A 72,046-nucleotide genomic window follows, 5' to 3' on the forward strand; every position below is an offset into this window, starting at 1 on the left:
AGTCCTAAAACTTTTCCATTTTTTATCAAAGCTATTCATGTTTTGGGTTTTTTTAGCAACATACTTCTCAGTTTTCAAATGTATTCTTAAACTATTAATAAACATTTGTATGGTAGGAACCGACTCCTTAAATTTAATCTGATAAATAGTGTATTTTCCAAGCAGCATTAATAATAGAGTAGCTGCACTGAAATTTGAGTTACCTAATAAAATATCTGATATTGACCAGTCAATATCTGCATTAGGACATTTTCTTTTTATCCATCTTTTGACTTCTTCCCAAAATGTTAGTGAAATTTGACAGTCTACAAATAGATGCTCTATAGTTTCTGAGTGATTGTGACATAGAGTACAGAGATTATCATTTCTTTTCCTCATTTTTTCTAATAAATAGTTTGTGCCAATAATTCTGTGATTTATTTTGAACTGAGACCACTGAAGTTTTGGGTCCTTTGTTATTGCAAATGGAGATTTATATATAAACTTCCAATTGAAATCAGCATTTAAATTTAATTTGTCTCTCCATTTTCTACTTGAATCTGGTAACTTATGAAAGTTTAACAAAAAGTCATAAATACACCTACAACCTTTTTTTGCACTCTGAATGATTTTTATTGGTAATGGTTGCAGAGGATTTTGCTCTCTGACGGCATAATGAGGAAATCTTAATTTATCTAAAAATTCCGTAATAGATTCAACTATACTTTGGTACTGAAGAAAGTTAGTTTGAATATTATATAAATTTATAAAACTGTTAAATGATAACAGACTTCCATTTCTATCCAGGAAGTCATTCACCCATTTTACTCCCTTTTTAAAGAATCTCGAAAAATAGTAACTTGCTCCTCCTATTTTAAACATACTATTATGCCAAACTGGTAAAACACAGAAATCTTTCCATGATTTTGGATATTGCATGCTGAGTTTTATATATCCCTGAAAAACGTCTTTCCAGAAAGCATTTTTCACATTATGTAGTTTATTTTTTAAGAAGTCAGCACCAAAACTGTGAAATGTATTAAGAAATGGATATATCTGTGAGATAAAGTTGAAGTATTTAGTATTATAGGTCAGGTACCTTCTAAGCCATGTAATCTTAAGAGATGTCATAAAGGTTTCTAAGTTCACCACTCTAATGCCACCATAATCATAAGACTGTGTTATGACAGTTCTCTTTATCTTATCAGGTCCAGAATTCCACAAAAACTTATAAAATAGGTTTTGTATTGATTTAGTTATCTCTATGTTTGGGTTTGGTAAACTTAATATTAGGTGATTCAATTTTGACATAGCTAACGTCTTAATAACTATATTCTTGCCTATTGGTGTGATCATTCTTTTAGACCATTGTGTTAATAAGTTTTTAATTTCCTCTATTTTTGAATAGTAATTTGCAATACAATATTATTCAAATTTAGTGTAAAGGTTACACCCAATAATTTAAATTGTTCTTGTTCCCAATGTAGACCCAAATCAGTACATAACCTTAAATGACTATTTTTCATTGCTTCTATCCAAACAGCTTTTGTTTTTTCCACATTAATACATAATCCAGAAATTTTGGCATAGTAGTTTAATGTTAGCATTGTATTTCTGAGAGATACTTCACTTCCATCTAATAGTACAGTTGTGTCATCCGCATATTGTGACAGTAGAAATTCAGAATTATTAAGATTAATGCCATTTATTCTTGGGTTTTGTTTTAGCATAACTGAAAGGACTTCAGCACAGAGTATAAAAATATAAGGGGACAGTGGGTCCCCCTGACGACATCCACGGTGAATATGGAACCAATCTGAAAGATGACCGTTTATAATAACACAGGATTGAATATCATTGTAGAAAAGCTTAATCCACTTGATGAAATTTTCACCAAAATTAAATAATTTTAAAGTTTTATACATGTATGACCATGACAGAGAGTCAAAAGCGGTAGCAAAATCCAGTAGTAAAAGCATGCCAGGTATATTATTTTTTTCTGTAAAGTACGTTATGTCATAGATTAACCTTATGTTGTCTCCTATATACCTGCCTGGTAAAAAGCCTGTCTGGTCTTCGCTAATCAATTTATGTAACACTAGTTTTAAACGTTGGGCAATACTTGCGGATGCAATTTTATACGATACATTTAATAGTGATATTGGACGCCAATTTTTTATATATTGTTTGTCTTTATTTCCTCTTGGAATACAAGTATTGACCCCTTGTTTTAAAGTGACTGATAGTTCACCTGTACCAAAAGCATGGTTAACTGACCTAACAAGAAAATGACCAATATCTATCCAGAAAAACTTAAAGAATTCTGTTGTAAAACCACTGCTACCAGGTGATGAGCAATTGCGCTCCTTTGTTTTGGCATCCCCTTCCCCCTTTACTATGAGTAAGTTATCGTGCCCACATTAATTTTGGCTGCCGGAATCCTAAGGCGGTGTCCGATTGTGTTTCCTGCTTATATGTGTGCGTTTGTGTGCTTGTGCGTCTGTGTGTCTTGGGCGGTGCCCTACAGTGTTGTTATATCTTACTTGTCTGTTTATCTATGTTAGTAAGTTGTGTGTGGGTGTGTGTGTGTGTGTGTGTTTGTCTTTGGTACATGAATGGTCTGCGCAACTGTGGTTTACGTTGTAGTGTAACTGTGATTAAGGAACGTAGCATTCCCTTTGTATATTCATCTTTGTTCTATTTTCCCCTTCGACTCCTTCCCCCACCCCCTTACTACCCTTTGCCCCATCCTCCCCCTCTATCTATATTTTGCATAAAATTAAAATGTACTAGTTGGGTTGTTGAAGTAACCCGTCTGTAATATTTTTCCGTTACAGCTTCTTTTTGTTGTGGACCTACTTTGCAAATACGTAGCTCTGAGGCTGTGGTGCTTCCGAAAAATCTATTCTTACCTATTATTTTTTGAACACTAATTTTCACTTTGGGTAGTCAAAGAGGTCTTAAGGCTAGTTTTTGTTAAACTTTCATTGTGGGCGTCTTTGAAAAACTAAACTGATACAGAAGGTGGTTTTTAGAGGTACAACTCAATTTTACAAGTGGTAATACCAGGTTACAGAAGTGTGATCTTGATGTAATTTTACAGTAAGCGAATGTGACAGAAAAAATCTCTCAGAAGATAGTTTCAAGTTTTCAAGTTTATTCAGATATATTCCACTGGGCTTTAAGTCTATGGTGGCAAACATTTACATAATATATGACGGACAGTGAAATATATATACAAGTGGGGAAGGTATGACATATTACAATTTAACATAATAATACTATTACAATTCATATATCAATAACTGCAAAGGATGTATATCTAAATTGTCGGACATTATTTCTCAATGCTGAGAATATGGCTAATTACTCTATACCGTTACTAAACGTACGAGTGAGCAAAATAACTGAAACTTAACAACAACAACAACATTACTTTTATTCACCCAAGTATTCAAAATACATCATGGGGATAAAGAAACAATGTAAACATATAATACAGTCGTTCCGGTACAAGGTATTTTTTAACTAGAGTAATGATGATATTCTTTTGTCGACATAAAACAACAATAAATTATTTTTACTTTAGAATAAAAAATTAATATGTCCAAGGAAAACAGAAAAATTCTGAATTGAAGATAGCTTTGTAGATATGAGGGTTGGAGGCGGGGATGGGGGAGGGGAGGGAAACATTTATGAATAAGAGTACTGGAAAAATAAAACACCGTGGGAAAACCCAGGTAATAAGAGTACAACAACTGCACGATTTCCATGATTAAAGTAGTCCGGCTTTATGAATGAAATACTATAATTGATATAAATAGTATCTACTATCTCACGGTGTGTTAACCACGCTTCATTTAGTGACAGGTGATTGACCTAATTCGGGAGATGGATTTATTTACTGTATGGAATGCGTAAGTGTAAAAGGTAAGAGACAGCAAATGAATTATTCTTTAAAGAAAAAATACAGTATCTACGTTTGCTGTAAAAAAAAACTGACTTAATATTTAATAAATAAGTATTATATCGAGAGGCATTAATAATCGTTTAAAAAAGAAAAGATTTCGGGAAAAAAGTGATTGAGAAAGTTAACGTACATCTGACATCATTATTCTGACAGGTTTACACAAGTTTTTTTTTCTCAGTGGAAACCGCACGTGAAGACATCGTTTTCAAAAAAAAAAAAGAAAAAAAAAAAAGAAAAAAAAAAGGAATAATTGTTCATGGGTAATATTACTAGTAAGCCTGTTTTTAGATTGATGAAAATGATAAGAGATAGCACATGCATTATTCATTTAAGGAAATAATACAATATCTTCGTTTATTGTAAGAACTGACTTAGTATAAGTGAATAACATTTTGGGAGGCATTATCATGTAAAAAACAAAACATCTAGCATAAAAGGTAACTGAGGAAGTTAGCGGACTTCTGACATAATTATTCTAACAAATTTACACAAGTTTTTCAGAGTAGGAACATCAGTGTTTGAAAGTAATGCTTTAAAACAAAAAATCACTGGTACCATGCATAATATTACTAATTAGCCTATTTCTAGATTGCTGAAAAAAGTCGCATGAAAAAAGATAGTGTTTTCCGAGCCAATTTCATCACGGTTACAAAGAATGCACTTCCTATCATAGATTGGGGTACCATCCCATCTACCAGTTTCAATTGGTAGTCTGTGATTGGCAGTCCTGAATTTAAAGAGGGTGATATAGTCTGATTGAGAAAGTAATGCAAAATATTCTTCTAACTCGAAACAATCTTTAAAACTCATATATATTTGCCCCTTGTTTGATCGATTAATTTGCTCGAACCAAGATTGCCTAAATTGGTCTATCAAAATCTGTTTCACCTGCTTATGAATATTTACTTGAGTGAAATTGTTTTGATTAATCCAAATGTCTGGACGTCCAACTTCATTTAATATGCTAACCACTTATATTCATAATTGGTGTCATTCAACATGTAACTATACATTTTGTAAGATATTTTATCATGTTTACCCGCGAGTATTCTCGACCAAAAGGAAATAATACGCGTTTTGATTATAATGGAAATGGGGTATCTACCCAACTCGCCGTAAATCATGTACATTGGCGTACTTTTCCTAGCTTTGGTAACTTTTCTTAAGAAAATATTGTGGACCTTTTCGATTATTTCAAGATTTTCATAGGCCCAAATTTCTGCCCCGTATGTGAGTATGGGTAAAACAGTATGATCGAAAAGTTTAAGTGTAAGATCAACTGGTAAATCTGCATTACTTGATTTCATAAACAGAAGGTACATGGCTTTGGTAGCTTGTCCAACGACATGCTTACGTGCAGAAAGGAAAGACCCATTACTTGAAAAAGTAACACCTAGGTAGTGGTATTTATCTGTGATTTCAATGTTTTGTCCTCTAAAATGAAAATTATAGTTATTTAATGCTCTAGCTCCGAAGACAATTATTGTACCCCCCGACAACAAAGTTGTAAGGGGGGGTATACTGGTTTCAGGTTGTCTGTCTGTCTGTCTGTCTGTCCGTAGACGCAATTTTGTGCGCACCATCTCTCCTTATCCCCTTGACAGAATTTAATGAAACTTCACACAAGTGATCAGTACCAATAGTAGTTGTGCATGGGGCATGTTAAGTTCTTTTAGAAAAAAAATTTGCAGAGTTATGGGACTTTGTTTTTTTTGTTACTATACTATATACATAGACACAATCTTGTGCGCACCATCTCTCCTCATCCCCTAGACACAATTTAATGAAACTTCACACAAGTGATCAGTACCAACAGTAGTTGTGCATGGGGCATGTTAGGTTCTTTTAGAAAAAAAATTTGCAGAGTTATGGGACTTTGTTTTTTTGTTACTATACTGTATACATAGACACAATCTTGTGCGCACCATCTCTCCTCATCCCCTTGACACAGTTTAATGAAACTTCACACAAGTGATCAGTAACAACAGTAGTTGTGCATGGGGCATGTTAGGTTCTTTCAGAAAAATTTTTTGCAGAGTTATGGGACTTTGTTTTTTTGTTACTATGCTATCTACATAGACACAATCTTGTGCGCACCATCTCTCCTCATCCCCTTGACACAATTTAATGAAACTTCACACAAGTGATCAGTAACAACAGTAGTTGTGCATGGGGCATGTTAGGTTCTTTCAGCAACAAAAATTGCAGAGTTATGGGACTTTGTTTCTTGTTAACATACTATGTACATACAGTCTGCATATGCAATCTTGTGCGTGCCTAATCTACCAAACCCTTACACACACTTTAATGAAACTTCACACAAGTGATCAGTACCAACCCTAGTTGTGCATGGTGCATGTTACATTCTTTTAGATAAATATTCTGCATAGTTATGGGACTTTGTTTTTTGTTACTATACTGTATACATACAGTCCACATAATTATGCAATCTTGCGTGCGTCAAATTGCAATGTACTGTGTCAGTGCATGCGGGGGGTACATTCATCACCTTTAGTGATAGCTCTAGTTATAACAGTTATTTGCTAATATCCTGTTGTAAAGAAACATAAAATCAGCTAAGTCTCACATTTAATGAACTTCATGTCAGTATGTAAATGTCATGGTTTGTATAGACCAAAGGGCCATATTCATAGTCGTCACTCAAACTCACACTTGACTCAAACTTGGGTAAGTATCACTCAAGTGAACCTGGAGTAGACCTTGCGGGAGTGTGAGTGGAGTTCGATATTCATAAATCCTACTCAATCTGAACTTCCGGAAGGTCAGCTCGAGTAATGGTTTCATTGTACACAATGGATTTAGCGGATTATAACGTTTATATGACAATAGCGTCTAAGGTATGCAAAAGTGCTGATCATCATTTTTTTAATCGGAAGTTATCTTCTTATTGCTAGTCTGTATGTTTGTCCGTCTGCCCGCCTATTTGTTTTACAATATGTACTTCAGTCCGTTCGCTCGTCCGTCAGTCAGTCTACTTATCAGCATTAGTAGAATAAAATTTATACGTAAAGATACACGAGTTTAATTTTCGCTGAAATTGAAATTTATTTTAACAACTGAATTTTAACACTGCCATTAATTGTTGTGTTTCCCGAATGCCAGGCCGTATTTTTTAAAATAAATTTCAATTATTAAAAACATATTTTTCTTACAAAATAAATGTTTTCCATTGTCATTTAAACAATGGGATGTAATAAATATAGTTTTTTTTTCATGGCATTAAATTTAAGGGAATGCATCAATTAACCAATATCTAGGCTTGTGAAATTTAAATACTTGTTACTACGATGTGTTTCTCTGGGAGTGACTGATGAGCCCCGTTAGATAAGGTTTCGTTAAATGTTTATTTGATTTTCTATATCTATTTTAACCGTTTGCATCAATTTACTATCTTTAATTTGTTGGGTCTTTTTGCGTTTTTGTCGCCCTCGGCAACATGTATTAAAAAAGAACATAATATATTTTTTCCAAAATACCTTACACAAATATGAACTTTCGGTTTAAATACATACATGACACTGTTATCTTACCTTCTAATTAATACAATATTGTAAATTTATCATCTTAACTTACATTATGAGACCTTGAGAAACACTCAAGTGTCCCCAGGACCTCCCTCAACATTCACTCACTCTTGGGAGTTGACTCGACTCTCACTCACCTTTATGAATACAAATTGAATCTTTCCTGAGTAAAGACGTGACCGTTAGGCAATTTATTTGAGTGCACTCAATGAGTGGTGTTGGAGTTTTGTCTATGAATATAGCCCAAAGACTCAAACTGCCGCACTAACCTTACCGAAACGAAATGCAAGGTATTAACGACTTTGCATACATAAAATAAAGGAGCCGCGTAGGACCAATCTTACATACTCGAAATAATTATGTAAGATTGGTTTCACGATCGTGGATGTGTATATGACAATATTCAGCTGTATTTAAAATTATTAAGTGTTTAAGAATTGGGATATGATATATTAGCTGTCTGGTTTCATAAATGTGACACTTTCCTAATACTTCACATTTATACCGTAAAATTACAGTCACGTTAACGGTTAGATATTAGAGAGTTTGAGATTTCAACCTTCGCCTTCCCCTTCAACGTCTCTTGCGAAGTTAACGTATGAAGTTGAAGTTCGATTAAAATTCCTTGAGATTTCAAACATTAGAATGAACCTTACTTCTTTTAAGGGGACGCATATTGCTACATTCACAGTTCATACAGAAATGCGGAAGGGGTGCATATTCAAGAAATCGATGGTGGGAAAATAAAAAACATATTCCTAAACTGATATAATACTGATGGACACCTGTAATATTCAGTATTTTGTGGATAAGGATGTGGTACTATGAATGTAATAGGAAAACAGAGGTCTTTGTGAAAGTACATTCAACACAAAATATTAAGCTTTTGTATAAGGAAAAAACAGGTTTTTTTACAATAACAGTGTTCCAAATAATGTTGAAGGGGTGAGATTTTCTTTCTAACACACCAGGTTTGCTTAAACATGTAAAAATTTAACGCCAGGTCATTTCAGCTCGGGATGGACGCCATATTTCTCATTGATAAAAATGTAAACAAAAAAAAATCAGAGTGGGATTAGCATTGCAAGGGCATAACATGACATTCTACACAATGAATACCTTAGAACAGATATCTAAGATGCTACACAGGTCAGGCGGGTTAAATGCATAATGGCGATCACTTGAAATTCATCTTGAAAAGGTGGTTAATTTTAGTTTATTTACATGGTTTTTAATTTTCCCACGACTTCTCGGCGATTCACTGCAAATGTATTACTGCGCCAGACGAAAGGTAACTCTAATAAACAACGGGAGACAACTTAGGTGTCAGCACGTGTACGATTTTTAAAAAAACATGTCGATGATTATAATTTCTTATCAAATAATGAATCCTATTCAGATATTCGTCTTTAATATTAGAAAATTATTAATTTCTGTGGACATTTGTCAAAAAATATTACTTACATTGGACTACTTTGCGCATCAAACTGGTTTCCGCTTCAGTTGTGAGGCACTTCCGTTATACTTTTGACAACAATAACAAAACACAAAATGAATCAATAAAGTCACTTATAAATCGACTGCTACTTAAATCAGTGTAAGTAAAGTTGTTGTTACAACATTATACATGTTCGTTACGTTATGAGATAAAGTTTATCTTGAACTGCATAATCCATTAATTACGTTTAGATGATATTGCATTTACAACTTATGTGACCCCATGTTTTTTACGTGAATGACAGCATTCTCGCGCAACTCGTGCAAACAGAGTTATGAAAAGTATGGTGGAGAATTCAAGGAAAAACTATAAATGACATTAAAGTGAGGAAAACTATATTCGTCCAGTTTTGATCATTGACATGCCTGCTGTGTATTAGTAACTTTTGTGAACAAGATAAGAATGTTACTTTTGCACATATACACATTGATTGGACCTCTCAACCAAATTTCATACCTTATTTTAGGGATTTTTAAGACAATACATTTTCAAAAGTTTGTTGAATGTGTTTTAATATTTAAGTGCATTGTAGTTCATGAATACCAAATTAAAAATTAATAATGGCAACATTAGAATCTAGGCCCTTATTGTAAGCCACTAGACATCTGTAACGATAAATGTTTAATGTATTAAGGGGAATATACTCTTTTAGTTTTGGAATGTGGCATTCCTTGACCACCGTATCTTTTCTTATGCACTACTTTGTAAACAAACTAAATAATGTGTTTTAGCTTACATATGCGAAATGAAAAGCAAGACAGTGACCATATTTCACATTCTTTCTTTAAATTAGAATCTGTAGGACATTGATAAATGTTTGGACAAGGTGAAGCACTGTTATTTTCGCACCAAAAAGTCTTAATTGTTGACTTTGAATGTACACAATAAGTCTAATATAATTCAACAATAACTTTCTTGTTTCAGTTTTCTCATTTTTATTTTAGTGAGCAATCCTTTGTGTACTTATAACAGTTGAAACAGTATCCATTTCATGTACCAAAACCTTGTACTTTTTTGCAGGTAAATTTTATCATACCCCACCCACTTTTTTCTAATTTCAAAGTATGCGTCCCCTTAATCCGCCCATTCAATTTATCCGTAATTATGATCGTTTTTTTCGTGCATTTTGACACCAGTTGTCCGAAAGGGCAGGAATTTTACAAGAGGTTTTAAAAATAAAGAAATAAAAATTAAATAAAAAACATTTCAATTAATATAATCATAGCATGGATATTAGAGCGATTACCAAATAAAAAACAAAACAAAAAAAAAACAAAAAAAAAAAACAACAAAAAACAAAAAACAAAAAAAAAAAAAACAAAAAAAAAAAAAAACGATAAACGATAAAACAATGTGAACAATGTAAAAACTCGTTAGTGTTGCTCCAGACATTTAGGTTTTATATAAAATTATGTCAGTATAATTTCGGACTAGTCCCAATCCGTGACTCTAGTTACCTCCCCTGACGGTCCGTCCATTGCGGATCTCGTTTCTTTAGATTTTTGTTGCTATTGTGTGTTTGTTTAATTTGTAATTTATGCAACATTTTGTTTACTTTAACACTTTGATTAATCTGACCTATTAGATACTGACACGTAGTAATTTATCAGACTGAAATGAAAGTTATAATTACGTCATGAGTTGGACTAATATAGGACGTGGGATGTTTTCTTAACTTTGTAATGGAAATAATCGCGTGACGTCCATGGCGTCCACGCGCACGTTGCGACAACAAGTTGACGTCATTTTCGCGGAAAATATTAATGCGCGTCAGTTTGATTTGTTTATTGCGTTTTCGGAGAATTTTTTTCCGTATTTTTTCCTGTCTTTCGTGACAGAACGATAATTTAGATATAAACTAATCATTTGATAGTGGATATGCAATAAAAAGGTTATCAATTTTGTATGTGGATATATGCACTCATTCTTTCGCGGACAATATTGCGCTCCTAAAGTCGCGCAATATTACCGCTGCAGAACTCGTGCATATATCCACATACAATGTTAATAACCTATAATGATCAATTCAACGTGAAAATGACACTCTGTATGACTCTGTATAATGCCAAACTCTCAGACAGCACAACATGATTTTAATATACTATTGTATAAGTAAAACATCTGCGGATCCAGCAATTTGGTTAGAGGGACACCAACATTGAAGAGGGGGTCCCCCATTTCAGGGCGGGGGGAGTTGGGGGGGGGGTAGGGTCACACCGAGTTTCAAGACCGACTGTCTTTGTCAAATGTAAGAATCAAAGGGGGAATTAACCCACAATGTCCCTCTGCCAGGCTCTGGTTCCGTGCATTTAAAGAATGGAGTTATCCCATACGGCTAACAGGAAACGTCTCTCATCATGATATCATAGATCTGAAATTGTCTGATACTTCAGAAGAATTTTCCGCCTTACTAGTACCATTTTATGTTTATAATTAAAACGCAATTGTCGTATTAAGTGTCCGACAGAAACAGATTGATTTTATTTGGATGTGAAAATAAAATGTTCCACCAAATGATATTCGCGCGTAATTATTTATTTTTCAAGTAAAATGACTGTCATGCCATGTGCCTCCATCCAGATTTCAGTCTTTGATGCCGGGTATGTGGACAGAGTAGATGTAAAAAGAATGAAGTTTCGGCTTTCGTGATATCACATCTTCGGACGTTCAAAACTTCACTTCATACGACAAAAAGGCCCATCTGGTATAATCGATACCGCCCGGGGACACAAATATGCCGTAGAAGTTAAAGTTTGAACAAAATCTCAAAGTTTCTCAAAATCAGTTGATAACTTCATACTTCCAGCTTCAATTCAATGTATTTAGTTAAAATCATAAGCCATACAAAACTTTATTATTCTTATACCTGTTGATAGTGTTCCGCATCAAATTTAGTCTAATTATATATATGGATAATCAAATAACTTAATAAGCAGAAATCCTGAAACTAAGCTTTTTATTTCGCATAGTAATAAAGAGAAGTCTTAGGCTTACGTGATATTACATGGAAAACTTTAGTAGCAACGTGTGATATAAATAAAATACACGCATATCGGTGACGTTTTACCCAAAATATATATGAGAGACGTTGAAGGGGAAGGCGAAGTTTGAAATCTCAAACTCTCTATTGTTTGTACCATACACTGCTTCGTTTCTAATAACAAAATCATGATATACATATTTAACTAGGTTTTTAATTTGTAATTTGTAATTACAGCTAAAGAGTTCTATCAATTTAAACATACTTGGTTATTTCCAATATTTTTCATGTATATACTGTTTCCATATGTCATTATATAATTGGCATTAAAACATGAAATGAAATTCGTCTTCTGTGACGTTACACACTGAACATTTTCTATCACGTATATTGTCGGCCTTGTCCAGCGCCCAGATTCTATTTGTAATCTATGTGACGATACTCGTAATCTGGACAATGCTTTATATTATATTTATCTACAGAAATTTAGATATTCGTGAAATTTGAAACAGGATATTGTTCTATAAAATAATGCTCTTGACGAGTCTTCTAACCTGCTATGCCAATTCTTTACGAAATTGTCTCATAATATTTGCTTAAATGTACTGTAACTAGAAACATATCAATATTACCATCATTTTGCTGTAGCCAAACATCGTAAAAATAAAAAAAAAAAAAAAAACCAAAAAACAAAAGAAAAAAAAAAACAAAAAAAAAAACAGCATAATAACGGTTTAACTGAAGAACACCAATTAATTGTTTATGGAGCATTTTCAAAATCACTTTCAACATTTGATATATTTTATAAACATATTTTCTATCAGCACTATGTATCAGTTTCAGCCAATATTTTTTAATGTTATAATGCTGTATCGTTTGGAATGACATTCTACCAAGTTCACCATAAATAAACTCATTTTGTGTATTTTTCTTTACCCCTATTAACTTTTTTACAATGTTGCAAATGTACTCTTTCTATAGCATTACAGTCACCAAATCCTATAACTTCGCTTCCATAGTTCAAAATAGGAGAACTAATTTATCGAACAGATCTAATTCACGCAGAGGCGTTAAGTATGTACTTCTGTAAGTATTTAGTTAATGTAAATATTGCTTTAGGAGCTTGTCCAGCTAATGTAGTTATTGCAGTACTAAAGGAACGACCACTCGAAAAAAAAAAAAAAACAATTCCTAAATAGGCAAATATGTCAACAATTTCAATTTCACATTCATCATCATGGAATTTAAGGTTTTGTGGTAGTCTGTCGCCTCTTCTAAAAATCAGATATGCCTCCTGTTTTTGTCTTAAATTTATGTCATTTTACGACATTTTTTAAAAAATGAGGTAAGGATTTGTACGCTGCAATGGGTCTAGGAAATGTGTGGTAGCTCTGTGAAAATTGTCCATTTTACAAATAATTTAAACGGAATAATATTTAGAAACATACAGGCTATAGTATTTTACTTGGCCTTAAATCTTACATGTACACTCATCAACATCTTTCCCACATGTCTGTTCATTTTTCTGGTACAGTACTATCTCTCCAGAGCGGCCATCCTTAAGCAAAAACCTCTCTATAACATCATCATTAAAATTTCCCTAAGCTGAAATATACAAATGTACTATCAAATTTACCTCTCCAGAACAACAACCTCTACATAACAGTCAATATTTGTATAGTGTACTTGCTATTTTATATATGAATACAGTGAGTAATTAATAGACACTACTTTTCTATCATGCACAATGTAAATAATGTTTATGTATGAAGCAATATAGGTCCGCAGACTCATGCAGATTTTGAAACAACTTGCCAACAGTTATTTGGACATCAAAAATTACAATGTGATTCTTTCCTCAAAATCTGATTCTATCTGCAATTGAAATAGCAAAGACACACAGTTTTAATCAAGTTCTTAGAACCAAGCGAAACTGCTCAATCTACAATGCTAGGAGTAGGTCTGTGTTCCAGATAATCACCATTTTACCTTTATCAAAGTACAGTAGATATCAATTAAACATTGCCATAGAGGAACATGCTACATGTTTGAGTCTTCATGTGACAGGCAAATATAGCTACTGATACATGTATATAAAAACCAAAAATACACATTAAAATAGAGAACATGGAACGTGTCTACAGCAGTGGCTCGATCATAATACATAGACTAGCCACTGGACATATAACTTTGTTTTTTTTGTTTTATCATAATTTAATTCATGTTTATTGTTTTTGTATATAGCCATGTACATGTGGACAATATTGTAAATTAGCTCAGCCAAATATGTTATCCACTATAAATAAAGTCGTTATTATTATTACCATTATCATTATTATTATCATTATTATAACTGATAATAAAGCTATTTCTACATTTTCCCCCTTTTTCATCTAATTCAATTTCGTAGAGACAAAAGCCAGTGTATATGAGATATTTTCACAGAGGAATGATGTTATTGGACATAGTACAGACTGGTCAATTCACGACATTAAACCATTAAAATGTAAAAAAGATATATCAATGTCTTGGAGGTAGTTTACATAAAACATTAAAACAATCATGTAGATGATAAACACACATTACTACAAAGACGTGCCTGTTCACAGGACCTGGTAGTCTTGACTTCCACATCAAAATCAACTAAGAATGTTTAAACCAGACATGAAACAAGCGCTCTTTAGAACCGGTAACTGGTGGTCTCTGTTTCAAAGTGGTCTTTGACACAAGTTTCACTGTACGTGTATGAAATCAGTACTCTTGATTTCTTTAACAATGCATCAAACAGTCAATTACATTGCACATAGCCTAATCTAAATTTCAATAAAACAATACTAGGGGCAAAAACAAAATACATGTATAATCTGTTCTTGTGTGATAAGACTCTTGTGTGATAAGACGTGCCAATAATGTTTCATCAATTCATCTATTAACTATTATACATACCTTTAAATAATATTCTCATCCTTTAGACATTTAGTTTATGAAAAATTATTTCACTATTTTAAACTAATTTATTTGCTGTAAACTATGACATAAAGTTATACTACTCAATTTTCTGTTCTTCAAAACTTAAAATTTGTGTGATTTTTTCCCCTTGAAAACAAAAAAGAAATATCTCCCATACTTCCATAACCATATTGTAATTTTTAAAAGTGTTGTAAAGTCAGATTTTATTACATTGTATTACATAATGAACAATGTTCTTAATTGTTAAAAATATTACTTAAGTAGCATAATAATTATTTTGCCACAGCAGTATTTATTTATCACCTCCTATAAAGGACACTTTTTGAGCTTTAACATTCATTCATACATACATACTTAAATGTTGATAGTTTTAGTTCATGTATTTATTTGTTACATTTTATTGTTTAAATTCATTATAACCTTATTATCTTTGTTGCATATTCTATAGTTTCATTGTTCTAAGGTATTTTTGTTTTACTATGTCACTATGACATGTTTGTCTATTTTTAGAATATAATTTTACCACTGAGATCAATGTTTAATGCACTCTTTAAGACAACCTCTGATTGGTCATAACATAAGCAAAGATGCTGACCGATCAGAATGTGTGTTACATTTTTGTTGAGACTGCAGTGCCACCTGCAGGAATTTTTTTTACCTCAGTAGATTTTTGGCAGAATTTGGTCATTCTGTTGCGTTCTATCAGACTGAAAACATCTCCAAGGTATTTACTTATTCAATCAATAATTATTGATAACTTATTTAGGAATTTTGGCAATTTATTAACCTTAGAGATATTGGAAATTACAGAAATTTATTAAAGTAATTAATTAAGTGATTAAACTCCTTTGTTTAAGTGGCAGCCATCTTGGATCTTTTACTTTAGAATCCGTTTGTTAATTAGAGTAACTTTTTGTTAAGTCTTGCTGCTACACAATAACAAGGTAATAGCACAGAGTCACAAAGACTGTTATCAAACTCAATCAAACAGTATGTGGAACTCCTTTTTATGCCTCCGAAGGGAGGCATATTAGTTTTCAACTGTCCGTCCGTTCGTTAGTTAGTTAGTTAGTTCGTTCGTCACAACGCTAACTTTTTGCATGAAGGCACTTTACTCGCGAACCACTGAACCCAGGACCTTCAAACTTCACGTGCTGATAGTATTTATTGAGTACACCACTCCTACTGACTTTGGGATCACCAGGTCAAAGGTCAAGGTCACAGGGGCCAACGTTAACTTTTTGCATGAAGGCACTTTACTCGCGAACCACTGCACCCAGGACTTTCAAATTTCACATGCTGATAGTACTTATTGAGTACACCACTTCTACTGAATTTGGGGTCACCAGGCCAAAGGTCAAGGTCACAGGGGCCAACGTTAACTTTTTGCATGAAGGCACTTTACTCGCGAACCACTTCACCCAGGATATTCAAACTTCACTTGCTGATAGTACTTATTGAGTACATTACCCCTACTGACTTTGGGGTCACCAGGTCAAAGGTCAAGGTCACAGGGGCCAACGTTATCTTTTTGCATGAAGGCACTTTACTTGCGAACCACTGCACCCAGGACCTTCAAACTTCACATGCTGATAGTACTTATTGAGTACACCACTCGTCCTGACTTTGGGATCACCAGGTCAAAGGCCAAGGTCACAGGGGCCAACATTAACTTTTTGCATGAAGGCACTTTACTCGCAAACCACTTCACACAGGACCTTCAAACTTTACTTGCTGATAGTACTGTATGAGTACACCAATCCTACTGACTTCGGGGTCACCAGGTCAAAGGTCAAGGTCACAGGGGCAAACGTTAACTTTTTGCATGAAGGCACTTTACATGCGAACCACTGCACCCAGGACCTTCAAACTTCACGTGCTGATAGTACTTATTGAGTACACCACCCCTACTGACTTTGGGGTCACCAGGTCAAAGGTCAAGGTGCTGCGGGGGCATTTGTCACCATTAGTGACAGCTCTAGTTATTGTTTAATTTGTTCATTTTGACAGCTGCATTTCAGAAGTTACTTAGGAGCAGACAAATCATATTAAAAGATACTTGTTACAAACTGAACATAAAGCAAATCAATAAATCAATGAGCAACTAAACATGCATGATAGAAGCAACCAGCACACGCATAATACTAAGCACACTAAAATACAAACGTTGACAGATTGTGGAAAAAAGCAGAAACTGAACATAGCAAAAATAATTAAATTAGAGCAACAAGAGCATCTACAATTCAGCTGACTTCTGACCAAATTTCAAAAATAACTAAAGCAAACTAAGGACCTGTCTATATTATCAGCACTCTTTCTTTGTAAACCTAAGTGATAGGCAATATCTTCCCTAATTAACACCATTGGGGTGTTCTTTTTTAGCAAAAGAGTAGGGAGAGGGGGCGGACGTTTGTTCAGGACAAACCTTTTTGTTTACATTTTTCAAGAAATATTACCTATAAATCCAACTTCTAGTAAATGAATTGTAACAATTACATGTGTATACTAAAGCACTGGTATTCTATTATGACTTAAATTACCATAATCTCAACTCTCTTTTTTTTTTTTTTGAAAATGTGGGGATGCATTTATTAAGGAGTGGGTGTTAAGTAAGGAAAGAGTTTTAATTAGGAAACGTACTGCAGAAGAAATATTACCCTATTACCTTAAATTCCGATACTAGTATTCCACCTTTATGATAAAATCATATGACCATTTTTGTAAGTATTATATCTGAATATAAAAGCTGGCACAATTTGTTTTCACTTTTATGATACTGGCGGATATTACTTGTCCGTAAAATTCTACTTTATATACTTCTATCAAAATATAACTCTTCACATCAAATAGTTTGATATAGGACACTGTAAGTATACCTAAGTTTATTTATAGTCTCTGCTGGTAACCCATACGGGTGATTCCAGAAGATTCTAAGATGTAGATGCTTCAACTTGGCATGCCAGGTGTAAAGCATTCTTATTCGAATGTCTGATATTCCACATGAAGAAACAAAGAACTAGCAACCCCTGGTATTGTAGTCTAGCATCTGACCACTAGACCATCAAGTTCACTCTGATATATGATAGAATGTATACCATTCTAGGGCTGATCGAGAAAACAGTAGTAACTCATATAAAATAAAGAAGGTGTTATGACTGTTTTCCAAACAGCTCTTTCCTAAATATAAAACTGCGTTTACTACAACAGTTACTGCATGGCTGTTGCCTTGTTAATACTTGTCTCAATATCAATATAATGTTGCATGTTTTGTTTCCACTGTAATGGAGACTTGGCAACTCCTACCTTACAAATACCATATCAATCACTTATTTTTTTCTGTACCGAAAACAGTTCTTCTAGAATCACCAAATACATAAATCTTTAAAGTGTAGAAATTAAAACACTTATGAAAACTGCAAATAACAAACTTGATTTAAATTTAAAGTTTTTAGAAATATGAACTTATTTAGCAATAGAGATAATATCTAATGGTACTTCTCACATTATCACACCATGTGACCATTGCCACATGAATATGAATGTAAGTTTGTATACAATTTAACACACAAATTTCCATTTTTAGCTCACCTGAGCCTTTCTGTGATCGCTCGATGCCCGGCGTCCGTCGTCTGTGGTCTGTCTGTCTGTCAACATTTAGCTTGTGTATGCGATAGAGGCTGTATTTTTCAACTGATCTTCATGAAATTTTGTCAGAATGATTACCTTGACAAAAATCTAGGCCAAGTTCGAAAATGGGTCAACTGGGGTCAAAAACTAGGTCACTAGGTCAAATAAAAGAAAAAAATTGTGTATGCGATAGAGGCTGTATTTTTCAATTGATCTTCATGAATTTTGGTCAGAATGATTATCTTGATAAAATCTAGACCACTTTAGAAAATGGGTCATCTTGAATTAAAAACTAGGTCACTAGGTTAAATCAAAGAAAACCCTTGTGTATGCGATAGAGGCTGTATTTTTTCAACTGATCTTCATGAAATTTGATCAGAATGATAACCTTGATAAAATCTAAGCCAAGTTCGAAAATGAGTCATCTGGGGTCAAAAACTAGGTCACTAGATTAAATCAAAGAAAACCCTTGTGTATGTGATAGAGGCTGTATCGAAATGATTGCCTTGATAAAGTTTAGGCAAAGTTTGAAAATAGGTTATCTGGGATCAAAAACTAGGTCACTAGGTCAAATCAAAGAAAAACCTTGTGTATGCGATAGAGGCTGTATTTTTTAATTGATTTTCATGAAATTAGGTCAGGATCATAACCTTGATAAAATCTAGGTTGAGTTTCAATATGGGTCATCTGGAATCAAAAAATAGGTCACTAGGTCAAATCAAATAAAAGCATTATGTATGCGATAGAAGCTGTATTTTTCAATTGATCTTCATGAAATTTGGTCGAAATGATTGCCTTGATAAAATCTGGGTCAAGTTCGAATATGGGTCATCTGGAATTAAAAAACTAGTTCACTAGGTCAAATCAAAGAAAAAATCTTGTGTATGCAATAGATGCTGTATTTTTCAATTGATCAGAATGACTGCCTTGATAAAATCTAGGTCTAATTTGAATATGGGTCATCTTCGGTCAAAAACTAGGCCACTAGGTCAAATCTAAGAAAAAATTTGTGTATGCAATAGAGACTGTATTTTCCACTTGATCTTCATGAAATTTTGTCAGAATGATTGCCTTGATAAAATCTAGGTCGAGTTTGAATATGGGTCATATTGGGTCAAAAAGTAGGTCACTAGGTCAAATCAAAGGAAACATTGTGTATGTGATAGAGACTGTATCTTTCAATTGATCTTCGTGAAATTTGGCCAGAATGATCGCCTTGATAAAATCTAGGATAAATTTGAATATGGGTCATCTAGGGCCAAACACTAGGTCACTAGGTCATTTCTAAGAAAATACCTTTTTAATCTCAAGAGACCACATTTTTGGTCCAATCTTAACGAAAATTGGCCAGAATATTTGTTTCCATGAAATCACTAGGTCAAACATGTTTACATTGTTATAGTGTGTTTCTCAGGTGAGCGACCTAGGGCCACCTTGGCTCTCTTGTTCTGGACCTCTTTGACCCAAAATTGGCTACCGGTCAGGGGATTTCAAAAATCTTGAAACATCTTTATCTTTGAAATTTGATCTAGAACCATCTTTAGTATTCCAAATACTGTTCATATCTATACAGCTTCACCTTTAGTACCATCTGCAAGTTTCATATTTTCCTTTCCATTTTCTGTATTTTTTTTTCAGAACCATCTGAAATTAAACTGAAGTCATCTTTCGTTTTCCAGGTACAGAACCATCTGAAATTTTAACTGAAACCATTTTTCGTTTTCCAGGTACAAAACCATTCGTAAACATTGCCTTCTTCCCACTCACGTTACCAGCTTCATGATTTCCTTTCTTTTTCTTGCACCAGATAACGCCTACTATAGCAAGAATCACTGCGATCCCTCCTAGGATTCCTCCAACAATTGTTCCCACTGGTGTTGATTCTTGTGGCAAAGGCTTTGCGGTAGTCCTTTGCGGAGGATTGTCAGTACTTCCATTTTCATCAGTAACTGGTTTGTATTTTACTGTTACTGGGGTTTCCTTTGATTTGCACACTGGTTTAATTACATTTCCATCATAACAATCACGTGCACTTGTTGTAACTTTTGTTGAACCCATTTTACAACTCCAATCTAAAGTTTCTGTATGATCTATATAACCGCCGTTTATGGCATTCTTTAATGACACAAGGTTTGTGTCGGCTTCAACTTTACAGTTACAGTAACAAGCCATTTCTGTGTTATCCCACTTTCCAGAAATACATTCAGTTGCATCAGGCCCGGTGCGGGTCACTGGAACATCCTCTCGACAAAAAATGTAGAAAAAATTACCAGCTGGCTCGGCATGTTTTATGCATGAGGAATTCAAACCTGGGTAAGAAGGACATTGGCTTTGTTCACAAGTAGGTTTGTCACCCCAGGTACCATTAGCCTGACACATAACACTGGGTGACCCTTTTAAAATATAGTTTGTATTGCATGTAACTTCAACAATGCTTCCATAGCCATTTTTTACACTATTAATTATATTCTGAAAAACTGAGGCATGTTGTATTGATCCAAACTCTCCGCACATTTTAATTTGACATTTCGGAGGACTTTTTGGGCTCCACTGACCATCAGTTCGACAGACCATGTTACTGGCTCCATTCATATCATATCCTTCATTGCACACAAAGTTTATAGACGTTCCCACCTCATTAGTTGGTGTGTTAACTACCCGTCCATTATCTGGTGTTTTGACATATGTACAGTATATCTTCTCACACTTCAAGTTTCCATCAACCCATTCATTCCCAGAACATTTGTAAACCTTGCTTGTTCCTACAGGATTAAAACCCAGTTTACACTCAAACTTAACAACAGTGCCAGACGCATACGGTCCAGCTCCACCAGCATCATTGTGCGTATTTTCAATAACTGGTAAACTGTCACAGTCTGCACTTGCCATAGAGATTCCTAAAAGAAAGATAATATTTCACATTAAATAATTTACACATGTAACATTATTTACCAGACTTTTCTTGATGTGTTAATAATTGGCATTTTTTACATATGTACACATAAATACTAATACAAAGTAAACAAGAGTAAAATGTGTATGCCCCCCACCCCCAATGATGGCCTGTCACATTTCAGTCTCGAGTTCACTCTGGCCTTGACCTTTTGACTCCAAAATACAATAGAAGTCATTTACTGATCACAAGCAATCATCCTATGTAGAGTGACGACTGTATGTTAATGTGATCTTTAGTTATTAAGCAGAAACCATTTTTAGCTTCAAGGTCACTGTGACACAAAACAAGCTAGGTGTCATCTACTGACCACAGGCAACAGGTAAATGAACTTCAAGCACGTGAGTGGAAACCATTCTCAGTCTCAAGGTCACTGCGATCTTGACTTTTGACACTTTGACCCCAATATTAAAGTAAACAACAAATCCACTGAAAATATAAGTGACACTGTTTTCTTATCCTTGTGAATCTAATTTCTCATCTAATATGATTAAACTGTAATTCAAAGTATTTTTTCAGTCTTGCCTTATCATTGCCCAAACCAAGAAAACCCTTTAATTATGAATATAATTTCAAACAAGAGCACCGCAATGCGGAGCAATATTCGCCTGAAGGTATGTTTGACCCCTAAGTGTGACCCTGACCTTGAAGCGAGCCATACAAAATATGCGCTCCGCACGTCGTCTTGAGGTGGTGAACATTTGTGCCAGATTTCTTTAAAATCCTACAAGCAATTCAAAAGTTATAGAGCGGACACAAAACAAAGTCATGTGACTTTTGACACCTAAGTGTGACCTTGACTTTGAAGCGAGCAATCCAGAACATGCGCTCTGCATGTCGTCTCGATGTGATGAACATTTTTGTCATTTTTTATGAAATCCTTCAAGGGGTTCAAGTCACAAAATTGCTAACAGACGGACGGACGGACACTGGCGTAATAACATAATACGTCCCTTAGGGCGCATAGAAAGTTCATATCATATTTTAAAATTAGCTCAGCAAAAAATAAAATCAAGCTCCCAGCGCTATATTATGCACTCAAAGTAAAAACATAAACATCCATAAAAGCATTTCACAGTCCTTTTGTACATAACAAATGTGTATTGCACCGACCCTGAATTAAATACATGACATCAGCAGTGACATCATACAGAATAAACATGTTCCTTTGATCCTGCTGATGAGCTCCTCCAAGCGGTCGACAGAATAGTAGAATACTTTAAAAGTGCTAAAAGCTTACTAGAAATTATTCATTTATTTATTTATTTATTTATTTTGGTTGGGGGATCGATTCCTATGTAAATTGTTGTAGTCTGTATCACCTGCCTATATTCCAAGTAAATACCTTTATAGTTTATATTTTTGAGTCATGCTCTGCCTGGACATGAAATATGATGGCAGATTTCACCTTTCTGAGACCTTGACATTTGACCTACACATCGTCTCATCACCATCTACCTACGGCTCAAGTTTGGAGTCAATACCTTAAATGGTGATAAGTTATGCCCCGGGCACGAAATAAAACGGACGAATTTCATCTTTGAGCTCAACCTACATGCAAAGTTTGAAGTCAGTTCCTTTAATGGTTATATAGTTATGCTCCAAACACGAGTTATGATGGAGAGACGGACGGACAGACGCACGCGCCATCACATAATACCTCCCGTTTTTCCAAAACGGGTCTATAAATAGTTGTCAAATATATTTAACTCAGTTTCTGATGCAAGAGTCAAATATTTGCAGGAATTCCAGTTAGACAAATCCCGTAATATTGACATGTATTTTGGCCAAATTATGCCCCCCTTTGCACTCAGAAAATCCTGGTTAATGTTTTGTATGCATGTTACTATCTCCAAAACTAATATAGATATTTGATTAAAACCCCACATGGGTCTCCGGGGTTATTAAACTTGATCATAGCATCAAGTCCTATAACTCTGATATGCATTTTGACCAAATTATGCCCCCACTCCCCCTTTTGACTGAGAAAATCCTGGTTAAAGTTTTGCGTGCAAATATTCACCTAAAACTAAAATCTAAATAGTTCACTTATACCAGCATTCATCCGATTGTTAACATTTTTTTTCATCGCAAATAACCGAGAAATATCAAATTTTGATAAATCACGAGGAATCCGGTTACCGGATGACTACACACTTCCATTTATTAAATTATTATTTATCGAATTTTCCATCATATTTTCCCCGGGATTAAAGAAATATAAATATTTCTGTTTCCTGTCACTTTCAATTCATTTAAAACGACGAGAAGCAAACTTTTAAAATCATCTCCCGTTTTTAAAGATACAAGAGCTGTCCCTAAGACAGCCAGTGCTCGACTATTCGAATCATTGTCCCGTATTAGGAATATTACTCTAAATGTTAAGATATCTATAGAGTTTCAGTCCAGTATCTGCATTAGTTTTGGAGATAGTAACTTGCATGCAAAACTTTAACCAGAAGTTTTAAGTTCAAAGGGGACATAATTTGGCCAAAATGCATGTCAGAGTTATGGGACTTGATGCATTCAACTAGTTTTATGACCCCGTAGGCACATGCGAAGTTTCCATTTAAAATCTGCATTTGTTTTGCAGACAGTAACTTGCACGCAAAACTTTAAACAGAATTTTCTAAGTCAAAAAGGAGACATAATTTGCTCAAAATACACAGTCAGAGTTATGGGACTTGACTCAACGAGGTTGGTAATTGATCTAGAAAAAACATGTAAGTTTCAAATCTATATACCTTTAAATAATAGCTGTATGTATTTGCACGCAAAAGGTCCAAAAAGGGGGCATAATTTGTCCAAAATGCACGTCAGAGTTATGGGACTTTATGCTATCAACTAGCTTTATAACCTGAAGTTTCAATCCAATATCTGCATTAGTTTTGGAGGTAGAAAGTTGCATGCAAAACTTAAACCAGAATTTTCAAAGGCCAAACAGGGTGGGGGGGGGGGGGGGAAACTTGCTCAAAATACATGTCAGAGTTATGGGACTTGACCCAGTGAGGTTGGTAATTGACCTAGAAAAAAAAGAAAAAAAAATAAGTTTCAAATCTATTTACTTGCATGCAAAACTTTAACCAAGGTGTGACGTCGACGTCGACGCCAGGGTGAGTAGAATAGCTAGACTGTTCTTCGTCTCCGCTTCCATAGCCTAGTGGTAGAGCGTCCGCTTCGAGTGCGGTAGGTCGCGGGTTCGATCCCCGGCTGCGTCATACCAAAAGACGTGAAAAATGGCACCAGTAGCTCCCTTGCTTGGCGCTCAGCATTAAAAGGGAAACTGGCATCTTCTCTCATACCCTCGTGGCGATGGATTCCATCAGGAATGAGGTGTCGAGAGTGATTAATATAAGTTGTAGAACTTCCTTCACAATCGACCTAAAATAAATTATGTATAAACTAATACTCGAGCTAAAATGTACATAGTCTCCTTTTTGTAAATACTGTTCTCAGTATTCATATTGATTACCGGACTTCTAGACAGCCCTGTAAAGTTTATCCAGAGGTCCGGTCACAGGTCTAGAGGTCTGGCGACCGGACCCCCAGCCACTGCCACTTATAAATAATGCTTCTCATTACAGATCTGGTGCAGTCGTTCTGCGCATATTACAAAATCATTATCACCGAAGCACACGAAAAAAATACGCAAATTTTTGCGTGTATGCACGCATTTCGTGTATAATATATGCATAATATACTGACCAAAGGTTAGGGTAAGTATTACCATGTTTACAAAATAATTAAAATATAAACATTTAATCCAGTATATTTTGTTTGTTTTGGGTTTAACGCCGTTTTTCAACAGTATTTCAGGTATGTAACGGCAGGCAGTTAACCTAACCAGTGTTCCTAGATTCTGAACCAGTACAGACCTGTTCCCCGCAAGTAACTGCCAACTTCCACACATGAATCAGAGGTGGAGGACAAACGATTTCAGACAAAATGTATTTTATCAAATATACCGGAGTCTGTAATTTATCACAGGCGCACTAGAGGTTAAATTCCTTCTTCATTTCATATAAACAATAAAATATTCATACCTCATTTTCAGCACTTTAGAGCATTTCAGTGATATGAAACCCTTATATAGTCATTAGGCCTAAAAAAAATTTTTTGTTTCCGGTAACATGCTCAAAAAATTTAGGGTAGGTAGGTCGGAAAATTTTTTTTTTCATGATTTTTTTTTTTATTAAGGGAGACTTTTCGGAAAATATGTTTGTGTCAAAAAATGAATACAGATAAGGGGTTATGCCTTCAGAGCATCAGTAAGTTAATTTCTAACATCACTGACGATGTTTAAAGCTTAAAAAGTGCAGTTTTGCAACTTTTTATCAAAAAGTTGAAAAAATTATCCTCCAAGGCCATAAAAACATTTAGGGTCGGGCCAAAAATTTAGGGTAGGTCGGGATACCGGAAACGAGCAATTTTTTTACGCCTTAACTATGACATGTCTTCTTATCAAAAATAGAAAAATATTAACATGTTATGTTACATATTAGAAAAATAATCTGTTCTAAGAAACATCACCCTCTAAAACAGTTCTCATGAAAATAGCCGCAGTTACGAATAGGTAGATATTTTCTCAAAGAATACAACTTATTCCTGTAAATTCACAATGAAAATGGTCTAGATCTTTTCTCAATACAATAAGCAATAGAACTAAGCCAAAAATATAACTGTCAAATGCCTCATTATACCAGATTTCATCAACAGCATGGAACTACATTTTGGACTAACATGTAGCTATATACCAATAAAATAAATTGTTCTTTGTTTTATATAAAATTCAGCTACTTCAGTTTTGATACTGTTTCTAGATTTTCACTCCGTCGCAGACCTGTTTTCCACAAGATATCCATACATCTGGTTCAAGAAAACGAAAAGAAAAAGGGGTGTTGAATAGTATGCAGTGAAATGCAAGTCAACTGAAGTCAGGTACCCTCATATTGCCGCATTTCAGAAAGTGGCCCGCAGAATAAACACCCTACTTTCATTTTCAAGTAAACATTTCGAAAACATGCGAATATTAGCAGGAAAAGTGTCTTATTTTATGTAAAATTCATTGCACGGGTGAAATTATGCCCATTTGACCCACAGTTTACGCGCAAATGCGCGAAAAATGGAAAAATAGGATCTATTCATTAAGGTTTTCTTTCGACTACATCACAGAAGCATATTTTTGACAGAATTGCTGCTATATAACCTATAAAGGGAGCTATTTTACATTTTTTTTTGGCAATTTTTGCATTTATTTCTCAGAAAACCTTCAGTAAAGACAACCTGTGCAGTTCCATTTACAAGTCATCAGTTAAAGTCGAGAAATTTGCGTTTTCCTAAGGCCACCCCTTTTGCCCAAATTGTCACCTCATGTGCAAGTTTTCGATCTTTTCGAGTGTTTTACATAAGTTCAGCAAAGTTTTAATTCATAGAAGGGAAAATAAGCACTACTTCATCTAAAATGCCACGAATTTAACAAATTCATCGTGCCTTCATGTCTCAATCATACAAACTTTAGTACGGGAACTGATCATCACCAGATTTAGCGAAACTATCACCCCATGTGCGAAAATTTTGTCAAAAATAAAACAAAAACCAAAAACATGTCTCTTTTTTGTGGATTAGAAATAGAATTACGAAATTCCGCTCTGTCTGCTGCCACTTTGATAAAAATACCTGAATTGCCACTTCAGGTATTTTGAATGGCACGGTTCAGCGAAGTTTTAATGCACAGAAAATAAAATAAGCTCTGTTTCATCTAAAATGCCACGGAATTAAAAAAGCCATCGTGATTTCATGTCTAAATCATACAGATACGGGATTTGATCTGCACCCGATTTAGCGAAATTATCACCCTATGTACGAAAATTTGGTCAATAATAAAAAAAAAAATCCAAAAAAATCTCTGTTTTGTGCCTAAATGTCGTTATACATGATTAGAAATAGAATTATGAAATTCCGCTCTCTCTGCTGCCACTTTGAGAAAAATACCTGAATTGCCACTTCAGGTATTTTGAATGGCACGGTTCAGCGAAGTTTTAATGCACAGAAAATAAAATAAGCATTACTTCATCTAAAATGCCACGGAATTAAAAAATCCATCGTGATTTCATGTCTAAATCATACAGATACGGGATTTGATCTGCACCCGATTTAGCGAAATTATCACCCTATGTACGAAAATTTGGTCAAAAATAAAAAAAATCCAAAAAAGTCTCTGTTTTGTGCCCAAATGTCGTTATACATGATTAGAAATAGAATTATGAAATTCCGCTCTCTCTGCTGCCACTTTGAGAAAAATACCTGAATTGCCACTTATAGGCTATATACCAATAAAAGAAATTGTTCTTTGTTTCATATAAAATGCAGCCACTTCAGAACAATTTTGATACTGTGTCTAGATTTTCACTCCGACCTAGACCTATTTTCCACAAGTTATCCATATATTTGCTTCAAGGAAGCGAAATGAAAATGGGGTGTTGAATAGTATGCAGTGAAATGCAAGTCAACTGAAGTCAGGTACCCTCATATTGCCACATTTCAGAAAGCGGTCCGCAGAATAAACACTCTACTTTCAATGTCAAGACATGCAAATATTAGCATGAAAAGTGTCTTATTTTCTGTAAAATTCATTCCACGAGTGAAGTAATGCCCATTTGACCACCGGTTTACGCGCAAATGTGCGAAAAATGGAAATCAATAGGATCTATTTAATAGGGTCTTCTTTCGACTACACAAACTCCAACGCAGTGATCTCCCTTTCCGCTTCGCTCATCAATGAGCGAAGCGGCAAGGGAGATCACTGCGTTGGAGTTTGTCAACTACACCACGGAAGTACATTATTCGACCGAACTACTGCTCTATAACCAATAACACTGAGTGGTCTCTTCCTGTTTGGTGTAATTAGTCCTAGATTTGTTTTTCAGTCAATCTATTTTTTAAACATATTTTATTGCCAATATATACATATATAAACAGATAACTAAGTCAATTTTACATATAATAGCCAAAAGTGTCGACCCACAAGTTCTCGCAACATTAGTAACGGGTCTTCCCTAATGCAAATATTTACATATTTAATTTACGACAATGACAACTAATTACATGTAAGTACATGTGTGGTAAATAATAAGTTTACAATATTACAGCTACAAAAAAGGAAAGAAAAAAAGAGTTGAAATATGTATAAGGTACAAGTACATGTGTACTTATATAAACAAACACATTTGTGACTAGTGGCAATTTATAGATAGATATGTAAGAGTATTTAAAAATGATGCAATTAATTTGCATTAACATGTACTACGTACATTTGGGGGAAAAAAGAACATAAAAAAGAGAAACGAGTACATGTATTTATATAGTCAAACATATTTGTGACTAGTCAGTGTACAGACAGATGTAAGAGTAAAAAAAAAGATGAAATTAAATTGCATTAACATGTACTACATTTGGGGGAAAAAACCATAAAAAATGTCAATTTATAAATAAATGCCCTTGATATCACAAGACGGGCGAAGATATGTACTTACGAAAAATAATCAATACTAAAATCAGTTTTCCCTCCATAATTACAAATCACTTAATTTAAATAACATAAATTGAATGATTGTTTTTTGTTTGTTTCTTTCCCGGAACTAAATTAGTCATATTCTGGTTATAACACACTAAATAGTTGTTGTTCTTTATTTTATATAAAACTGATCTAATTCCAATGACCGCAGCACACATCAGGACCCATTTTAACTGTCTGTAACCTACATTTTCTTGAAGAATATTGTCAGTACTAACTAAAAATCAAAAGAAAAGTGGGGGTCATGTTTGATGCCAGAAAAATAATTTCAGTCAAACACACAAACTGCAAAATCAGCTAAAAAATGAGACCCCAAATCATACTGGTGGTGTATGATCTAAGTTTCCATGAACATTTTTGTAATATTGTTATTTCATTATGAAAATGCTACCTACATGTCAAGCATAGCTCTGTCATGTGATTTTAGCAAAAAAAAAATGCATAGAAAATAAGGAAAATAGCTCTTCAGAGCAAAAAAAAAACGAGGACTATTTGTATCCGCCATTATGCGACCACCATTTTTTTCGCGCCATTTTTCGTTTTAGTGTCTGTATGCCTATAAGAAAAACTTTTTTCTCTGACACTGTGACAGTTTCATTTGAAATGTACAAGAAACCCAAATGCATGAAAAAATACAAGGTTTTAGCTTGATATCAACAGTTTCCAAGTTTTTACGGCACTTTCAGTACCATAAAAAAAGCGTCAGATTTTGTCAAAAATAGCTGTTGCGACATAATTTTGAAGCAGTTATCATAAATGCAGCCTTGCTTTGTCCTGTTTTGACATTTTCTGCTCTGATCTGCATGTAAATTACACATTTAAACTGTTAAATATGTTCACTTATACATCTGATGGCCAGAAAATAGCAATCAGTGGGCTATAAATATGCAGTTTTTGAAAAAAATACACACAAAACAGTGAAAATGGTATATTGTTTGGTTTTATCCTCATTTTTAACGAAATTGCAATAAATTTGTCATTTTCTATCAAATTCTAATCAAAGTAGCCCATTTCCACCATCATCTGGCCAGATTTCAATTTTTACCAATGTCATCTTATAGGTTATAACACACTAAATAGTTGTTGTTCTTTATTTTATATAAAACTGATCTAATTCCAATGATTGCAGCACACATCAGGACCCATTTTAACTGTCTGTAACCTACATTTTCTTGAAGAATATTGTCAGTACTAACGAAAAATCAAAAGAAAAGTGGGGGTCATGTTTGATGCCAGAAAAATAATTTCAGTCAAACACACAAACTGCAAAATCAGCTAAAAAATGAGACCCCAAATCATACTGGTGGTGTATGATTTAAGTTTCCATGAAAAAGTTTGTAATGTTGCTATTTCATTATGAAAATGCTACCTACATGTCAAGCATAGCTCTGTCATGTGATTTTAGCAACAAAGAAAAAAGCATAGAAAATAGGGAAAATAGCTCTACAGAGCAAAAAATCTGAGGACTATTTGTATCCGCCATTATGCGACTACCATTTTTTTCGCGCCATTTTTCTTTTTAGTGTCTGTATGCCTATTCTCGATATCGACATTATTAGGTGTCACCCCGGTATAGAAGTACTTCCGGGTCGTTGTATCCTAGAAAGTAGTTCTTTGAAATTTTGAAGTTCCCAATTTAACGCTAACCCTACTTTGACACGTTAAATTTCAAATGTATTTATTGATACTGTGTACATTTTTTGTCCTTTCTGATGTCTTTAACAGTTGTTTTATATGTGTTTTTCAGGATTACATTTCTGTGCGGAAGGATTAAAAAACTACACCAGACTGGTGGCCATGACAGATGTCAGTGGGAAATTTAAACATGGACTAGATACTTTGATGTGTAGCAAAAAAGTTTATCGTTGGTGGTGGTGTTTTTCTGTGATATATTGACTGGGATAGTATTACTCTTCAGAAATACAGAGCTGTCAATGCTGCAATTTTGTTGTGAAATTCACAATCCATGTCCAAACGTGCTTGTTTTACTATACAGCAAAGAAGGAGAAATTGTACTGGGCCGACACCTATATGGCAAATTCAGAATGTGGAATATCTCAGCAACCATAGGGTTTACAGTCATGAAACTTCACACCTAGAAGCTGATAACAATACAAATCAGTGGCTAAAAGGATATTTCCAAGGTTTATGAAAATTTAATTTTATGCAAATTTTAAAATATCAGTAGTTGAATTTTCTTTGAAATTTGAGTAATAGTTGTCTCCTCTTGATTTGTCAGTTTTCTACTATATTGCAAAGACACTGAACAAGCAGGAAGCTTTAAAAAGGCTATATAAAAAGAAGACACATAGTTTTTCACTTTAATTTTAAGAAAAAAAAAATAAATTTAAATTTCTTAAAATTAAAAAAAAAAAAATTCTATTTCGCATAGCGTCTCTTTTCCGAAGAATTTATAAGTATATATATGTGAACATATTACATAGTGCCGCAATAGACCGTGGATGAACAGTGTCGTATTTATGGAAGCTGTACATTTTGGACCGGATGGGTTTATAAATGAGGCTATAGTCGGTTTCGTAACAAGAGTCGGAGAGACTGACTGCTTGTCGGGTCTGGATCTCGAATCGGTCACGGTGTTACTACACTGATGTTAAAGCCAGTCAGCAGGCGTCTCATATATGATATAAAGAAATTGCGTGATTGTTCGTTCTCTTGCGTATGAGACGCATAACTAATATTACACGAAATAATTATTTTCTCATTTCAATCAAATTCAATGTGCTACCGGCATTTTGGCATTGAAGGACATTGCTTACCGGTGTGCCGAGTGCATTTGTCGGCATTATTAATGTATAACAAGTTTTAGGGCATTGGTTGTATTACAGGGAATTACATGGAGGTTGCTTCAGTTTGATAAAATAGTTGTAGTGGTTGTTGTTGTTGTTTGTGTATTTTTTTATTTATTCATTTGTTTTTTCAGTTTAGAACATATTCTGAGCTTTCAGCTTCAGTCCGCATCAGGCCATCGTCAGATACATTCTGCCTTGAATGGGATGCTTCTATTTTGATTTGCTTTTCAGGTTTACAACGCAGGTCTGTGTTACTAAGAAACTATTTAACCTGGCTGATTTCCTGGGTCGGCCTCGTGCAGTTTCCTTAATATGTATTTGTCCTGGTACCGACTGGAAACATAACTTGACGGTATTTGTATTTAAGTTTTGCTCGATTCATTCTACTTCATTCTTTAGATGGGACTTTTCCTGTTGGGACTTTTATCCATGTTTTTCTGTATGTTGTTTATTCATAGCATTTATGTGTTTCAGTTCTTTTAAATGTGCATTTCAGATACTTTGTTGTCTGTGCTGAAAGAGGTTGTCTGGTAATACTTATTTTAATATTCATTTCACTATTTCAGCTAACATATATGTAGAAAATTATTCAGTGGCAGTGTTTTAATGACAGGCTTCCTGTAAAGTTCCTGCACCAGTTGATATCAGAATGATAAAGAAATGATAGATGGTACCAATCTGTGTATATTATGTCACTTTCTTTTCTATAGGTGTTCCTGATCACACTTAGAACTATACACACACACACACACTCAGTTGTTTCTCAAAAAAGGCCGACACCGGTTCACGATCTTTCTTTTGCCATTTGCAGGCGATGAATTCCATACGTTGGAAGGAATTTAGAATCGTACAACCAGTCAGCAGCTACACATAAACCAAACCAACCTATTAAGTCGAACGGGCAGAAGCTGTGATTCCCAGTGTAACACCGCAGACTGACGGCTAGTTTTCGGTAAGCGATTTACATGTTCCACCGGCACATTTCCCTCTGGTCCTAATGTCTTTAGTCAGAACTAACTGCTTGACAGTTTCACGGGTACCCTGGCTCCAGTTGGAGTTCTTGACCTTCCGCACTTGCCTGCTTCCAAGATGGCGCGGATCGGCTTTGCATTTGACGTTTCAGGCATTGCCCGGCTTAGTCGAAGAAATAATTCATTTTAAGATAGGCTGTGATGTATTGATCTGTTTTACTTCCAGTAATTGTCATAAATATAATCACATATTGGTCTTTGCTTGTGGGTTCTGGTCTTTCAATCATTAAAATGTTCATTTTTCTGCAATGTATAGTGGGTAAATTATGCATTTTTTACTAAAAATTGCATATTTTTAAAGTAAATACTCATTTTGATACATCATTTTACAAAATAAATAAACTTAAAGTCACATAAAACATACTATAAGCATTAACTAGTGATATCACAGTTGATTTCATGAAAATCTGATTGAAATTTTCAGAAGGAAGACAAATTTTGTAATGTGCTTTTTTTCTTCAAAATTCCGGTTTCCGAGCCAATTTCTCCGCAGAGTAGGTCTAATGTTTGAAATGTGTCTGCGGTACAAAATTTTCTTTGCGATGACAATGTCTTGTGTAACTTTTCTCGCAAAAAAGTTACAAGATTTTGTGGGAAAATTTGGCTAAATTGAAAATTTGATAAGATTTAGGTGTCACCCCGGTATAGAAGTACTTCCAGGTCGTTGTATCCTAGAAAGTAGTTCTTTGAAATTTCGAAGTTCCCAATTTAACGCTATCCCTACTTTGACATGTTAAATTTCAAATGTATTTATTGATACTGTGTACATTTTTGTCCTTTATAGCGGTAGTGTTCAGATAATCATTTTTTCAAGTTTAAAAAAAAGAAAATGAATAAAAAAAGTATTGCAGATTATCATAAAACATTGTTGTAATTAAGATGTAGCCAAAATATCCTCAAGGTTTACTTTATTTTTGAAATTTTATCTTTTATTCTACACTGCCGCTTCCGTGGCTCGATACCGAAGGTGTGATATTATTCGCATTTTTTCAAGATAAAATGTACGCAGTATCAATAAATACATTCGGAATTTAACATGTCAAAGTAGAGATAGCGTTAAATTGGGAAATTCAAAATTTCAAAGAACTACTTCCTAGGATACAACGACCCGGAAGTACTTCAATACCGGGGTGACACCATATGGTCAATAGTACAGCAACCCGTAATGTACCGTACTGTACCGTACAATGTACCCTTCCATGCCAATTCGGTAAGTTAAGCAAGTAAGTAAGTAAGCAAGCAAGCAAGTTTTATTTAAAGTCGGCAATGGTTCAGGCAATAAAACATAAGCTTATACGAGTCTTTAAACCAACTGTTAACACATAGTGTATATGTATGCATCTATCTATGTTCGCATTACCAACTTTTAGTAAAGCGGGACAGCTTTACCTATCATAATCAAAGCCTTGAAATGTCTGATGGTTGCGGGTTTTTGGTAGATTTATTTTCTGTTTAAATGCAGTCTATGAATATACATGAATGAGAAACAAATTCAAATTTAATGTGCCCCATAAAATAATCTAAGATGAACTCTGCCTGACCTAGCTTGTGATCTAACCATGGGCTGGAATACCTTATCATTGATAGATCTTATATACTCTAAATGGTCAGTGTAAGTGGGTACAGGTTGAATAAGAACTGCTTGTTCATTGATAATTCATCTGCATTGTTCATGAATGGGACTATTTTGTGTAGCACATGAACATCCTTTGGATGTGATTCGGAATAAAATAAAGATGCTATATAATTGTCAGAAATACACTTGTTACTTTAGTAGCAGGATAAACCCGCAACCAAAAATCAATAAAACCTGGTATCCAATATCCAATATCAGTGCTACCGGACGCATTCGTCGATTTCCGTACTAAGTGTTGTTGTTGCAGTAAAACGGGGAAATTATCGATAATCGAATTGGTCATTATCTGATGCATTTGCAGGCGGATTGTAATTAAATGAAGTTTTAATTAACATTAAAGTGAAAAGCGGAACAACGTTAAGTCGTATATAATCCTTTTTTAATTGCCAAATAAAAGTAATATTTAAGAATATGAATAATTCATGTTATCTAAAATATTTAGAAAGCGTTACATGTTATACATCTAAAACATAAATTTACTGTTTTGTGTAACAAATTTCGGTTGGTGTTATTATTTATCCGAGCAGTCTAGATAAAAATTCACTAATATCATAAAAAGACAAGAAAAAGTATGAGAATGCAATAACACTAAAATGAAAGTACTTAAAATGCCGTATATGTAATTTTTCTACTGACTGCTTGTCAAACTGATTTTTGTAGCGAAATGCATATTATATAAATATTCCTCAAGCTATCTGCTTAGTGATTTAAAAGAAATGATTCGAAAAAGATTAGCATATATAAGAATCAGAAGAATAATTAAAGATACTTGAAATGCCAAGACTACAATGTATAAATGTATAAAAAATACAAGAGTAAATAGTAAACCCTTAGCTTACATCAAAATGGCTTACTAAAATAATCACCAGAAGGCTTCTATGACCAATAAAGTTTGTTTGTTTGTTTTGGGTTTAACGCCGTTTTTCAACAGTATTTCAGTCATGTAACGGCGGACAGTTAACCTAACCAGTGTTCCTGGATTCTGTACCAGAACAAACCTGTTCTCCGCAAGTAACTAAGTAACTGCCAACTTCCCCACATGAATCAGGGGTGGAGGACTAATGATTTCAGACACAATGTCTTTTATCAAATAGTCACGGAGACACAGAATGCCCTTATCTGTTCTTTGTAGGAATATCAGCCTAAAGTCCTGTTGCAACTAATATTATAAGCCACAAAAGACTCTTAAAATGCCACTAGAGTACTATGACCGGGGCCTTCAATGCCTTTCAATATATCTAGCTAAAGAATGCCTTTCTTTTGCTTTAAAATTGACTACTTGGCACTGTCGTCCCAAAGTCCAAGCTTGACTAGTGCAACAAATAATTAATTAAATAATTATTTATTTTCGATGTGTCTCATTCGAATACCAACAGCGAACTGCCAGTCATCTAAAGTGAAGCCAAGTCCTTTGACTTGCTTCTTGGTCTGCGCATGCGCTAACATACTTATCCAGTAGAAGTTCTTCTAGAAAATGCGTATTACTACTGAACATAACTTTGTAAAACGTCCACTGATTGGATAAAAATACTTACTTTCATTTCTAATGAACGCCGTCCTGACAATGACTGATTATACATGTACGTATATACGCAAACAATATGCATTTATCGATACATATTAATATAAAGCTTTCAACAACGAAAGTGCATCATGAACAAAAAAATTATAAATGATTTAACGCAATATGAATGCAATCAATGCTATAATTTACTCCAAATACGTACGATAAGTTATTGAACAGCATAATAAAGAGGAAAGCACTACGTAGCTCCTATTGAAAGCAGTTTTCTTAAAAGGCAGCAATTTTAAGGAACGATGTAATAAGAGTATCAGGCATTTTGTCACACTACCCACGCCTCCGGGTTCATGCGTCCCGCATGCCCGTATAACATTACGCTCGACTTAACAAATGTAGAAGACGAGACAGAATATCAAAGGCTTTTACTTTAAATCTGTCTTACTGAATTTCACTATACACAAAGTTTTTATAGTTATTTAACGATTACTTGCAAAACGAAACATAATGTTTTAATTTGACATGGCAATAAAGATACTTTAAACTCGAAACTCAGAAGGTCAATAAACTTGAATATTTTCAGGTTTTTGTTTTTGCAACAAAAAGTACGTAACATTTAGTAATTAACGAAATATCATAAACTGTCAAAATCTCAACTCCTTGGCATAGCCAAATCAAACCTTGAACTTTTAACTCATATAAACATTTAATCCCTATGCCAGAATGGCTTAATCCTTCTCCTTTGACTACATACTTCTTTATTTTGCATGTCTTCATCATTTACCTGTATGCTAGACTCATTGTTGATTATTTCTGCATCAACTGTATCTTCTTGTAATTCCTCAAATTCCATTTCATTCTCACCTTGTAAATTCTGTGTCCGTGCTTTTCGCATTCTGTCACAATGTATGACCTGCGTAATGCCTTCTCTGCCACAATTAACTTTGTAAAGAACATCAGAAATCTTTTCACTCACCTTTAACGGACCTCTCCAGTATGAGGTAAATTTTGAAGAGCAACCTACCTGTTTTACAGGGAAGAAGACATAAACTAAATCTTCTGGCTCAAACTTCTCATATGAAACCCTAGTATTCCTATACGACTTTTGTCTACTCATTGACCTACCAGTACTTTCCCTAACTGCACTGTGACTATTTTCAAGCGTCTCTTGTAATTCCCACACCCACTGATTTACAGGAATGGATTTCGTAGTCGGGAGCATTTCAAACATAAGGTCAAGTGGAGTTGTCGTTTCACGACCTAACATTACTAGGGGAATAGTTGGTAGTCTCATGAAAAGATGACCTATATGCCATCATGACGTATGGGAGATGTTCATCCCATTTGGTGTGATTTTCGTCCACAAACGTGCTTAGCATTCTTGCAAGTGCTTTTTTGAATCTTTCGACCATTCCGTCGCTGTGAGGGTGATATGCCTTGGTTCTGGTCTTTTGAATTTCCAAAGTTTGCACATTTCTTTGAAAAGACCACTCTCAAATTGTTTCCCTTGGTCGGAATGAATTTTGCTGGGCACACCAAACCTGGCAATGACTTCTTCGACTAATAGTTTTGCAATTGTCGAAGCCTCCATGTTTGGCATTGGGAAACTCTCTGTCCATTTCGTATAATAGCACGAAATAACTACTTTATAGTTACTGCCTCTCTCTGTTACCGGTAATTCCCCAAGCATGTCCAGTGCGATTCTTTCCATAGGATAGCCTGAACAAATTATCTGCATTGGAGCCATTTTAGTCTTCAATGATGCTTTTCTTTTCTAGCAATATTCACAACCTAAGACGTATGCTTCTACATCTTTCCTCATCCCTGGCTATTATTCGTTCGAACGTCTTCTTAATACTTAGGTGTGCTGCGGTATTAAATCATGTGAAAACCTCAGACTTTACTGTATTTTGTGTTTGTTTTGTGATCTTTCCATTCGCGGATCAATTAGTTATTCTCTACTGTGAAGAAAGCGTACTGACCATAGAGGGTTTTAAGGAAGTAACTTTCGCTTGAAATGTCTGTAGCAGTTGGGTTTTGGCCATTCATAACCAATGCTTTCATAATACTTATGTCCCTATTTGAGTCCTGAGATTCAACAAGACCTTCGATGTCAGGAGGGGTTTGTGACTCTACAGTGACTGATCTGATATGGCCTTCTTCTAGTTCTGTTCGGCCACACTGTCCACAATGTATTCTACTGAGTCCGTCGGTATTACTATGTAGTCTACCTCGACGATATTTTATGTCGAACTGGAATGATGATAGGATTTCCAGCCACCGGATAATTTGACCTTCTGGATTTTTGAAATTCATCAGCCACCTTAGACTACCATGATCCGTTCTGATCAAGAACTTTTTGCCATATAAATACTATTTAAAGTACTTTACCAGATGGAGCAAAGCAAGAAGTTCTTTGCTTGTAACGCAGTATCTCCGTTCTTGTTTGGTGAGAGTTCTGCTTGCATATGCTACAACACTTTCAATTCAATCAATGTTTTGAGAAAGGACACCAGCTATAGTTTGATCACTAGCATCACTGTCTAAAATGAACGACTTAGTGAAGTCTGGATGATTGAGCACTGGAGCATAAATCAACTTTTGTTTTAAAGATAGGAAAGATTGTTCACACTGCTTTGACCATAAACCTTTTGACCTTTTTCTGTAAGGTTGCGAAGAGGTTTTGCAAGTTAAGAAAATTTCTCAATGAACCGACGATAATAGGAACAAAAACCTAGAAATGACCGCACCAATTTAAGAGTAGTGGGTTGAAGCCAATTTTTCACGGCTTCAATATTTTTGGGGTCCGTTTTGATTCCTTCTTTTGATATAACCTAAATTCTTAACTTCACAAGAAAACAGTTGGCATTTTCTTGGTTTTAAATTTAAACCAGTTTCTTCTAGTCGTGTGAAGACTTTATCCAAATTCTGGACCATCTCTGAAAATGTTTTTCCTGTCACTATTATATCGTCTAAATAAATAATATAGATTTCCCAATTTAGACCCGCCAATACTTTTTCCATTAAACGCTCAAATGAGGCAGGAGCATTACAGAGTCCAAATGGGAGGACTTTAAATTCGAAAAACTCTTGCCCGGACATAAAGGCCGTTTTCTCTCTGTCTTTTGGATCTACCTCTACCTGCCAGTATCTGCTGTTCAAGTCTAAACATGAAAACCAGATAGCACCGGACAATTGATCCAATGAATCGTCTATGAGAGGTATCGGATACGCGTCTTTTACTGTGACGTCATTGTATTTTCCATAGTCTATGCAAAACCTTTTGGTACCATCTTTCTTTTCTATCATAACAATTCCGCTTGCCCAAGACTCGAAGACAGTTGAATGACAACTTGTTCTAGCATGTTTTGAATTTGTTTCTTTGCTGCTTCCTCCTGCATGTGAACTGGCATTGTTCTTAAAAGTTGTTCGATGGCATGGGAATTTCCTATATTGATATTATGTCTAATAATGCCCGTCCTACCAATGTCAGTATCAGTCTTGGAAAATGTATTAGAGTGCTTTTTTAGAAGATCAGCTACTTGACGAGATTGTGCCATTGTAAGCCCTATAGTAGCTATTTGATAAACATCTGACAACTGTTCTGGGACTTGATTTGGACGTATATGACTTTGTGTCTTTGCAGTAACCGGGGATATTTGAGACACGAGGCTTAAATTGGCAATGTGTGTACCTGGATAGTATTTGTCAGTTTCCTGACTTGTATTCAGTAACCTTACAGGAACGGTATTTTCGGCATGCACAAGTGCTTTAGATACTAGGCCCGTATTCCATTTATTGAAGTCATGTAATGGTTCTATAATACTAAGTTCATTTTTCCTTGAAGGTGGTATAGAAAGCTCTCCAGTAACTATCAATTCTGAACTGGGGGGAAATGTAACACAATTCTGCAATAGTACCCTGTAGCAGCCTAGCTGACCAGTCTGTACTATTTGACAAGGCGTACCTTTTACAGTAATAGTGTTTGTGTGAATGTCTAATTGGCAGTTATTGGCTTTCACAAAGTCTAAACCTATAATGCCATCAATATCTATCTCAACAATGAGTACCTCTGTAATTACATTCCATTGATGTAAAAAATAACTGATGTTTTGCCTAGAACGTTCAAATGATCGCCAGAAACTGCAGAGATTTGTGTATTGGAATTTTCCAAAGAAGCTGTTTTTCTGTCCTTTATCAGATCCCATGTTTTGAGAAAGTAAAGTTAGTGTAGCACCGGTATCGACCAGGCATTCGAGTGTAATATTATTAATGCTGCACTTAAGAAAGAGCCCTGCTCCGAATGATGCGATATTTCGAAGAGGGCCTTTTTGTTTTGATGAGCTAAATGTTCTAGAGTTCGCCTTTTGTGGACACGTATTAGCTAGGTGTTGTTCAGACCCGTATGTATAGCATTTCCTTTTATTTTATTGGTCCGGTGTTTGAACGAGTTGAAGGCGGTTTAGATGACCTATCTTTCCATTCATAGAATGCCTTACTTAAGTCATTTACAGTCTTTTGAAGTTTTTCAAAATCAAGGTTATTTTCAGTGTTTTGTATTGTAGGTGCTTTTTGACTGGAATATTGTGAATCTATGTTCTCAGAAATGTTCCTCATAAAGCCTTGACTTTCCATATGCTTTCTTTCGGCGCTATCAAAGGCATCAAGTTCAACAGCATGGCGCACAGCGTCATTCAAATTAATAGGTCGTGCTTGCTTGACAAGTAGTCTCATATTTGAAGAAATCAATGCATCTATAAACTGTTCTTTAGAAAGAGTCTCTCTTACGTCGGCGGGTGCTGTTTGATAGGCTAAATTCGTTAGCCTTCGAATGTCTTGTCCTAAAGCTGCTGATGTTTCGGAAGCCCTTTGTCGACGTTCTCTTAATTGCAGTCTATAAAGTTCAGTCTGGTTTGGAGGAGCAAAACGCTCTTGCAATGCCTTTATCAACTGGTCATTGCCATTAGATTTCTCTAAATTACCAAACACACCCTGTGCTTGGCCCCTTAAAGATACTGCAAGATACAATCCTTTTTTCTGTGTAGGACCAATCTTTTTTTTTTCGCACATACCTCAAAATGTGCTTTGTAATCCAAGCAACTACTTGTACCGTCGTATGTTGCTGGTTTAACTTTTGTTCCTTGGTTTTTATGCTGTTTTCCCGCATTACTGACGGAAAGGCTTTCTGCGGAAGGAAGTGATGTCTGCTTTTTGTTATGTATCATAGAATGCTCGTCCGTATGCGGTCTGGGGTCGGTAAATCTCTGCTATCAAGTTGATCAGGTTTCGGGATTTCGTCAACTGGCAGTCTGGATCTCATAGTTTCAGTCCCATATTTGGTTTAGGCATATCATCTTTTGGCAATGTCTTTTCTGGATACATAATCCAGTCATGTATGTCGTGTCTTGTTTCGTCTTTGGTACTATGTATTGGGCCATCAGGCACAACTTTGTCTAATTTATGGAAAAATGCGAATTATTGGCCTTTTTAGGACCAAAGTTTCATAAAAATTTGGGTCACAAATATGGCGTCTAGAGTGTTCATAACCTTTTCCTTTGATCTGGCCTACTGACCTAGTTTTTAACCCAACATGACCCAAATTCAAACTTGACCTAAAGGTCATCAAGACAAACATTCTGACCGAATTTCATAAAGATTGAGTCAAAACGCTGGCCTCTAGAATGTTCACAAGCTTTTCCTTTGATCTGGCCTATTGACCTAGTTTTTGACCTAACATAATCCAGATTCGACCTTTACCTAGAAATCATCATAACAAACATTCTGACCAAATTTCATTAAGATTGGGTCACAACTGTGGCCTCTAGAGTGTTCATAAGCTTTTTCTTTTATTTGACCTAGTTTTTGACCCAACATAACCCAGATTCAAACTTGATCTATAATCAAGACAAACATTCTGATTAATTCTAATGAGATTCAAACTTAAATTGTACTCTCTAGAGTGTTTACAAGATTTTCTTATCATCTGGCCTACTGACCTAGTTTTTGAACTAGACCTAGAGATCATCAAGACAAACATTCTGACCAAGTTTCACAAGCTTTTCCTTTGTTCTGGTCTACTGACCTAGTTTCTGATCCGACATGACCTAGTTTCGAACTTGACTTAGAGATCATCAAGACAAACATTTTGACTAGTTTTCATTAAGATTGGGTTACAAATGTGGCCTCTAGAGTGTTCAAAAGCTTTTCCTTTGATCTGGCCTATGACCTACTTTTTGACCCAACATTACCCAGTTTCAAACTTGACCTAGAGATTATCAAGACTAACATTCTGACCAAGTTTCATAAAGATTGGGCCACAAATGTGGCCTCTAGAGTGTTCACAAGGCAAATGTTGACGGACGGACGACGGACGCCGACGGACGCCGGACAATGACCGGTCACAATAGCTCACCTTGTGTTCTTTGTTGGAATATCAGCCTAAAGTCCCGTGCAACTAGTATTATAAGCCAGAAAAGACTTTTAAAATGCCACTAGAGTACTACTACGACCCGGGCCTTCAATGATTTTCAATATATCTAGCTAAAGAATGCCTTTCTTTTGCTTTGAAACTGTCTACTTGGCACTGTCGTCCCAAAGTCCAAGCTTGACTAGTGCAACAAATAATTAATTAAATAATTAATTATTTTCGATGTGTCTCCGAATACCAACAGAGAACTGCCAGTCATCTAAAGTGAAGCCAAGTCCTTTGACTTGCTTCTTGGTCTGCGCATACGCTAACATACTTATCCAATGGAAGTTCTTCTAGGAAATGCGTAGTGCTACTGAACATAACTATGTAAAACGTCCACTGATTGGATAAAAATACTTACTTTCATTTCTAATGAACGCCGTCCTGACAATGACTGATTATACGTGTATGTATAATATACGCAAACAATAAGCATTTATTGATACCTTTTAAAATAAAACTTTCAACAACGAAAGTGCATCATGAACAAAAGAATTATAAATGATTTAACGAAATAGGAATGCAATCAATGCTATAATTTACTCCAAATACGTACGGTTAGTGATTGAGGAAAGCACTACGTAGCTCCTATTGAAAGCAGTTTTCTTTTAAGAAAGCAGCAATTTTAAGGAACGATCTAATTAGAGTATCAGAGGAATTTTGTCACACTTGTAATACATGAAACATAATGCTAAACACATATCTATGTATACAAAAGAAATATTTGCGCACAAGAAACAATCTGTAAATAAAAGTAATATTTTAGAATATGAATATGCTATCTGAAATACTTAGAAAGCGTTAGATATTATACATCTAACATTCTTGTTAATATATGAAACTGTCAACACATTATTAAACATATTATATCTATGTAGAAAAAAATCAGTAATTGAGCTAAGTCTGTTATTTCAAATATACGCCACCTACCGATTTTCAACGGACTATTACGAAATTTTCACAAATTAAAGTTGACGATATTTCCGATAGACAGGTATGTTTTTCATTTCTCTGTTATTATCCATTTTGCAGCCATGACCACAAACGTTTTTTTTTCAGCATAGCACAAAATGACTTTACAGGTTTTCTAAGAAGCGTTTTTATATACATGTACAACAAAAATACGGCAAACAAATCTTTATTTTCAAGTTTGTGCTTAAAATTATCTCTCCAATGATATATAATTTGTCAAGTTTATCCTGACGTCACATCGGAGGCAAACAATTTATTAACGCAAAACACGTAAAACTGACGCCGAGTTTCAACCACAATTTTGAATAAAGACGCCTATATTTAAGAAAATGTCCAATAGTTTTTTTGAATAATTTTTAACAAGCTTACATTATTTCAATTGCTTCCGATTCCGAAAAAGAAAAATTGGGGTCACCCTTTTAGATTTCGCTCTATTTACCATTGTGCTTCCCCTACAGCCAGTAAAGATAATGATACCTTATGTTTTACGTGAAATTTTGGACACGATCTTTACTGAATATTTACGGAGCCACTCTATTAACATTTAATGGTATAATCTAAATTCACAGATGAACAAGTCCAGTATAGTAATTTATTACTATTGTTCTAAAATTGGATAATAGTTTGTACTGATTCTTCCTACTGTCATAAGATTAATGAAATAAGTGTAAATATCATAAAAACTGAATCCCTGAGAGAAAGCAAAACAGACGATACAAAGACAGAAGAAAGTGATATATATAATTATTACAAAGTAAAATCCAGAAAACCATAAAAATACCTATAACTTACAGTAAGTGGGGTAACATATATTTTTATGACCGAGCTTGAAACAACACTGACCGGATATTGCTTATCCCTAGGCAATATTGTAATACACAATGAAATTTAAAGGGTTATACATTTGACACAATTAAACTATTTTATGTTTAACGTAACTGTGCGCAATCTTGGGACTGAAATGAATAAAAGATAACGCAATTTTCAAACGAGTAATTAAAAGTATACCTACACAGGCATTAAAGGCACTGGCCTCCAGATCGTTTGACAAATAAAAAATATTTTAGATATCTGAAAATTAATGCTATCTAGTATTTCTTCAGTTTGCTTTGAAACTTAATTACTGACAGACTATATGTTACAGAAACACATGAGAATTAGTTGTTTTAACTACTTTTTATAATGAAAATTGAAAAGTGTTTGAATATTAAAAGCGCATTGAACACCAAACTCTCCTCAGCGTTACTGGTAACGACAGCGAAAACTTCTTTATTGCCGCGGCGTTCCGGGTTTGATTCCCGACGCGGTCATCTTTTTTCTTGATATGGTATTTTTAAATAGTTTAGAAACAAGATTTCCTATTCTGATGTAATGTGACCAAACTTCAGTCTGAAAGACAGCCTTGATGAAGTGATAATTCTGCTTTTATCGAACCTGCTTTCAATATTTTATTCTATATTCACAAATAAAAGCAGTCATTTTCGTTTTTCGTTTTTCATCGTCGAGTTAAAACTATATCCTGTGTAATATAAAAATATTAAAACTGGTCGGTGAAAACCGTTCTTAAAAATTTTACACATTCTGCAAGCATGTCTATATCGGCTTGCAGGCACACTACAACATTTTCCGTAACAGCTTACGAGTACTTACAGAAAACGGCGGAAAAAGCCGAAATATTTGAAGAAATGTTCACTGTACTCATTAAAATGCAATAAGGACCAAGCAAACCATTATCAACTTTAAAACAAATAACACATAACAAAAATTAAAATATTTAAATATATACTTAGGGGTACCGAATTTTTTATTATCTGCGGAAAATATCTCATTTTATCTGTTATATTTCAAAAGGTCATTTTTTTGTCCCTCTTTCTACAGAGTCTGTATGAACTGAGGTGGGTCTGTCTAAAGTCACAAAGGACCAACCTTTATCAAAATATATTTTTAAAAAATATTCATAATATCCGAAAAGAATTAAACTTTAATTCGTGGGGTACCGAATTTTTGATTTCCAAATAGGCCCTTTTTATTTAAGTTTAAGTTATTTTATCCTTCTTTGTTTATATAAGCAAATTTATCGATTTTCCAATAGATCGATGTTACTAAAAGTTCGTAATGATCAAAGAACTATAATATACTTATTTATTTTTATAGCTCTTTGGTTCGATTACTTACTTTACTTTAGAGTTGGTGGAGAGCTTTAAGTCAGCTCTCGTGCATTGTGACTAAGCGACAAGTACTCACCCCGACGCCTTATACCGGAAGTGGCCCCAGGTCGTATATTTAAGAAATGAAATGATTTTTTTTCGTCGTTCATGCGAAATCAACGACAGAATAGGATCGGCATGTCCCTGAATCGCGCTAGCGATTCATATTTAATTTACCGATCCTATTCTGTCGTTCATTTTGCATGAACACCGAAAAAATAGTTTCATTTCTTATATTAACATTATATTTCCTTTCCATTTGTAAACAAGATAATATTATAAGTTGCACATATTTTGTGGCATTTAATATTAAAATCAGCTTCCCGGCCATTCTGTTGACCTGACGGAACAACTGCGATGTCATCTAAGGAACGTTCTCCCTAACTATACGCGGACGTCGTCAAAATCGGTTATCACTAAGCAGCGATGACATAACTTTCGCGCCTTTCCTTTTGCTATTGATACGAAATGAACGTCATAATTTTCAATGGAAAAGAATAGGGCGAATGTAAATATTTACAGATACAGATACTGTTTAACTCCCTTTTTGGATATTATTAACAGATGTGCAGTCAGTGCAAGAGAAAGATTTTTACAAAAATAGGCGAGACCGGGGATAGTTGGTACACTTTTTAGATTTTTTGGTGTACGATCTGAACCAATACACCGAATTCGGATTCGATACTATTTTTAGAAAGCTCATCCTGTCGATAATCAAATAAATGTTGTGGTTCCCCAAAGGGAAGTATTCAACAGTTTGAAAGGTTCGGTTGAATCACCAAGGTCGAATGTAACAACTTACCCCGCCACCGGGGCAGGTTGTTACATAGATTGGGGCAAGTTGTTACAAACTATACTTCATCATAAAAATAAGAAAATTGCTAATTTATTTTGCTTTTAACTTTATAAACTTCAAAAACTTTCAACGCAGTTAACAAAGAACATCATTCTGCCAACTTCAGTAGGCCTAAATACAGGTTTCAAACACAGTAATTTTTTCAAAAGTTAATAGTATCCTTAAAATGTTCTGTCTATTTCAGTACGTTCAAGTTTCAAAGATAGTCACTTCTTCAAAAGTCTATAGCATCCTTGAAATTTTCTAACTGTAAAATCATAACAAAGTAGCTTCAAATAAGAACACATAACATATACATGTATTACAACGTACAGTAGCATGAATGGACTTCAATTTATGATAAATCAATTGAGTACATATCATCTTGCTCTCCGTCCGTTCGCAATTATGGCATATAAACATGGTTTTTCATAACATCTGTGCATTCCTCATGGGACCATCCACTGCAGGATTGACACTTTACCCGTGGTTCGCGGGGTCTACTGTTGGAGTACTGCTCAATGCATACCAAACAATACCACTCTTCTTCATCTGAAGATGATTCAACTTGTTTGCGTTTTGCTTTTTGTTTAGGCATTTTTTGTCTTTTAGAGCTTTCGGCCTGTTTTTTTTTCACTTTTTTGTTTGTTTTGTTTTGTTTCGACTTTTTCAGGCCGAGTTCATTTTCCATAGCGTTCTTTTCAGGAGTATCAGTAAGAACTGCACTTTTAGATTTCTTTCTTTTTGTGACGGTATTTCTTGGTGCAGCTTTAGGAAAGTAACGCACCATTTCTGGTGAGAACAAATGTCTGTCTTTATTATTGCGAGGAGGGCTGCTTGGTTGAATTGAATTCATCCTTTTCACCGCACTATAATGTGCACTACCATTTACCCCAGTTAAAACAAGATAAATGTCACCTTTAAACACGACATCTGGCCTTCTCGGACCAATTGCAATAACATTGACTTCTGCGGATGAGGTTTGCTGGTAAATGATTGCATGGATGCCAAGACTGTTACACAAAGCTGACATAATGAGATCAGAAGTATCATTGTTATATTCTTTGAACCTTACATACCTCTCAATATCATTTTGCACATCACGGCCATTCGAAAAGTCTTTATAGAAGTCTGGATGTTCATTGACTTCTTCCAGCAACAAAGCATCTAGTATATCACTTGTCACTTCTACTATACCCTCTTCCTGAAGACTTCTTGCAGCTGCATATAAAAGACATTGCCCATTCCCGGGTACAGTTACTACCTCCCGGTTCATAGGTCGAAGCTTTGCACTTACAATGGAAAAGGCTTGGGCATCTGTTTCAGATGTATCGACTGTTGCGGTTTGTAAGTCCGACTCGACTTGCTGTGTAGAAATTTCACTGCTGACATGGCTTTCAACTGCTTCTGTGCGCCCATCAGTTGGCTGTGAGTCGATGCCGTTGACGGTCGCATCTGGACAAGGCTGAGGGCGATCTGTTACATAGGAAGGGCCAAACTCTGTCTCCTCAAAAATAACTTCATTGAGTGGGTGAATTCCTGTTACCTGAAAAAAAATCCGTTGAATATTTATAAAATCATTCTCAGTTTTTCATAGACTCATTATCTGCATTGTTATAATATCGCTGAAAGAGTCATTTGAAACAAATAGCTAATGAAGCTAATGATGAAACATTATTTTTGTTCAAAAATTATCTAAATAATTTTATTTAGAAACTGAACATTTCTGATCTTGCAAATTCACATACATTCGATTGTTTATAAAAAAAACTAAAATTTTGATTAATAATTGTAAAGATTTCTAGGTCTGTCTGGTCTATAATACGTGAATGTTGTATCAAGTTACAGACAAATATACGTTAAAGTCACTTGAAGCATTAGTCTGGTTTGCTGCTCTCTTCCAGGCTTCTCCTGCAATGCCTGGCAGGTGATAGATACTCATAGTCCGCGCCGGATTCGCACGCATCCACGTGTCCTGGAGAGAAGGTACATACTTCTTGAAGGGTCCGTACACTGCTCGATCAAGCGGTTGCGACTTGTGACTGGTGTGAGTCGGGAAGGAAAGCATAACAATGCCATTGTCAAGAGCGAAGTTTATTATGTCCAGGCTAATGTGGGAGTGGTTGTCCAATAATAAGAGCACTTTCTTCTCTGGACTTGGCCTCACATGCTTAGCAAAGTGTTGCATAAATTTCAAGAAATTTTCAGGGGTCATCCACCCCGAGGGATGGGAAGCTCCAAAACAGCCGACAGGTCCACCAATCACAAAGTGGTCAAAGTACTTAACCCTGGGGAAAATAAATATAGGTTGAACGCAATTTCTTGTAGCGCTCACTGCACCGCACATTGTAACAAGAGTTCCCCTCTCGCCAGACGTGAGAGCTCCGATTTGTTTTGCCCCTTTAGGACCTACAACACTCACTGGTTTTTGAACAGTGGTTATCCCCGTCTCGTCGACATTCTATATGTCTTGTGGTTCTTTAACGTATCTATAAAGAGTCATAACGTTCATACCAAGCTCTGAAGCAACGGACCTTATAGTTCGTCCGGCAAACAAAATCTCACTGACCCTGTGCCGAATGAGATCGTGTGGTATTGGGGACCTGTTTGTTTTTCGTATATAATTTCTCACCATCTAAAAAACAAGATAGATAGCTATATAAGATGATGTCATGATATATCTAGATTTATAAATATGTATTCTATAACCATGGATATACAGTGTAGATCTATAATTATGTTTAGGTCATTTTGTCATATTTGATTCTAGTATAGAGTATTTAAGCTTTCCTACCCATTAAACCTACGAGATCTAGCCTATTCTGAAATTCACTAGATGTAAAATGACGATTAAACCAAATTATGGTTGTCTACACGCACAATTATAACCAGTTTTACACAAAAGTAACTCATAAATTGAAACAAAATATACAGCGGGGCCCAATGGTGTGTGTAACAACTTGCTCCGACCCTACATCGCGTGACATAATCCAAGGTAGACAATTCAGATGTTAATATTTTACTGTTTTGAACTCAAGGAACTGTACGCATTATGATGTAATGGTTTCATTCTGAATCGGAGCAATATATCTCAATTCTCAATTATTGAATTAAATGAGAATTTCTTTTCGGAAAAATTAGTAAATTTACTTTTGAGGCTAAAGTTTGATTATTATGTAAAATTTTCAAAAATACCTTTCTCTTGGTCTTCAGGCTTCCGGAAAAAATGGCGGTATTGAAATCCAATACATTCTTGGAATCGATGTCGATGACGTCATAAACCACGTCATCTTTTCAAAACAAGCTCTGTAACAACTTGCCCCGTGTATCAACCAGCCCCGGTCTCCCCTACTGGCAGTAAGATGTAAAGAGAGAAAGTGAGACTGAAAACATTTCAAAGAGTTAGATATACAGACAAGAGTAGTAAAATCAGGTTAAAAGACACTTGGCTGCAACTACTTGCATGTATGTTGGCATACTGCCTGCATGACGTTTTATAGAGTTTTATATGCTGTTTCTTTAACTTTGGATGTTGCATGTTACGTTTTATTAAACCAAGTGTGCTGTTTGCTGTTGTGCAGATTTTGTTATTTACGAGTGTTAAAGTTGAGGTCCTTTGTTAGGTCTACAACAAGTATTTTGCATTTGTTACGGTTTCAAGAATCTGACCATGGAATATATAATCATGTTTATTGTATTTTTGTTTTTTTGGGATGTAAGAACCTGGCATTTTCTTGGGTTGAAGTGCATTTCACTTTCACTTTCCCATTTATATAAGGTGTCAAGATTATGTTGTAACTTGCAATCAGTTATTTTATTGATAGTAAGACAGACAGCTCTGTCAGCAGCAAAACGTCCGGCCTGGGATTTTACATGATCAGGTAAGTCATTTATATATAGAATACAGAGGAGAGGTCAGATGTCACAGGAACTTTGAACAGCAGATTTCTCACTTTCTAGAATAACCGCCCGTGTATTGCCTGATAAGAAAGAGCGGATCCAATCAAAAGTGCAATCTCAGAGACCTTACTCATGAAGTTTGTAAAATAGTTTAGTGTGACTTACTTTGTCGAAAGCCTAGAATAATGTCTGATCATTTCCGACTGGCGGGGATAAACTATTTAAGATTCTAAAAATTTCTATATGTTATGATGGTGACTTAGCTTTGCCCAACAGATCTTGATATGTGCGTGTATAACCTTCCTATACGACACGCAACGCCCTTTTTGATTTTTTGTCTGTTTTCATAGTGTTACTCTTTGTACAAAAATGCCAAGCTAATGGACAAAAGTTTTTAAAATTTGACAAAATGAATGAAAAATGGTCTATCTATTTAATTTACATAAGTTCTTTCCTATATTTAGCTGCTTTTATTTATTTTTTTTATTTTTTATTTATTTTTTTTTTTTTTTTGCCTTTTTATATGTTTTGTATAAGAGTTAGAAGTTAATTTAAAATCAGTGTTTACACCCAGCATCATCGCATGGAACCTGATCATTATTATTATAAAAAGCTCCGTGTGTTTACTCTTTTTACCTACAGCCAGAGACAGATTTTTTGTTCAGGGTTAGCCGTATACAATTTAAAAGAATACCAGCAATGAGGATTTAACTTTCAGGGCTTGAGTCAGATGGTCAAAGCTCGGGGTACTAAAAGATAGTGTGTTTTTGTCAGCGTAATTATAAAGTGTACATTTATCAATGAAATAAAATATAATTGATGAATACATTGAATAAAGGGAGGGGCCGGGAATATATAGATGTGTTTGTCTGAGGCTAGATACTGACAACGCCCCCAACCTTGACCTGCTGCTTTCTGTCCGACAAATATGAAAACATATAAAAGGTCAACAGGGTGGTCAGAGAGGCATATGCATAGGATGCCTGCCTACATTTCAAGCTTTTTTGTGGATTTAGGTCATTTATGAAGATAAGGCCAGTAATTCCTTTTTCTTAATATGGGCTTGGCTATGTGTTACAGCTCTCCGAAGATTGTCAATTTTATATAGAACATGTAGTAAATTTATTTAGTACTGTGCTACCTATAACAACACCATTGGCAGGAATTGAAATGTGTCCAGATATCAGTACAAATGTTGTTGTTTTTTTCTTTGCTTTGTTTTTTTGGTCAAATTTGATAAAAAGTGAACATTTCATGGCATATTTGCTGCAATAAACTGTTAATACCCAGAAAATCACAATTTCAATGTTCAGGGTGTTTTAATCCAGAAACAAAAAATGTCTTTAAAAAGACAAACGGCGTAGATCTAGAGGTAATAATGTTTGGCGCATGAAAAAATCAGAATTAAACAGAATGTACAGACAGAAAATATTTGGATATGCATATATAAACACATGACTCATTTGCAAATATTTCAACTAAGCAGCAAATTTAAATGATCAAGATGTACCCTTTCAGTGATAGAAGGTCAAAATGATTTGACGTCCTGGGCTGATTCTGAAATAATTTCGTGTTGGATCAGAATCGCCCATTAGTAATCAACTAGCACAATATGTCGACCAGCGTACAATTAGTTGGACTGGGAAAGGCTTAAGCAGTTAACATGAAAATAAAACCATAGCTTTTAAATCACTAGTAGTGACCCCCATAACTCTAATTACTTGATTAAGTTCTCAATTTAAAAAAAAAACTTAAAGCAAAAAAAAAAATCAAACATTTGCAGATCGGGAAACCTTCAATAAATGTTGAAATCCTTTTTAGTTGGGTAAAGTAATAGGTAAATACATAATATATGATGGAATAGTGATTTTTAAATTAAATTTGCACATTGTTGTTGTTTGTATAGTCATTATTTTCATGAAATTAAAAAATTTCAGCTGACCTACTGGCTTCCATTGGTGTTGTTATTGTTTTTGTCGCACTTGCCAGAGCGAGGCTCTAGTGGGGTAAAACCCCTGATGTCAAATTATGTAGGGAATAACTTAGTTTCGTGAAATAATAACAAAGAATTGTTAAATTTTCTGCTTTGTTTTCACGAAGAACATGAATTTGCCGTGTGTGTGAAACCGCGTACAGTCCGACACCGGGTACACTGACTCTACAGTAACAACCAGCCACAACTTATTCATCCATAAGCGAGGTACGCAACGGGGGAAGAAGTTTACTTTCGATTACTCTAGCGATGATGAATTACTAAAACCTTTAAATTAGAATATATCATTTTAGTTTAGTGTAACAAAACTACTAAATATGTTCCATTTAATATGTGCCTTCTGATAATCAATGTCATTTAAGACTTAATAAATGGTTTATCTTCTCAGCGCGCACCTGTTCCGTGTCCTGATTACTACAGAATCTAGGTCAAAATCCATGTTATTCAGCTGACGCCGAAAAAATGCGTATTCAGAGCGTAAGTGTTGCCCATTTATAGCTGTCAGAGTTGAGATTATGTAAGTTTAACAATTATTTGCTTGCATATTTGAATAGAAAATGATAGTAGGGAAAAATTAGCTCAAACCAGAAGAACTTGATAAATTGCAACAAGTATTTTCGATGGAAATTGCCACAGTAACATGTGTTACTGAAAATGCCAAAGAATCTTGAAACTAAATGCAACCATTTATACCTGTCAGAGTTGTGATTTTGTAAATTTAACAGTGTTTATGTGTATAAATGTTTACATATTTGGGTAGAAAATGATAGAATAGGGAAAAATAAGAACTGGTTAAATGTTAAATTGAAACAAGTATTACAATCTGACTAAAGTACATCTCCAATTAACGCTTCCCTTTAAATCTGAAGACATGCTATTAATAGACTCGTTCTGACGACCCTTCCGCTAGTCAGAGCCTTGCTTTCAATATTTTGAAAGTGAAAAAAGAGGTTTAAAAATCTATATTTAGCCTGAGTTTTCATGTTTATTATGACGACCACATCATGACTGCGCCCTCGTGATTTGAGAGGTATTATATGTGACGGTACGGACTTCGTCACGTAAGGGGAGAATATGTGTCAGGCAGTCGGTTAGCTCAGTCGGTAGAGTACTCGCCCTATAAGCGAGGGGTCCCGGGTTAGAGCCCCGGACTGTCTGCACATTTTTTTCACCCTGTGACATTCGACGCTTTTTTGATGGTTCAGCCAAATGCTTGTTGAAATGAGTCGTCTGACTGGTTCAAATAAAAACAGATTTGCGAAAATAAAAATAGCAATATCGGAATCCAAATATACAGAAAGATGGGTGTGAATAGGTCATCCTCAGATATTCGTTTAGAAGATCAAGTACTTTAATCAGATTGCAAGTATTATAGGTGAAAATTGCAGTGACATGTGTTATTGAAAATGCCATGGAACCTTGAAAACTGATTTATCAAGCTGAAACTTTATCTTTTTTCATGCAGTTTAGTTACTGATACTATATAAATGAAATTGACACCATTACAGAAAAGCACCATTACTTTTCTTATATGTATAAAAGTACAAAATAGGTAATCAATCAGCACTTCCGGGCTATCAGATGATGGCGGTTAGAAAAAATCTGGTTAAAGTGGCATTTTCATTTTTTATGTAAGCCAGTTCCTAATTTCTTTTCATTGTGAATCTATACTTGATATTTTTGAAGCATTTTCAAGGAGAATTTTTGCAGCTATAGAAATGTAAACAAACCTTTTTTGTTTATCTCTCCAATGGGGAAGACAGATTGTTTTTGCACTGTATGACCGTCCGTCCGTTACACTTCATTTCCGATCAATAACTGAAGAAACATTTCACAAAGAACCTTCAAACTTCATAGGATGATAGGGTTTACAGAGTAGGTGATTCCTATTAAAGATCGAGGTCACAGGGACCGTGGAAAAGCGTTTCCAAACAATAACGCGAGAACCACTTGAACCAGAATATTGAAACATCATAAGATCATTGGTAATGCAGAATAGATGACCACTATTGATTTTGGGGTCACTAAAGCAAAGGTCAAGGTCACAGGGACTAGAACATGGAAAGCTGCTTCCGATCAATAAATAACTTGAGAACCATTTGACCTATATCCTTAAAGCTTCATATGGTGATAGGGCTTACGGAGTAAGCTAACCATCAGTGTCTCTTTGACTTTCGCTCCTGCCCCTATTGACTTCTTGCCTAATGCTTCTATGATTTGGGGGAGTCACGTGGTTTTCTATAAAACCATCTCGAGGGCTTGGTGCAAAACTATTGTAAGTGTATATAAATAAAGAACAAGATACAATAGTTTTGCGCCAAGCCCTCGATCTTCTAGTTACACATATGTTCATACCCACATTTTAGCTGTCAGTTTGGAAGATGTTCCCTAGTGTTGACCTGTTCAATTTTAATTAGCTTGCTCGATTCACTAAGCACACTTTGATCTTACCTTAAACTTTAGTAGAAACTAAGTTTCTGTCTTAAAATACTAACTTGGTACCCTGAAAATCTTTGATGGACGTAAGGTTGAAGGGATAAAATGAAAACCAAGGTCCACTCAAATCAAAAACAACAATTAAACAGAAAAAAACGGAAGAAAATGTCCTTATTAATTAAAATAATTTATAATTGTTTGTTCATTTTGTTTTACATTATTAATGTTTAGTATTTTATACAATAAATCATACAACGGTACTTTGTTTTGTAACATTTTTATGAAAAATAAACAATAATATCCACAAAGTGTACTTGTTTTGTCTTGATATTGTATGTTGTTATACTTGACTCCGGGTATATATTTGATTACTTCTTTTGGTGGAGGAAGTCCGAACGGGTCAAAGTACAAAGTACTTTTCCGAAAACCTCCAGTTTTATCAAAATATATTTTATTTACATAACATACCCAATGTGTTCCAGACCCAACAGAGTCGTCCAAATTTATAATTCCACATTCTTTATTTAATTTTGTTTTTGATAAACCTGTGGTCTCCGAGAGTTTCACTCTTGGTAAATTATTTCTACTAAATACACCCCTAAAGTTTTTAATTTTTAATTGTTTAACCCATTGTTCAATTTCAAAGTTAGAAATATGTTTGTTTATAAATTTTATTTTTTTTTTACTATAGGAATTCGTCTGTAAGGTCTCCGTTGAGAATCAATCTGTATACCTTTACCGCTTAACAAAGATGTAGTCAAAGGTATCCCTAGACTAGCGGCCAGCATACCCAGAAAGCCACCATTTTGTCTCTGTTTTTGTGTTAATTTAATCACTCCAGATCCTACTAGTTGCTTTCTTTGATTAGTTGTAAGATATGGTGATATCATGTTTCTCTTATTATTAGCTACCGAAATCATACCATTTCCAAGTAACTTACTGACACCAGTACTGGCAAGTCCTGATAAAGCACCGATGCCTAGAGTAGCTAATATTTTTGGAGCTATTTTTGCTGCCATTGGAAGAATTGTTTTTCCTATTAAACCAGCCAAAGCCCCTAAAAATCCACCATTTTGACCTTGACTGGACATTTGTTTTTTTGAAATTGTAATTTCTAATCCCTTATTATTTCTAATAGACTTTTCAATTTGATTAATCTGTGTTTTTGTTAAAGGTAAAGGGAAGTTTCCACGTAATTGTTCATCTTTAAATCTAAACGTATGTGGAATTTTATTATTATAAGCCTGTGCTAAATGTTTCTTTTGCCCATCTGTTAGGTTAACCTTATATTCAATATAATTTGATGACATTATATATTTAAAATTTAATTTAATTTTTACTTTATTTTAATTTAATTTTATTTAAACAATAACAAGTTCATTTCCAATAGTATTTATTTCAGCTGTTTCTTCATACAACACAATTGCGTGAACACGAATATTAGCTGTCGGTGGAATATTTAACTTAACTGTTAATGTAATATGCTTAGGATCTTCTGTTGTTACTTCCTTTTTATATTCCAAATTAAAATGAACAAATCCAAATAAACTATAAAAGTTTGATCTGTTTAACAGACTTCCGGTAGTCTTATTATTTTGTTTATAATAATAATTAATTACATCGTCATATATTCTTGATATACTTGTGTATTCTGTTTCTGGATAAAAAACACCATTACCAACTTCAAGACGACAAGAGCTCAAAACGCAATTATCATTTGCTGCATTAATTTTAAATGTATCTAATAAATGTGGATTATGTTCTTGTGAATTACTTTTATCAGGCCATTGTAAATAAACAAATACATGTTGTGGTTTTGTTATACCAGCTGTTATTCTAAAGGTTATATTATTTTGTTGTGTATCAGTTGATTGTGTCACCATTTCCCGAAGGTATGACCATCTTGCTTTTGTAAATCTTTCAGAAATTAGATTAAGTCCAAATTCATTGAAAATTAAACGCGGAACCCATAGAATTAATTTTGTTACAATTACTCTACCAGCATCAGTAGTATTAACTCTAAAAATTAATTCATCATCATCTGTCAGCTGCAGTGTTATTTGAATTTGACTTGGAGGTAAAATATTAGTTTCTAAACCCTGAAAAAATGAATAATTATTTAATGGAATTTTAGCATTTACCTCATTACCACCTTGGATTAATAACTTCCTTGTAGCAAACTCTTTATTATATCCAGCTTGGTCTTTTCTGCTTTCAGCACTAGCGTTAACGTCTAAATAAATAAATTCAATTGTTCCAGTTGATTCTGCATAATCTTTAGACAATTCAACCAAACTCTTTACATTTACTACCTTATATAAATTATTACAATCATATACAATTTTTCCATTTTGTTTAGCCACTAACTGATCAATTAATGAAGCTGCATTATTAATTAAAGCAATTAGATCTCCACCACCATAATTATTACCATTAGCAAGTTTATTAACTTTAAAACTTACTTCAAAATAACTATTAAACCAATCAAAATATGAGCTTCTATCATTAATTGTAAAGTGATATCCGTTTTTTTGTTGCTTAACATTATTTCCCAAGACAGATATTAAAGCTGTATCTAATTGAATAGGAGTTAGTTCGTATCTTTCACAATATTGTTTTGTTCTAAACATGTATATATTATATATTATTTTATTTTTTTATAAATTAATCTGTTAATACGTTTATGCGTCCCCGATCCTGACAATATTCTATTTATTCTCATATTAATATCATCCTCCTCCTCATTATTTTTACTGTTATTCTTTCCTTGTAATTCCTTAACAATTAAATCACCAACTGCCGGAGCAGGTTTCTTTTTAAATTTTTCAACAATTTTATTAGCAGCTAAATTTCCAACTTCCGTTCCAACCTTTTTTGTTCCAATTTCTAACGCAGCTTTTCCTGCTGTTTCCAGAGCTTTTTTTCCAGCTGTGCTAATTGAAGATGCAACCCCACTTGAAAACAATTTCGTTAAAGTGTCAAAGATACCTGTGCCAAGGACTGCGTCCTCGGAGACCCCAAGTCTACCGTGTATATTTTCTTCTCCTGTGTGAGCATCAACATAAATAAATATTCCTTTATTTTTATCATAAACTTTCTTGTACATTAAATAAAACTAAATTTTAATTAATTTCTTTTAATATTAATGTAAAACTTGTTTCAACCTCATTAAAATTAATTATTCTACCAAACACATCTGTAATATATATTCTTATTGAATTTATAATATATTTATTAATTTCAGAATATCCGACTCTGTTTGGCTCTTTTGTAAATGGATAAGCTCTTGTTAAATCTGCAGTACTTAAAGCATAGATAATATCACTAAAATTACCATCAACAAGTGAATTATCAATAAGATCACAATGAATGTAAATTGTATCCACAGAGTTAGTTATATTTGGTGTTGTAGTTCCCCATTCAGTATTTCTCAATGCTTTTTTCTCAAATCCAAGCAATGTATGAAAATTTGACATTCTTAAATCCAACATAAAATTATCTTTAATTGAAATCAAAACCTTAAGACTACTTAAATCAAATTTCAAACTTATTGGAGCAATGTCTGATTTATCAAATTCATAATCATCATTACTTATTAATGTTTCCCTTATGTAATTATTAATATCAGTGTAACTGTAAGAACCATTTGTAAATATAATATCTTTCCAATCCTTACCATTATTATAACGAATTCTTTTATTATCATATTCATCACTAATATTATGCCAAGAATAAGTCATAGTGTTAATACTATCCAAACCGACAACATAAGTTTTATTTTTATCTAAAATTAAAGAACGACTAAATCTGATTGTAAAATCACTCGGAGTATTTTTATTATCATCTTTAACTGTTTCAGAACTTAATACTAATTGTTCCATTTATATATTCAAGAAAAATATTTTTTATATAACATTTCATGTTGTTCTGGTAACAATTTATTCATTTTTAATAATTGGTCTACTACCCTAATACCTTCATTTTTTAGTTCTTCATTATTATTTCCAGCATCAGTTGAACCACAAATTAACTCCAAGTCATTAACCAATTCTTCTGGATTACATGGACAAACGTCATAACCCTGTCCCCTCATTACTTTTTTAAATTTCATAGATCTTTTATTGATAGGTAATCCTGATTTTTCTGTTAATTCTTTAAATATTTTTCTAGAATGAATTGAATGCTTTTTATTATTGTTATATCTTTTATTAATTAGATCAATCAAATCATTATCTACTTTAGTGTTAATTACTTCTTTTCCAGTTATTCTATCTTTAGCAATTAATTTGTTTTGACCATAAAGTTTATTAAGATCAATAATTAAATTTCCACATTGACCATTTGGTGAAACTTTATATGGATTATGATATCTTATTCCTTTTCCCATATATTTTCCTTGTTTTAGAATATCATTGATTACTTCTCTATATTTTTTTATAATTATCCGACTCAGTTATAATTGTTTCCCTTTGCTTCAGATCAAGATCTGTGGGGTTTTTCATTCTAGTAATTGCACCAGATTTACTACCCAATTTTCTTATTTTCTTTGATACCTTTTCTATGATATTTTCTACTTCTTCTCTAGTCATTTTTTCATCAGGATTTTCAGATTCGGTGTGAAAAAATTCAAACACTTCTTGCGGCGTCCAATATTGTTTTTCATCTAAAAGATCTAAATCAATTTCTTTATTTAATACCTCCGGATCAAATTCTTTTGGTCTTGCTCCCAATTCTTCTTCTTCTGATTCTTCAGTTGTATCATCAGTTGTTTCAGTTATTCCCATCTTTTCTCTTCCATAATCTTCTAATCTTTTAAATTCATCTTGAGGAACCCGTTCGGCATATTCATCTCCCCAATCTACCGAATCTACCGAATGGAAATAGGGAGCTGGTTTTAAAGCTTGTTGTCTTTTATATTTATCCTGCATTCCTTTAGTTAATTCAGTAATACTTTGTGTTAGATCTTCTGATATACTTTTTGGAAGTAACGCTAATTGCTCCTTAATTCCAGGTAATGCTTTTAACTGACTTGACAATTATTCTTTTTGACTTTTTATTCCTTCAGTAATTGGCTTATAAATTTCAGTGTACATATCCCGATTTGTAGCTTTCTTAATTTTTTGTCTCATTATTTTTTTCCTAAGAGCTCTCATCTTTTGCCCGATTAAGTTTTTTCTTATTCTTATTTCATTAAGTTTTGATTGCATTTATATAATAATGTAAGATAATGTAAGATAATGTAAAATAATGTAAAATAATGTAAGATAATGTAATATTATTATATAATGGAAATTCCAAATTATGATACAAAAAGTGATAAATCCAATAACTTTAAACAACATTATCCTTTTATGCCGGATTCATGTTTCAGAATGTTAATATGTGGATCTTCTGGATCTGGAAAAACAAATACACTAATGCATATGGTACGTAAACCTCTTATATATTATGATAAATTATACTTATATGCTAAAAACCTAGAACAATCTAAATATCAGGATTTAATTAAACTCTTAAATGAAATTGCAGAAAAAAATAAAATAAATCCAAATGAAATACTTGAATATTCAACTGATCCCAACCAAATTGAACCCTGTGAGAATCTTGAATCAGAAAAACAAAAAGTAGTAATATTTGATGATTTTGTATGTGAAGACAAAAAGGTTCAAAATGAAATAACAAAATACTTCATTCAAGGACGTCACAAAAACTGTTGTGTTATTTATTTAAGTCAGTGTTACTATAAAACACCAAAAGATATTCGGATTAACTGTTCACATTATATTTTATTTGAAAGTCCAAGTAAACGGGAAAATGATATGATTTGTAATGAACAAAATATTAACCCTAACTCTTTTGCTAATGCAACAAAACAAAAATATGATTTCTTATATATTGACAAACCAAGGAAGTTTTTAAGAAAAAACTTTACTGGTAATATATAGATGGGGGTTTTTAATGATGTAAAACAAATTAATCAACCCGACAGTATAAGTAAAGTTAAATTTGATATTGATTTAAGTGATTATGCTACTAAAAAACAATTCAAAAAACTTAAAAAGGAAACGGAATCATATCTTCACAGAAATAAGGAACTTGATAACACAATGAACAGAGCATTAGATATGGGAGGTAATAACCTTATTAACCTAGGAAATCCAGATAAACCCAACGATGCAGTTTCAAGACGATTTATGTTTAAAAAAGTTCAAGGTGTAATAGATGACTATAATCTTGAAGATATTAAAAGTATAAAACAGACACTAGAAGTAGAAGTAAAGAATATTGAAGAATTAACAAAAGATTTTAAAAAGAATTCATTATTAATAGTTCAATTACAAGATAAAATTGAAAAAGAAATGAAAGCTATGGTTGATTCTATTAAAGAACTTGAAGAGAAATCTGATTTGACAGATGAAAACATAAAAGAAGTATTTCGGGTTAATTTAAACATTTTATTCACACAAATTCAAGAATTAAAAGATAGTATGATTAAACATGAAGAACTAAAAGACAAGATTATTGAAGCTGAGAAAAAGTTACAAAATATGTATCAGTTAAATCAGAACAGAAATAAATAAACTAAATACTGGCTTTACAAAAAAAACACCAAGATTTACTCGATACATTTTCAAATAAATTTGCAGAATATAAATCTGAACTGGAAAAGGCAGCTTCACAAAGAGGTGATGACCATGACATTACATTAAATAACCTTAAAAAAGAGCTTAATTCTAAAATAGAAAATTTTAAGAAACAACTTCGGATTTTGATTAGTAATGTCGACACACGTCACAATTTAAAGTACGCAGACTTAAGTAATCTTACAGAAATATTACAAAAAGATATCAACGAATTTAATAATAAAATTAAAACAATAATAAATGATCTGGACTTTGTAGTTGAAATATCAGCCCTTACAAGGAGAGTTAATTATTGCTAATACCCAAGCAATTTCTACTAATGCAGAAGAAATTACAAAAGAAAAAATGTTTTTCTAAAACAAGAAACACAATTAGCTAGAACAAAAGGTGTTGTTGACAGTTTGTCTGCTTCTGAAGTTGCTACAACAAAACGACTTGATGATTTAGCTGAAGTAATTCTTGAACTTAATAAAAATTATAAAGCAATAGAAGATGAACTAGAAACAGTAAGACGTGAAGTGTTTCTTTTTGAACATTATAATAACAAACAACTATATGTAACGACTTCTGATAATTTATCATATGTAATTGAAGATAAACTGTTACAACAAACAGTGATAACGGAAGATTTGTTTGCATTATTTGGAATACAAGCTAATAAGATTACAGATTATAAAAGTTTTATTAAAAAAGAAAGGGGTGGTAGATTTGAAATTCAACAAAATGGGGATTATATAATTGACGTAAATATTATTGGTAAATTTATTAGTGATGGTGTTGAATTTCTTTTTAGCTGGAGAGGCGATCACACAAACGGACATGAGCGTATATCACCTGAGGGTGAAGGTGTAACACGGGTTTTTAAGAAAAAGATTGAAATTAATTTAAGCAAAGGAATGACGTTTACAATTCATCTTGGATTGATTATAGGATATCAATATTTTATTGAACCAGGAAGTTATGTTAGATTCTATCTAGTCAATTAATTAAATATTGTGTTTTTTATATAATGGGAATATTCAATAATATAAACGAAAAAGTAAGTAAAATAGAAAGACAAATAATAAGAAAACCTCCTTTGTTTTTGACATGTTATACCGAAGATACCGATAGTGGATTATTTTAATGGAAAACTGTAGATGCTAGTCCTGGTTTAGTTCAAAATGGTAATAATGTAACAATTAATTTTAATTGTATTTTAATTATTCTTGTTGATGCAATTAAATTAGATAAAGGAGAAGTTAAATTACAACTAAAAAATAAAGAAAATGTAATTCTTCAAAGTTACAGTGCACAAACAAACAGAAAAAAACGAATCCATTTCTATTGATTATGCTAATAAATTTAAAATGAATGATGTAATTTATATTGATTCTTTAAACGTTAAAAATATTCAATTAACAATTTATGGTTCTATTATTTAAGAATAAGCTAATGTATCAATACCATTATCAAGAATATATCTTTTATCGTCATAACATGATAAAGATGTTTTATTTATAACATAACTGGAAAGATTGTGTTTATCAGAACGAATAACTTTAAAGGTGTGATTACTTCGGGTTGAATTAAACAAAGTATCTTTGTAATTTTTATGAACTATTGTTTTCTTTACAACATGTTTTTTAATTCCTTTACATTTTTTAACATTAATTTCATTTTCTAATAAATATGAATACATTTTACTACGTTATCCAACAAATTCAACGATTGGAATACCAGCAGCTTCATCTTTAAATTTTCCAATTACTTTTTTATTATTGTCGAAATAAAATTTTGAATTACTATCGTAATCACTATTATCAAATAAATCTTTGTCCTTATAAAAATCCTTATATGCATCTTTGGTTTTAATTTCATAACATAATGAATCAGTGTCAGTGAATAGTAATTTACAATTACCCTCGTACTTTTCCTTAATATAATTAAAATGAAAATCATACATTAAATATTTTGATAAATCTAGAATACACATTCCAACATAACAAGGTCTGTTTAATAACAAGCTTTCTTTTATTCTATGAATACCAAATAAATTCTTGTTAAACATCGTTGAACTAACAAATGAAGGTTTTGCTATATACTTCAATAAAATATGTTCATCATGTGTCAGTTTAATATTGATTCTTTTACGTAAATTCTCCATCGTCTTACCGAATACAGAGTTGTTCATCAACTTAAAAAAGTCCTTTTCAAATGAATGTTTTGCTTCAGATCTTTTTTGAGTATTAGAATCAATATATTTTTTTAACCAAGGACTTTCGTCAAAAGTTAATATTCTATGTATTTTTGTTACTTTTAACCCTAATTGTGTATATAGTTCAAGATTTTTAAAATGAACAACATAATTTTGTTTTTTCATTAAAGTTGGAACTAATTTTTTTACATTACTTTTTTCTATTTCAAATTCTGTTTTAATATTTTTACTATAATTTGAAAGCCATTCGTCTGGTATTTTAATTTTTTCAGGAGCCAAAGGATTATCATTATGTACAGTATGTAATTCTTTTGGATATTCAAGATCGCATTCAACTATAAAGTTAGTTTTACCTTTTGCAATTAATTCCTTGAGTTGTTTTGCGGATGTGAATTTAAAGTTTCCAGAGGGCAAAGGTCGACACATGGCCCAACCGTAAAGGTTGTTGGCGTCGAGGTAAATAATGTATTTAGATTCTAATTTAGGATCATAATCTTTCATATATTTATTGTTTGCTTTACTGTATCTGTATGAAATATAGCTTATTCCTCCTCTCAGTCCCTTTTCAATAAAAAGATACATATCAATATCAGTTATTAAATCTAACTGAATTCCAGTCATTTTTAACATTGCATCCCAAGCTAAACCAGGACTACTAAAATAATGACAAGGGTCTAATTTGTAGTACTCTAAACACAACCTTCTAAAATTTTCAAATACATCAGCTAAAAGTAATACGTCAGTTTTTAAATATAGATCGTGATATTCTCCCATTGTTTTAATTTTAAATTTATTCCAAACAATTTTAGCATGTTCATATTCTTCATTAGATATGTGTGTTTCGTTTAAAATTGAATAAAACTCTTTTTTAGGAGGTAATTCTGTTTCTTTGAATTTTTTAAATGAATCCATGTAATCATATGGATAAATACCTTTTGTTTTAAATAAATTAATGTTTTCACAATTAAATTCTTGAGATAAATATTTAAATTCTGGAATAATTTTTACTAAGTTAACCAATGATTGAGACATAAATTGGAATGAATCAATAAAGACCAAGTCGGAAATCATAAATGCCATATATCTTTCCATATTGTTAGGAATAACATTAATTTCTTTTTTGAATTTTCCTATTTGTTGCATAGTAAAATGACCGTCATAACCTCTTAAGTTATGAAAAATAACAGGAATTTTGTGTGTTAGCCTAAAATTAATATTACATTCTGAGTGAGCACTTCCTCTGAATTTTCCTGTTATATGACAGTGATCTCTTACTGGCACTTCGTCTTCTATATATTCTTTTCCACAGATATGACAAGATTTCTGCTTTTTAAATTCGGCTGAGTCTTTTTTAGACATTCTTAAAATTTTATTAAAATGTTCTTTAAATATTTCCTTACAATATTCTTCTTCCTCAAGCATTTTCTCAATAAATTTGTAGACGGCGCCGGGGCCTCTGTAAATCTTAGTTGGTTTAGTATAACTGTTATCATAACAACAAATAACTTTATAACCGTATCGACAATCTATATGTTTTTGGTACGGTTCTGTAAATGAAAACTCCGGGTTTGGAAGAGTTGTTGAAACTTTCTTAGTTACTGATTCAAAATCAGCATAAATTACAAAAGGTACTTCTAACTGTTTGTGATAATTTTTAAAATAAATCTTACTCCCCTCTTTTGGCATTTTTACACCTTGAACACCGTTAATAACTAAACAATTAAGAATGTGTTCGTTTAATATTTTTTCTTGTGTAAAACATTGTAAACATGTTTTACAAAAATGTTTTTTATGTTGATGTTTTGTTTTGTTAAACATTAATCTATTAAAGTCTTTTATCCAAACATAATGATGGACCGGGGTCCCTGGTGACTTACAGACGCAATTTATTTTATCTTTATTGATTAATAACATGTCAGTGTTCTTCGTATTGATATTTTGATATGTACAATGGATAAATTCCCGTAGGTTCTTCATAACCAAATATATTAAATGATATTTCATTTAAAACTTCTATTTTAGGTATTTGATTTAATGTAACAGGAAATTTAATTCCAGTATAATCCAGATCGTTTATATGTTTTTTATATTTTGAAACTTCTTGAGGGTTTTTTTCAACAGGAAATTTGTAAGCTAAATGACACCATCTAAAACATTCATTATCATCATTCTTTATATTTATTAATCCTTTCTTCGGATTTTGTAATAATTTTGGTAACTCTAAATAACTTGAAGCAGCCAATGGACTATACTTATATCTATTTATATAATGAGCATCAACTGACTCTATTCTCCAGCCGCTTCCTTCAGAAATCCAATTACCAATTCTATTTATTATTTCATCAAAGGCTTGGCGTAAGGTGTTTTTTATTTCGTTTGTGTTAATAATTTCTAAAGCCTTTGATTGAAAATAAGCTGATTTATATATTGTATCAGTTGCGCTCATTTTTACAAAAGTTATTTTTAAAACAATGTTTATTTTTATACCTTTTAAAGCTTTCAGTTCAAAATTAAGTATTTCATAAGAGTCGTTTATAGTTAAATATAATTGATTCTTTGGATCTTGTCTATATTCAATCTTAATTTCAAATTTCTTATAATATTGCTTTGTAGATCTCTCAGTTTCCATCTATATATTATATTTAGAAAATAAAAATCTTCAAGCAAAAAAGGATTAAAAAAATAATAAAATAAATAAAGTTTAAGAAGAAATAAAATATTTAAATTTATATCTTTTTCCATTAACTTTTGATATTCCACATTTTACTCGGTTTGTCCCTTCACAACACATTTTTATTAATCCAGCATTAATACCAAGTTCTTTGGATGCTTTGTAAGTGCTTTTATATGTTTTTTCTTCATTAGTATCACAATCGGTTGCAATAACTTTTTTAGGATTGTTTCGATAATTATTTGGTCTGGGACAATCACATAACCTTTCGGTATTTTCTTCTTCAGTTAATAGACAACCACAGTCCCATTCAAATAAATTATTTTTTAAAAGATAAGGATCTATAACATTTTGTAATTTATCAATGACATGATTTTTATATTCATCACTAACTATTTGATTAAGTTTTGATTTAATAATGTTTCTACTTTTGAGTACTTTTTTATATGAATTATTGTCTGGATTCATTATTTCTCCTAAAGTGCTAGATAATTTTGGCATAATCATTCTATCTACCTTTCTATTAACCATCTATATATAATATACTTATAGAAAAAAAATCTCTAAAAACACACCTAAAGAACATTTAAAAAATGGTTAATATTATCTATATCTTTTGAATAAGATTTTAAAGTTATTTTTTCTAAATTGTTATCAACTGTTAAAATTTTAATACCTTCTTGAGACATTCTATTTAACCATTCTTCGTGTAATTTGTGTAGTTTTTCTAAATAATCTAAACCAACTCTGTTTTCTTCAGTTCTGTTTCTTTTTTGAAGTCTTTGGAAACATATTTTAGGATCGGTTTTAACATAAATAAAAGCATCAATTGGGGTTTTTCCATGGATTTTAATAACATGATCAATTAAGAAAAGATTGTATACTGCCCACTCGGGGTCATTTATAACATCGTTGTCGTGATATTGTTTTGTAAAAACATTGCTGTTAGTTAAATAACATCGTTCAAGAAAAGAAACACCATCAAAGTTTTTAGCAGAATTTAACATTTTTATGTGACTGTTTAAAGTTGCTAATTGAAAAGGAAATTAATATTTTAGAGGTTCTTCAGCAGCAAGTTCAAAAAGGTTATATGAATTTCCGCTTGGGTTCATAACATTTTGCCATTCATGAATTGGTTCTGGAATTATATTAAAATTAGGATTATATTCTTTAATAATATCTAAAAACGTACTTTTTCCTGATGCAATATTACCTTCAACTGATTTAATTTTTCTCATTTATATATAAAATACTTATAGAAAAAAAATCTTTAATTAAAGTTTTTAAAACTTTAGTTTTAATATAACTCTTCTTCTTTTTTACTTTTATATCCGCTAAGTTTAAATTCCTTCATATATGTTTCAAAAGGCATTGAATATTTTTTTTCTTTCTGCATTTCTAACAGTATTGTAAAAATATCCTGAATAACTTTTGTCTCTTCTTCTTTAATTACTTTTCCGATATGTGCTTTTGTTATTAGTTGTTTTTTTTTTTTTTGTGGTGATGCAATTTTAAAATAGTTTTTTTTTGTCTTCAACTTTTAGTCTATTAATAAGTATAGTAATTATTGATGGAACAGCACCAGCAACTGCTACAAATATAGGAATAGCTGGAACAAGTGCTAATGCAGCCGAACAACCAAAGATACCTGCTGTAATTTGCAATCATGTGTTTACTCTTCCACAAAATTTTTAGCTTTTTCTGTAAGCAGCGGCTGGTTTAGTTAAGTGAATAATTAATTGGTCTATTGTTTCTATTCCATTATTAGAAATTAGATTTTTATTACTCATTTATATAATATATTTTCAATTTAAATTTCTTCCAATTCACTAAACGGAACCCAACTATTAAATTTTTCATTGTAACCTTTCCATTTTACTAAAGCTTGTTTTTTCTTATAGTCTCGTCTGATAACTTTTTCTATTCTAAAAACTTTTTGTGTAGTAGGTAAAAGTTCTTGTTCATAAAATGATCCTTGAATTATTTCATCATTTAAATCTTTTATAGTGTATGTTCTGGGATTTGTATTATTAATTCTATAAATTATAAATATTTCCTCTGTCCAGTTTGGTGTATATCCTTTTTCAAAATGTCTTTTAAGTTTGCTTAAGCGAACTCGATCACCAATTTTAAATTTTGTTTAAATATGGCAATTTTTAAATTGCCATATAAGTTAAAGTAAACAGTACCTTTATTTAAGTTTTTACTGGCTTTGGTTGGTGTCATTTTTATGCTAGAGTGTTTTGTTTTGTTATATTTATCAACCATTTCCTGCAAATTATCTAAATAAGTATAAGTATTATTTGCTGTAAAATATTTCCACATTATTCTTTTTAAACTTCTATTAAATCTTTCAATTACTACAGCTTTTCCTTCATTGAATGTATGATACATGTTAATTTTATTTTTATTCAAAAATAATTCAAACTTTTTATTATAAAATTCTTTTCCTTCATCTACCCATAAATTTGTCAGTGTTCTGTCTTCAGAAATTATTTTTTCAAATGCTTCAGTAACAGATTCTCCAGTTTTATTCTTTAATGGAATAACCCAAGCATATTTACTGAATATATCAATAACGGTTAACAATTACTTTACTCCTTTATTATATTTTGAAAAAGCTTGCATGTCAACTGAATCAGCTGACCAAGTATCATCAATGTCATGGACAATAACTCTTCGTTTCCTAAATTTTCTTTTAATTGGTTTGTGTAATTCTTCTGCTAATTCATCACTCCAGCGGTAGCTCAGAGTTACCGGCTCTGCAGTGATTTCGGGGGTCTTTTTGAGTAAGCTCTTAGTTTCCAAGGACTTACGTCCAAGTAAATACCCTACCCCCTTTTCCCGTTTTTTGACTTTTGTCCCAGCCCAAGTTTGTATTTCGTTTTAATTATAGGTTTCACAACTAAATGTTTTGCAATCTTTTCCCCAAATGTTTTTGATTTAGTGTTATTTAAGTTGGAAAGCATTTGTTTGTCGCATATACCCCTTTTTACACCGTTGTCGTAGCAAAAGTCATGGTCCATACATACTGCATCTAGTTCGTTGACAGGAGGTCCATTATGTAAAGGATTTCCTGGCCCACAATAGTTATATCCTGGAAGTGTTAAACCTTTTTTAGGTAATAAAGGTAACATTGTTTTATGGATGTCTAAATTACCTGCTGTGATAGTACTTTTAACAAACTTTGATTTCATTCTTCCACAAGACGAACAGGTAGCCATTATCATTTTTTTCCCGTTTTTTGTTATAACATAATGAGGATTTATATTATCAGTAAATCTTTTTTCTTTTAAACAATATATTTTATTTTGTAAACTCATCTATATCATATGTATTTAAATTTAAATTATATAATATCAAGACAAAACAAGTACACTTTGTGGATATTATTGTTTATTTTTCATAAAAATGTTACAAAACAAAGTACCGTTGTATGATTTACTGTATAAAACACTGAGAGTAAACAATCAAAGAGTAAATGAACAAACAGTTATAAATTATTTTAATTAATAAGGACATTTTCTTCCGTTTTTTCTGTTTAATTGTTGTTTTTGATTTGAGTGGACCTTGGTTTTCATTTTATCCCTTCAACCTTACGTCCATCAAAGATTTTCAGGGTACCAAGTTAGTATTTTAAGACAGAAACTTAGTTTCTACTAAAGTTTAAGGTAAGATCAAAGTGTGCTTAGTGAATCGAGCAAGCTAATTAAAATTGAAAAAATCGGGCCAGAAGCGCCATTTCTTATACTACAGGCCCCTACTTTACTTGTGTTTCCTGTAGATGATTATAGATCATTTATGAACATTACGAGGCTAGTGTGTGAATTTTATGTATAACATTTAGTAATTGTTTACTATTGTGCAACCTGTAATTATGATAAAAATCATAGCAGCAAGTGTACGTACATCAAGACATTAATATACCAGCATCAGATATTGACCCGTCCATTGAAGTCTAGATTATGAAAGATTAAACTAAATTGCGGATTTCTGTTGGACTGAAATATAATATTTATTGAAGGAAAAGATTTTTTCGTATTAACAACATTGGTGTAATAGTGTGATAATATCAAGTATTGCATTTTCCGCGAGATTAAACTGTGCTTAAGGATACAGCGGATTTATGGTATAGAGGATAGGTTGATGATTTTTGTATTGAGACATAGATTATTGTAAAAAGTCCTTTTCATTCTTTTACTGGCTTGCAGACTGACAAACTAACATACATTGTAAATGTCTGCTTGTTGTATTAATTATCACATGTCATCAGCTATCCTGTACGGACTAAATGAGCGTGTAAGTAAAAAACATCAGTGAATGAAAAGTATATGATAGAAATTTAAAATGCTGAATGTTTTTGAAAAGAGTACATACCATTATTCTGATATATAGTAAAAAATCTTTGGTAGTATATTTAGATGTGGTTTAAATAATTGATAGCAGCTATTCTGTACACACTAAATCAATGCATATGTAAACAATGTCATGAAGAAAAGTAACTCGTAATGAATTTTTATTAAGAGCTGAATGTTTTGAAAATAATGCGACATTTTTTTTGAAAAATACAGGAAACAAACACTAGAATTATCTTCTTTGAACTTGAATGCAAGAAAAGTTTGTTAGCTATCCGCTATGTATATATACCGCAGAGCACTGTACATGCAATCAGACGTCTTCAGAAAAACAATGAAAAAAAAAACGGTGTCTTTAGAAAAACAAATCCAGCTTGAAATTAGACACCAAAACTTCAAAAATGTCTTAAATTCTAGAAAAAGCTATTTTTGTGACGGAAAAGATCAAAAAAAAGATCGACACAGCCATTTATAAAACAAAAACGATGAATGTATTGAAAAGTTTCTTCTGTTGTGAGATTTAGTTCTGGGACACAAATCAAGCCTTTTACCAAAAAATATATATTCATTATCTGTCAAATTTCTATATATACTGAACAGCAAAAGAAACTATCCAGTTTTATAACTTGTGTATTTTTCATTCACAAGGTTTGATTTATAAATCACTTGTGTTTTTCATATCACATTGCACTTGAAGAACTGCACGTGTAAATTTTTTTTAAAAAATCAATCAACTTTCTTAGTGAAATTTTATTGTCATTTGAAATGTTGATAATTGACTAACTCGAAAAAAGCATAAAGTTAAAAAAAAATTGTTGGTTGCACCGCACGACTGAATCAGATTTAGCGCGAGTGCCCAATAGAGATATTACACAATGCATCTCACGCGCAGAAGATATAGCTTTTCAAACGGCTATTGTGGGGCTTCTGACTTCACGGTTGACTGATTTAAAAAAAAAATATCATGGGAAGTTCTTTAATTGTAATTCTGGTACGAAGAAACAATTCAAATTTGAAAACTTATTTTCTATTTCAAAATATACCTGTTATGTATCTGGATAGTTTCTTTTGCTGTTCAGTATATATGATATATTTTGCACACCTGTCTTACCCATCTGTATTTGTTTGAGCCTCCGTTTCAGTTGGTGACTGGTTTTGTTTTCCACGTTTCTAGCGGTCTCAGCATTTAGTTTGTTGATGCCCGGGAGTTTCAAGTTTTTTACAAAAATAAAATTCTTAGCTGAATTATCTTTATTCTTAGACCGTTTTTGATTTT

At 33.2% G+C, this 72,046-nt stretch overlaps 2 protein-coding genes and 1 non-coding gene across 3 annotated transcripts; 1 reads left to right on the plus strand and 2 right to left on the minus strand.

The window, feature by feature from the left end:
- Positions 1 to 17,621: 17,621 nt before the first annotated feature.
- On the minus strand, positions 17,622 to 29,160 carry LOC128552443 (beta-2-glycoprotein 1-like). Its single transcript, XM_053533484.1, has 2 exons — positions 29,055 to 29,160; positions 17,622 to 21,466 (listed from the first exon to the last, which is right to left on the minus strand). Exons 1-2 carry the CDS (start codon positions 29,089 to 29,091, stop codon positions 20,220 to 20,222), a joined length of 1,284 nt encoding a protein of 427 aa, XP_053389459.1. The 5' UTR covers positions 29,092 to 29,160; the 3' UTR covers positions 17,622 to 20,219.
- Positions 29,161 to 39,396: 10,236 nt separating this feature from the next.
- LOC128552444 (uncharacterized) lies at positions 39,397 to 40,299 on the minus strand. The gene has a single exon (XM_053533485.1). The coding sequence runs from the start codon at positions 40,297 to 40,299 to the stop codon at positions 39,397 to 39,399; it is 903 nt and encodes a 300-aa protein (XP_053389460.1).
- Positions 40,300 to 53,552: 13,253 nt separating this feature from the next.
- Trnai-uau (transfer RNA isoleucine (anticodon UAU)) lies at positions 53,553 to 53,625 on the plus strand. Its single transcript has one exon. It is a non-coding gene; the product is annotated as a tRNA-Ile (tRNA).
- Positions 53,626 to 72,046: the final 18,421 nt, after the last annotated feature.

This window comes from Mercenaria mercenaria, unplaced genomic scaffold (assembly GCF_021730395.1).
Source record: "Mercenaria mercenaria strain notata unplaced genomic scaffold, MADL_Memer_1 contig_2807, whole genome shotgun sequence".
Classification (NCBI taxonomy): Eukaryota; Metazoa; Mollusca; class Bivalvia; order Venerida; family Veneridae; genus Mercenaria; species Mercenaria mercenaria.

What these genes read in the sequence shown, in the direction of transcription:
- LOC128552443 (XM_053533484.1), bottom strand. Translation starts at nt 29,091, where the DNA reads ATGGAGGGAAAACTGATTTTAGTATTGATTATTTTTC. An exon ending in TTTAGTATTGATTATTTTTC is followed by an intron (nt 21,467 to 29,054) that starts GTAAGTACATAT and finishes TCTTTCTTTTAG; the next exon opens with GAATCTCTATGGCAAGTGCA.
- LOC128552444 (XM_053533485.1), bottom strand. Translation starts at nt 40,299, where the DNA reads ATGGGATCTGATAAAGGACAGAAAAACAGCTTCTTTGGAAAATTCCAA.